This window comes from Bubalus bubalis, chromosome 12, assembly GCF_019923935.1.
Source record: "Bubalus bubalis isolate 160015118507 breed Murrah chromosome 12, NDDB_SH_1, whole genome shotgun sequence".
NCBI classification, from domain to species: Eukaryota; Metazoa; Chordata; class Mammalia; order Artiodactyla; family Bovidae; genus Bubalus; species Bubalus bubalis.
In genome coordinates this window covers 84761492-84833580 of record NC_059168.1, presented here as the reverse complement: position 1 = coordinate 84833580, position 72089 = coordinate 84761492, and the positions used below count along the sequence as shown (strand labels likewise).

The 72089-nt window shown below is 41.8% G+C and overlaps 1 long non-coding RNA gene across 1 annotated transcript; it reads right to left on the bottom strand.

Annotated features, from left to right (window-relative positions):
* Nucleotides 1-41948: 41948 nt before the first annotated feature.
* LOC123328619 lies at nt 41949-68460 on the bottom strand. Its single transcript, XR_006543571.1, has 4 exons — nt 67388-68460; nt 66639-66744; nt 65218-65346; nt 41949-43344 (listed from the first exon to the last, which is right to left on the bottom strand). It is a non-coding gene; the product is annotated as an uncharacterized LOC123328619 (long non-coding RNA).
* Nucleotides 68461-72089: the final 3629 nt, after the last annotated feature.

Here is a 72089-nt window from a genome sequence, read left to right as displayed (position 1 = left end):
TTCATAGGTTGCAGCATGTCAGGTTTCCCTGTCCTTCACTATCTCCTGGAGTTTGCTCAAATTCACGTCCACTGAGTCAATGATGCTATCTACTAATCTTATCCTCTGCCACCCCCTTCTCATCTTGCCTTCAATCTTTCCCAACATCAGGGCCTTTTCCAGTGAGTTGGTTCTTTGCATCAGGTGATCAAAGTATTGGAGCTTCAGCTTCAGCATTAATCCTTCCTTAATTCAGGGTTGATTTCTTTCAGGATTGACTGATATAAACAATCAATTCAGTTCAGTCGTGTCCGACTCTTTGTGACCCCATGAATCGCAGCATGCCAGGCCTCCCTGTCCATCACCAACTCCCGGAGTTCACTGAGACTCACGTCCATCGAGTCAGTGATGCCATCCAGTCATCTCATCCTCTGTCATCCCCTTCTCCTCTTTGTTTTAAATTCCCATTTACCTTCTATACTGTATACATAACATATGCATGCATACTCAGTTGCTTCAGTTGTGTCCAACTCTTTGTAATCCCATGGACTTTAGCCCACCAGGCTCCTCTGTTCCTGAGGATTCTCCAGGCAAGAATACTAGAGTGGTTTTCCATGCCCTCATCCAGGGAATCTTCCCAAACCAGGGATTGAACCTGTGTCTCCTGTGTCTACTGCATTGCTGGTGGATTCTTTACCACTGAGCCACTGGGGGAAGCCCATATTTTATACACACACACACACACATATATTAGGAAAAACAACATTTTCCCAATTATGTATATATTATGTATATAAACACACAATTAGGAGAATATGTTTTCATTTATATTAATAATACCTAACATTTACTGAGAAATTATTGTATATAAGGTGCTGGGTTAGCCACCTTGAATATATTGTTTCTCAAAATGTAAATGTACACTTTTCCCCTGAAAGTAATCACTTAACTTACTCAGAGAGGTGAGAGTCCATGGTTCCAAGGTGAACTGCTTATTCCATAGGTAATGTAGGCAATTGCTGGACATTTTCCTAAGGTCAGAAAAATAAGTTATTGTAATACATTGAATTCCTCTTATTTCTGTATAAAAATTCAACATTTGAGAGAGGGAACACGCTTGAGGAGGACAGTTTTAGAAGTAAAGATCTGAGACTGAACCCATGTTCTGTTGTTTATCAGATAAAGGATCTTAAAACGTGACAGAGCTCTTCTCCCTGAGTCTTTGATCTGATGGTAGAATTGTCAGTGAGAGCCTATCAACAAAAGGCAAAGTTTAATTTCTTTATTTTTGGTGCTGCTTCAATGAAGCCTACACTTAGGAGAGGGAGGGCGGGAACTGTATTTTTCCCAGGCCTCCCTCTCCCACTCCAGGTAAATTGCTGGTTAAAAAATGATTATGCCTTTCATTTGTCAGGTATTAAGATTTTTCTCAGCAGAAATGAGGACTCCAGAGCCCAGGAACTGCTCCTTCCCCATCTGGAGAGAAGTTTGCTAAAAGTAAACATGCAGAAATCATGGCCTCTGTGGTGCCAGCGACCAGAGATCCTTCTAAACCAGAACCAAGAGCTGTCTCCAAGCCAGCACACTTGCCCTCCTCAGACACACCTCATGTTCCCACATCTCCCCTCGGCCTCACACATGGCTCCTCTCCCTGGGACACTGGTCTCTCTCTTCTCCATCCGTGAACTCTTATTTACCCTTCAAGATATAGTACACATGGCCTTTCCTCAAGACAAATACATCTCTGGTGTCTCTTCCTCTTCTTCAGGTTGGGGCTCCACTCTCATGACCTTACTAATCTTAATTACTTCCTTAAACTTCTTGTTGTTGGTCAGTCAGTCATTTCCGACTCTTTGCAACCCCATGGTCTGTAGCCCACCAGGCTCCTCTGGCTATGGGATTTCCCGGGAAAGATACTGGAGTGGGTTGCCATTTCTTCCTCCAGGGGATGTTCTCGACCCAGGGCAAGGTCTGTGTCTCCTGCCTTGGCAGGCAGATTCCTTAACACTGAGCCACCAGGTGTCCAAATACAGTCACATTGGGATTTAAGGCTTCAACATATAGATTTTGGGGTGGGTGATACAATCAGCCTATAACAAGAGGAGACCACTTAAATCGGAAGAGGGGTGCAGGTTAACCAGCTATGGCGCTGTGGCAGCTTAGGAAGATATGCTTCTCCTGGGACTCTGGGAAAATCCCCAGTCGAGCCATTGACGTGGTTCCTGGTAAAGGCTGACTCCTACACACAACCCAGGGGCTGTGTCTGTAGCTACTTAGAAGCTGCCTGATTCTTGTGCTCAGGCTACTGCCGAGACTAAGGGAAGATGCTTAGAGCAAGGCTGGGGCACCAGGGAAACAGTGGGTGGGGCTGGGTGAGGAGTTTGTCTTCCTACAACCCAATCAGCTCAGAGACAAGGATGTCACATGTGTATCTGATTCCTGGGAGAGATTGGGGCACAGCGTTAGTGCATCGTTGGCGAATTTCTGATGATGTTTACCTAAGCATGTAGTAAGCCCCCCTAGACTGGAGACTATCATGCAGAAGCTGCCTGGGTCCAAGGGGCTGTGGGAGGTGGCTGTGCATTGGGTGAAACCTTCAAGATCCTGTCCTGACCTAACATTGTGATTCTTTATGTAATAAAGTGGACAAGAAAAAGCTTCCCATCACTCTCCATCGCCAAGTATGTTTTCTTAGTTTACCCTGCAATCTTACTGAACGCTGCTCCTATTTTGCATCTGAGTTTGCTTCATTTTCCAGTGGTATTTTAAGAGGATGACAGCTTAGTTTTTCTTCACTAGAAATGTGGTACCTCAATTTTTTTTTCATTGCTTTTTGCCCTTTGAATGCCTATATATATATATATATGGGAATATTAGTAATATCTCATTAAAGACTTTCTTGTCTTCTTTCTTTTGGGGCTGTGGGTTGAACTCACCCTCTGAATCCAGCTCTCCTGCTCCTCAGAGGTCACCCTGTCTGTTCCTGATGCAGGGCTGTGACTGACCACTGGCTTTCACGCCAACGTGCTCATTTATGCTGTTCACCAGAGAGTTAAAAGAGACAAAGTGGCTCAAACATAATAAAACAACCCACTCAAAACATTTTCTGTGCTTCCACCTTACTGCCTTTTATTATAAATTAGGGATTTTGAAGAGAATGAGTCATAGAAAAAGAAAAAAACAAAAAAACCAATAACCTGGTTTGGCAATCAGCATATTATATCTCCCCAGTGACTCATGATATCAGATGCAAGTCAGGACAAACAGAGTTCCTGTCAGAGAGAAGCACAGTTAAAAATAAAAGCAAAAAATAGAAAAAGGGAAAAAATCATTTTTTAACTGTACCTAGAACTCTCCCCACCCTGCATTCCCTAATAAAGGTCTTGGGAGGGCAAGTGATCTGAAGACTTGAGTCATAAGTCAGGAGGAAGCGACTCCCAGGAAGCAAAGACACATGGATTTCTGAAAAAAAAAAATCCTGCAGGAAAAGACAAGGAGGCACACATTTTTTGTTAAATATGAGGGGTATGTGAGAAGGACTCTTCCCAATGGGACTGGGGAACTGCAGAAGGAGCAGAGGCATCAGAGGTGAGCAAACTTGCATCTTCATTCTGGCTTCCCCAGAATTAGCTGTGCAACCCTAGAAGGTGGAGAATTACTTAACTTCTCTAGTCCTTAGTTTTCATACCTGGAGCCTGAGGATAGTTTACCATGTCATGGAGCCATTGTGGAAATGGATGGATATTGAGTGTGTTAAGCACTTAACTTGATGTATCAACTTATAGATGTAACAGTAAAGAGTTATTTGAAATTATTTGCCTTAAAACATTTGGATGAAAACCAACCTAGACAGAGATTTCTAAATCCCTGATTAATAACTCTAACTGGCACATTACATAATCCCAGCTTTCTAAGGATGGTCGAACTCTGTACTGACTCTTGCTAATGACACCCTCAAACATTTAGTACAGCCAAAGAGCTTAAGAGGCCCAGGTCTATCCAGCAGTTTCTCAGATGACAAGAGATCTTTTAGTCTCTCCCCTTCCAGCCTGGGCAGTCTTTCAATGCACATTTGGAAACCTCCAAATAGGTTTACAACCAGACAACCTTGGCCAAAGTCTTGACTCTTCCACTAGCTATTTATGTGAAATTGGCAAGGTGATACCAACTCCATGGACTGTAGCCCACCTCTGTCCATGGAATTCTGCAGGCAAGAATACTGGAGTGGGTTGCCATTTCCTCCTCCAGGGAATCTTCCCAACCCAGGGATCGAACCCTCGTCTCTTGCATCTCCTGCATTAACAGGAAAATTCTTTACCACTGAGCCAGCTGGGATGCACACTACCTTAAATAGATGCTGTAAAATGTTATTAATAAATATGGAAGTTGAAGAGCCTAGCAGAGGTTAGGGGCACAAGAGTCACTATGGACTATTTCCATTCCTTTATAGTAATTAATATCAGGATTTTACTAACCAGAAATAAACCAACAGCAGAAACCACCCTCTCCCTGATTATAGAAAAAGAATTGGAAAGGATTTGGCTCTATTTGTAAGTGCTTTCTGAGGAAAGGAGCAATGTCCCTGCCCTCAGACCAGCTTCTCTGCATCTTTATTGGTGTCCTCTTTCTTGTGCCCAGGGAGGGAGGAAGAATCTGCCCTTGAAAAGTGGAGAGGCTGTGGTCTCCTGGACCCCTGCCCCTGCACTGCTGTGAAAGACTGCAGCCAGACAGACTTGTGTGGTGTCATGTCCTGGTTTTCTGCTTCGTAGTTGTGTGAAGTTGATCAAACACAGGAGCCTCAGTTTTCTCATCTATGCCACAGAAAGTTTCTCCTGGGGTTGCTGTGAAGATTAAACTGTCTAAAGGCAGAGCCTGCCCCACCAGTCGCCACTTCGTGGTTGCATGGCTGTCCTGACTATCTGCAGTCCTGCACTGTGATTCTTTGCTGCACGATCAAGGACTTTGCTCTTTGCACTGCCTTGGAGACCAGACACCCCTTGGGCTCTCCTTTGAGGATCTAGCTCTATAAATAGCGGTAGCATGAAATCAGTCAACAGCTGACACTCTTCCTCGTCTCTCCTGAAGTCACGTCTGAGGGTCGTCAGCAACGGCAACACACAGAGGAAGTGTCTGAGATTTAGAAACTTTTGAAATCCTTACAGCTGTAATCCCTGGCCCAGAGTTTCTGATTCCCTTCTGAGAGGTCTCAAGCTTATCTTTATCTTTCTGGATGGGGTTCACCATACCTTCCCCATTCTCACTTTCAATGTACTTCTGGCTCAGTGCTTTACTTTTAGAAAAAAAAAAAAAAATCGAATTCCTGAAATTTTTGGTGGATTATATCCTCCAAGGGCTTCCCTGATAGCTCAGTTGGTAAAGAATCCGCCAGTAGTGTGGGAGACCTGGGTTTGATCCCTGGGTTGGGAAGATCCCCCAGAGAAGGGAAAAGCTACCCACTCCAGTATTCTGGCCTGGAGGATTCCATGGACTCTATAGTCCTTGGGGCCACAAAGAGTTGGATATGACTGAGCGACTTGCACTGCCCTATATTCTCCAAAAATGGCCACATGATTTGGCCTTGCATGATTCTGGTCTTGCATGTTCTTCCTCATATCAAGACATAGAGCCACATCACCTTGGGTCTTGGCAGGTGTTTAAGGCTGGCCCAACAATGGAAGATGGTGGAAGTGACATGTGGGAGTCTGGAAGTTAGATTCGAAGAGGAGTACAGATTCTGCCTCTACTTCTCTTGGCAAACTTACTTTGGATCCACTGTTTAAGAATTTCAGCTCTCCTGAAGCCTGCATGCTAAAAAGGCCAAGTGGACAGATCACTAATAGGTACAGTCCAATACACTCTTCAAGAACTTGGCAATGCCCCAGTTAAGAAGTGGAGTCTATTTACTGTCCCCTTGAAACTGGGAAGGACTGAGTGGCCCTCAAAGCCACAATGCCAGAGAAACTCCACGACAGGACCATTTAGTAATAAAGAGAGATGTCCAGGGAGCTCCAGCTGTCACAACTCCGGGATATTCACCTCTTCCCAGCTCAGCTGGATGCCAGTGGGCAAACCTTCAGATGATCTGGCCTCATTCTCTGAAACTAAACGAAGAACATCAAGGGAGATGTATCAGTCATCCTGCTAAGCTGTGAGAATCAGTAATGATATGATTATTGTTACTTTAAAATCACTAAGTGTGGGTTAATTTGTACATAGCAGTAGATATGGGGCACCGAGGTAGACTGTAAAATTTTAAAGAGAGAATATTAGGCTGGAAAACATCATAATCAAGTAAATATTTAACAGATAAGAAAGATGGCTGTCCAGAGAAGAGAGGTTGTGAATCAAAACAAAACAAAATAGATCATAAATTGTGAGTGACAGAAAACTATATTAAAGGGATATATTTGATTATTTTATATGCAAATACAGAGATTCAGGTTAGATGACTCGGGAGGCAGGATGAAAGATAGTGAGGGATTTGGAAGAATAGTATAACTCAAAGCAGGACTGCAAAGCTCCCAACCCAAAACGGAATAAGAAAAACAGTAAGGAGGATAAAGATTTTTTAAAAAATCAGTTTTTCCAAACTTATGATTCCTGAGGAGGGGGGGTAGGGGTTTGGGGTGGTCACGTACACACTGCTATTTTTAAATTGGGTAACTAACAAGGACCTACTGTATAGCACAGGGAACTCTGGTCAAAGACATGTAGCACCCTGGATGGGAGGGGACTTTGGGGAAGAACAGATATATATATAGTTATATAGTTAAGTCTCTGCTATTCACCTGAAACTATCACAATATTGTTAATTGTCTATATCCCAGTACAAAATAAGGGTTCAAACAAATAAATAGTTCTTCAGAAATATACAAAAATAGGTGGCACATAGTTTATTGTTACTCATTTTGAAGAAGATAATCTTGAAACAGAATGATGGAGTGATTTAGAAAATAATATGCAAATAGTTTCCTATTCCTCAAGAATCTATAAGATGTTAGAGGACACATACAGTCAAAATCCTGCAATATTGTCTTTATTTCTTCCAATATGGAAGGCCATCTGGAGTAATTTTGTGAATACCTTCTCCAAATTAAAAGCCTTTTCTCAGCACCACAGGTGGGAAAGTTTCCAAAGAAGGGAATGACTTATTTCCCATCAATTTTTTCTAAAACTTAGAGGAGGCAGGCATGGAAGCAGACTGATCATAACTATTTCCACTACAAACTGCAATAAAATATGACAAAACCTGTTAGGATTTGGCTGTCCTTTGGGAAAGGAAAGCGTGCAGAAGGAGAAAAAGGAGTTCTACCTGGTCTTTTTTCCAACAGCTTCCCGGGTGGTGGTAGTGGTAAAGAACCTGCCAGCTAATGCAGGAGATGCAAGAGATGAGGGTTCGATCCCTGGAGGAGGGCATGGCAGCCCGCGCCAGTATTCTTGCCTGAATAATTCCATAGACTGAGGAGCTTGGCAGGCTATAGTCCATGGGGCCACAAAGGGTCGACATGACTGAGCATGCACATGTGATGCCATGATGCTTGTTCAAACAATAAAAGTCCTCGAGTTCCTCTCCTCTGGTTGGGGAGGAAAAGAGAACAGTGAGATGAAGCTGTGGTATCTGTCAGCCTGTGTCTGTATGTGGAGAACCATCCAACATAAACATCAACTTCTCTGCCCACGTAAGAAGGATACACCCTGAACTAGTCAGCAGAAACTCTACTGTAATAATGCAGTTATATAAAATTGTAAGGAAACAGACATCAATCAAAACAGTCACAATTGCATCTGAAGCTCCTTAAGAAAACAAACACCAGTAATAATCAGTTCCCAAAGGGAACCTCCAGGAGAAGACACTGCTACACTTCCACTAAGTCAGGCAAGATAGCAAGAACAATCGGCATATTCTATATTTGAAGAAAGAAAGTGTCCAGATAGCGTAACCAATGTGAAAGATGACTAAAATTAAAAATAAATGTCATGATACCATTAAAAATCACAAACAAAAAGAAAACAGAGAAGAAGTAAGAAAAGTAAAAGAGTATCTTCTGGAAGAAAGTATAATCCAAGTAATAGAGTAGAAAGTGAAGTCGCTCAGTCATGTCTGACTCTTTGCAGCCCCATGGACTGTAGCCTACCAGGCTCCTTTGTCCATGAGATTTTCCAGGCAAGGGTACTAGAATGGGTTGCCATTTTCTTCTCCAGGGGAATCTTCCCAACCCAGGGATGGAACTCGGGTCTCCTGCATTACAGGCAAACTCTTTACCATCTGAGCCACCAGGGAAGCCTAAGTAACAGAATAAGTATTTGTATAAAACACTTCAGGGGAACTTATTAAAAAAGGATGCTAATATGAAGATGAACCAGTTGATACAAAGAAAAATTAAAGTCTAAAATATCAAGATTGTCAAGTTAATTTGTAAAAACTGAGAAATGAAGTTGAATATCGAAAAAAATATCACTATAGCTATAATAAATGTACTTCAGGGGATGGGGAAAAGAGTGAGTTCTAACTGGAAATAAGGTCTGTGATTGATGAGAGAACTGAGATCATCACAAAGATGGACATTGGACAGCATAGCAGGACAGTATTATAGCGATGAGAGTAATGATAGATGTGGGAGTTACACATCAGAGAAGCCATCTGTGGACAACTGTGTCCTTGAAATAAAGGAACAAAAACAGAACCCTCATAGATAGAAATATTCCTGAAAATAAAAAGTCACTTAATCTTCAAATATGAGAACTATCTATCCCAAGGTTAAGTGACTGACTGACATGAATCCTAGCTCTATCTATGAGCAGCTACATGATTCTGGGCTGGTTTCTCAAATTGATGTCTAATCTGTAAAATGGGAATATGAAAAACACCAGCTTCATAATTTGCTATGAGTGAGAATTACATGAGTTAACATATAATGTACTTAGGAACAGAGGATATTCTTTGTAATTACTTGCCTTTGTTTGGATCTTGGCAAACTCCCTGAACACTTGAGGACAAGAAATAAGAGAAGAATCACATTGCATTCAGACATCCATACATCATTATTAGAAGATGTTGAGGAGATGTCAACAGAGGCAGGAAGAGTAAGAAACTGTATGATTCAGAAATGTTATCGACAAACTGAGAGTCATTCAGGTACAAAGAAAATCAACAGGCATTCTGAAAAATCATAGGATACAGAAACTAAAACCTTCTTGAGAAAGCTCCCTGAAAAAAAAAACAAGCAATTTACAGAGTTTAAAAAAAAAATCAAACTCACAAAATAGAAAGGCCTGGTATGAAAAGACTGGCAGTGAATACTAAACTGTTCAAATATAAAACTATGGTGAAATAATTGAGGCAATTATGGCTACCTAAAATATACATGAGATTATAAAATTTAGGAGAAATTAAGGGTTTTTTTCAGGAAGAAAAATAACTCTAACTATGATGGAGCATGGAAAGTGTTTTATAATAAAATATCAGGAAGTAGGGAGGGAGAGGAGAATTTGTAAGTTTCCTATTTTCCGATATCATGGTGGAAAGTCAAGAGAGGGCAGGTTTATGAGAAAAAAAATATTTGTATGAAGGTAAACAGGAGGAGAACTAACAAAAGGCAAAATATTTACAAATTATTTTAAAATGCAAATTGAAGACAAAAACTACTGTTTCTCATAATTCATCATTTCTGGAAGAGCTGAAATGTACATTTGTGCATGTATGGAGGAAGGGACGAAGGTGTGTGTGACAAGCTGTGAGCAGCAGGGAAGTGTGGAGTTGTGAGATGCAGGGGGAGTAATATTCTTCTTTCTTTTTTATTTTGTTTGCTTTTTTGAGAAAAAAAATTGGAAATACAGACTAATATTTGGAGTAAGTTAAGCATCTACTATGTATCTATTATTCTGAATTGATGAGTTTTTCACATTATTTGTATTTATTTCTAGGCATGTTTAAATAATGAAATAAAGCATCACAGATATAATGTCTTCTTAGCTCTTTGTTCGTTTTCTTTCCTTGCCCTCTTCTCTGAGGCAGTCACTATCATGAAATCAATAAATACCTTTTGAGCCAACTTCTAAAACAGCATGTTTTCCCATGAACAACATATACATGCATATTTGGGAAGTATATTTGAAATCATGAGGTCTTTTAACATTTGTAGAAACAAAATCATGCAAGATGCATCTCTTGCCAAATGCCCTCTTTGTTCACCTTTGCCTGTAGATTATTCTGAATCAGATGAAATTGCTCAGTTAAAGGGAAAACACATATTCAGTATTGCTCCTTGGTGCCAAAGTGTGTCATTAAACTCTGTACATAAATTGTGATCCCCTCATAAGATGAATTTCTAAGAACATACATATGACCAAAATCCATTACAAAAAAAGATATGATAAACCCAAACATGTTAATGCCACAAAAAAATATTTTTATTTATTTTAACACATGTAGGCTCTGTGTTTTCTTATGATCTTGTTAAGGACTGTTAAGCTTCTTTGGGTTAGCCAGAGAAGATGGATAAAATGTGGTCCACATGCTGCTACAAAACATAGTCAAGGAAGATCAAAGACACATAATAGGTGACCTCGTGTGGGAGATGTAGGGGCAGAGCCATAAACTGGAGAGAAAGCAAGTCACGACGGACCGTGAAGGTCAAGAGCAGGCATGTGACCTGTGCAGTCCCATGGGGACTGTTAGTTTTGGAAATGTATGGTGTTTTGTATGTGTGTCTTCAACAGTTTCTTTTTGAGAGTTTATTAATTTTATAAATCTTCACAAAAATGTCAACTTTGTTCTCATATTTTAGATCTGCTTTCTATTTCATTAAATTCTGATCCTATCTTTATAATTTTTCCTTCTACTTATGTTGATATTAGTTGTACTTTATGACAGGAATGGAAAAAGGTTTGTCTATTCCTTCCTTGAGACCAATATAGAAAATACATTTTTTTAATGGACAAAAATTTTTTCAGTATCACAATAATCAAAAATGGCTCCTGAAGGCCACAATTAGCCACCATTAACTGAAAGACTGAATTTGAAAAAAAAGAAAGAGAAAACAAAACCAAACAAACCTATCAAAGCTTACTGGCGGTGAGGGTGTGTAACAGCTCTCAACATTGCTTGTAGAAGTATGAATCTGTACAATTAGTTTAGAAAATTTTCAGGCACAATCACCTAAAACTTAACATATACATAACCTTTGATTGGGCAATTTCACTTTTAGAAATTTATACTCCGAAGAAATGTACACAGGCATTCCCTCAAGGGGTAGGCTGGTAGGAAGTGATCAGTTTTGGAAGGGTTAACTTGTAAGATGACTTGAGATGTGGCAGTTCAAAGCCCTTGCCCATAATTCTTTCTGTGCAGCATTTTCCAAGCAAAATTACAACATGTGAGCAAGTGAATGAGGCAAATTTCTGGTGATGTCATCAAAGTAATAACCGCTAATGAGCATTTTCCTCTTGGGGGCTGCCTGGTGCCTCACTGACAGGAACGGCTGACCTGCTTTCTGCACATCTATTTGGATTATTTACAAGGCATTCTGCAAGTTATAAAAGCACCATGTAAGAAAAGGATAGATCAAAGTTTGACAACACAAGGATGACAGAGAGGAAAATGTACTTGCTCTTGGGTAATGGGTATTTTGACAAGAGTTTGAAGGACTTTCCTAAGAGGTGACAACAAGTCCATATTTAAATGATTATGTGCATGGTACGTAGGTGCTCAGTCACTAGTTGTGTCTGACTCTTTGTGACTCCATGGACTGCAGCCTGCCAGGCTCATCTGTCAATGGAATTTTCCAGGCAAGAGTACTGGAGTGGGGATCCTTCTTTAGGGGATCTTCCGGACCGAGAGATCAAACCTGTGTCTCCTGCATCTCTAGTACCGGCAGGCAGATTCTTTACCACTGAGCCACCTGGGATTCCCTTAAATATTCACATTTCCCCCCAGATTAAAAAAGAATCATAAATAAAATTTAAAACATGTTTCTATTTCCCCAAAAAGGTTTAGAAGAAAATGGTAATTAATTAGGAGACTTAACTCTCATCCAACAAACCCTGTTCTGGATAGAGAGATACTATGAGCACCAGTCCTTCAGCAGTTTACTGATTTTTTGACAACTGATGATAATCCAGGATGCAGGTTTCTACTCATCCTCTCCCCTACTACCCTTGTCTCTGCATACCACCGCCTGTAGCATCCTTCCCAGAGGGTGAGAAGCACAAAGACAGAGATGCTCATTCATCTTGTGGCTATTTGTTAGAACTAGAATGGTGAAGAAGAGATAGAAAACAGTTGCATTAGAGGCTGGGAAGGAAAAGAAAAGTCAATCTCAAATGCTGAAATACCATGCCTGGATTTACAGTTAACCATGAAGGTTTGCTTCCACTTGAGCAAAAGGCCAGTGGACATGCCATGCATGTCTTGGCTAGGTTTGGAGCCCCACGAGACTGTCTAAAACCTTCAGTGGCCTTGCAGGACATTTGGCCTGTCCAAATATCCATAAGACATTTGGTCCATGCCAAAAGGTCCTTGAAATTTGATCCTATCCAAAATGTCCATGGGCATATTTGGTTTATGTGAAGTGGTCTTGGTCAAGACAAAAATATCACAGACTTTTTGGCATGGATCAAGTGTCTTCATGAACACTTTGGACAGGAAAAAATATAATCAAATATCAAGGACCTTTTGGCACAGATTGAATGCTTTCGTGGATGTTTTAGGCAGGATCATATATGACCAAATATCGAGGATCTTTTGTATGTTGTGTGTTTAGCTGCTCAGTCATGTCCAACTCTTTGCAACTGTTTGGACTGTAGCTCGACCAGGCTACTCTGTCCATGCAATTCTTTAGGCAAGGATACTGGACTGGGTTGCCCTTTCATCCTCCAGGGGATCTTCCCAACCGAGGAATCGAATTCTCATCTCCTGTGTTTCCTGCACTGAAGGCAGATTCTTTACCCACAAAGCCATTGGGGAAGCCACGTTGGCATCTACCAAATGTTCTTATGGACTTTTTGGACATGACCAAATGCCTGCTAATGCCTGAAAGGCCACCCAAAGAATCTGGGTAAAAAGCAGTAAACATACTGCTACAAAACATCCTAAAAAGATTTAGGATCATAATATATAGTCCAGGTCAGAGCCATAAGCCATAAGTAAGAGTGAAAGCAAGTCTTGATGGACCACGAAGGTCAAGAGCAGATATGTGACCAGCGCCTATGCAGGGGTCCAAGCTTGAAAGGACTCCACACTCTGTTTAATGCTCTGCTGTTGCCAGCTTGAAATTCTTGATAATTTTATATTTGAACCTGTATTTCATAAGCGAAGTCAGATGCAAAACTGGGGCATGCTTTTTGAACCAGAAGTCCCATATTTTTTATTTTATAATAGGCCCAGCAAATTAAGTAGCCAGTCCTGACCATGAACACGGTCAAGATGGCTAAGGTGAGTGCTTCAGAAGACAGAAAGTGCCCTACGGAGTGCTCTGTCTACACGAGCAAAGGCATTGACTCAAAGTAGACATTATGACGATCACTCTAAAACTCATGTGGGTTCCAGTGAGCCAATTTTAGTCTCACTTCATTTTTATAGAAATATTAATTTGAGAAAACATTCCGCAAGCTTTCTAAAAATGAAAGCATACTACTCTGACCACTCTAACACAGCCATCATTTTTATTTCAAGGCAGCGTTTGCTTCAATCTTTCTTGAAACCTGGGCCCCCAAGTCCCTTCCCACTGACACCTGAGGATGTGATTCACAACACAGCCCCACACTGGGCGCTGTGTTGCAGTTCTGCAGACATGACTCGATGGCTCACTGTTTGACTCCAGGAAGCACCGTTGTCTTCCAGAAAGTTCTGCCTCCCACCTCTGGGGCTGAGAGGAACAGTGTTAAAGCAATCCCTCTTTCACCTCTCTGCAGCAAAGAAAGCGCAGACAGCTGGGTGAGGGGCCAGCCCATTGCATTTCCCTTCTGTGCACCTAGAAAGCAAGTGAAACAAGTGTCTGCTTTTCAAATGTCTATTTTCTTGAATTACCTTTTATTGGGAGCATTCAACATGTGGTGTTTCTCTCAAAATGGAAATGGATGAGTGGAATGAAGGGAAGTTAGATTTGTTAAATCGTTTAATATATGTCCAATTTTATGAAATAAATTATTTTAAGTTTGACTTCTCAACAGAGGAGACTAGAAGAGTCCCAGGTAGATAATATTGAAAACCATAAGCTCTGTGAAAAGTTCAAATATGGTGGCAGAATACAATGGGGAGTTTCTCATCTCCAGAGTGCAGGACTCTGAAAAGCAACAATTCAGAGCTTATCAATATCTTAAAGTTCCACAATGACCCTAGCCCCGTTGGAAATTCTTAAAATAAGGGGAAATTCACCAGGATTCAAGATATAGGCAGGGGAGGGAGTACTATGGTGCACATCAGTTTCAGGGTTTTGACTGATTTTCTGAGCCTCAGTTTTCCTCATCTGCTAAACAGGTAGACAAACAGATTGATCCTAATTTCTTCACCAAGAGTTTTCAAACATTTAAATAATGCCTATGAAAGCACCTGGTGATTCTAAAGTCCCTGTAACAGGGAGACCTCCATTGGGGAATTCCTCTCACGTGCCAGGCTTTAAATATACATTATATATATAATATATTATTTCTCTTAATTTTTATCATGACCATGAAAAGTTTAGACTGCTATTTCTTACTGGAGATGAGAAGCAGATTCAAAGGGAACATGGACAGGCTAACGTTACCCAGTGAACACTGGCAGACTCCCCTGGACATAGAACAAAGCCAGAAGGGGAGGATGGATGCTTGTTGGGACCTGCTCCCTCCCTATTCATGCTCAGCTTGCCTGTTCTTTTTCACCCCTGGTCTCCTTATCTGAGAATTTCCCAGCTCTGTGTCTGAGTCTCTTTGCACCCTCTATATAGGTCAAGTGGTTTGGGCTGAGAGATGCTGCACTCGATTTCAGGTGGTACATCTAGCACAGCTAGACCCTGCCTTCCACGTACAAGAAGAAGAGTATAGAGGAATTTGGAGAGCTAGAAGGCGATGGTGCTGTGAGCCAAATGCAAGGCCACCTGACTGTAAAACAAGGCTTTCACCTGATGCTCAGAAGCAGATGTGGATGGATCTTTTCCTCCAGTAGTCATCACTCAGTTCAAATCTGCTGGTGGCCAGTTGAGTGACGAGTGATGCTTTTAGGTGACTTTGTAAAATTGGGGCATGGGTCACTGATGGACTTACAGCAACACTATGAGCCAATCTTTGGTACTTCTTTAAAATAATAGTGATGATAACAATAATAATAATAATAATAATGATAACATAAAAAAGTCCTTTTGGGCTTAAGCCACTGAGTGATTTTATCTTGAGCAACAGCTCAGTGGTCTCTGCTAGAGGATTTTTTGCACATATCCATTCAAGCAGTCAGTCAATTAGGGAGAAGCCTTGCCCCCAGCTGCAGGCCTGAGCCTCCATGATCAGCCCATGGCAGACACAAGCAGGGTGACTGTCCTCCTGCTAAAAAACTCTTCCAAAGCCCAGAGACAAGACCGTGAGCAGGTAACTGAGACCACATCTGGTTTCAGGGGACAGCCGTGTCTGGAAAAGATGTTCCTGGGGGGTGTGAAGAGGGCGACAGAGCCAGTGACCTGGCTCACCAGCAGGAGCTAATTTGGGCTCAGAAAGCAACAAATTGGTAAACTGGTCTGTTTTGACATAGGGCTGAAAGGCCCTGCTGTGCGCTGCCTCATTCCTCAGGTTAGCTCCCCGTTGAGTTCTGGAGTTCATTGCCTCTGGGAGGCTCAGACCTAAAGGTCATCCGTAACAAACGGATGTACAGTTCACTGAGTATCTTCGCTTTCTAAATATCTTGTAATAGTATTCCCCCCAAAAAGATGGAGAAGAAAAATGTAGTTCCTGCCATCTAGTTATTATGAAAGAAATGGATGGAGTGGAAGTGATGCAATCTTGACCTCTGCAGTGAAAGTGGCTAGATTTCCAAGACAGGACTGAGCTCACATCCTATCTCCGCTAGTCACCTATGACCTCTGTGCTCAGTTCTCCTCTGTGCGTGTGTGGGAGGGGGGGCACAATACTGAGGCATTTGGTTGTTGGAAAGGATAAACAAGATAAGGCAGAGGAGCTACTGAGTTTTGTGAGGGTCAGTGGACATGTGACACTGCAGCTCACAAGGCATCTTTCTGAAATGTCTCAACATCACTCTGGAACATTTTCTCTCTGCCTTTACTTTAAAATAAACTTATTTTTATTGAAGAATACTTAATTTTTTAGCATTGTGTTATTTTCAGGTGTATAGCAAGTGATTCATGTAGGTTTCCCAGGTGGCTTAGTAGTAAAGAATCTGCCTGCAATACGGAAGAGGTGGGTTCAGTCCCTGGGTTGGGAAGATCTCCTGAAGGAGGAAATGGCAACTCACTCCAATATTCTTGCCTGTGAAATAGCATGGATAGAAGATCCTGGAAGGCTATGGTCTATGGGGTCAGAAAAGAGCCGGATATGAATTAGCAACTAAACAACAACAAAAAACACTTGCTATACAAGTGATATGAGTGTGTGTATATGTATTTTGTGATATATATATATATATATGTGTGTGTGTGTGTGTGTGTGTGTGTGATATGTGTGTGTGTGTGCGCTTAGTCACTTCAGCCATGTCCAACTCTTTGAGACCCCATGGACTGTAGCCCACCAGGCTCCTCTGTCCATAGGACTTTCAGGCAGAAATGCTGGAGTGGGTTGTCATGCCCTACTCCAGGGCATGTTTCTGACCCAGGGATCAAACCTGCATCACCTGAATTGCAGGCAAATTTTTTACCGCTGAGCCACTGGGGAAGTCCATACATACATATATATTCTTTATCAGATTCTTTTCCCTTATAGGTTATAATAAAACACTGAGAATAGCTCCCTGTGCTATACAACAGGTCCTTGTTGGTTATCAACCTTATATACAGTAGTGTGTATATGTTAATCCCGAACTCCTAATTTACCCCACCTTGCTTTCCTCTTTGGTCCACCTTTACTTCTGTATCCTACTTTAAACCTCATAGTCACTCACCAGCCTGTTGCATCAGCCTCCTCCTGGCCAGCCTGTCATAATTCTTCCCTCAACCAAGCCATTTCTCTCACTTCTGCAAGGGGACCACCATAAACCACGGATGTGTTGCTAACTCACCAGCTCAAAGCCTCAAGAAACCCATGCCCTCCACCACCCTGTACAGAATATTGACAGTACTCCTCAGACGAGAATTCAAGGCAACATGACATCACCCCATATTTCGAGCCTCACCTAATAAATACACTGGACTACCTACTGCTTTCTATACACGGAAAACAAGTAGGCCTTCAAGGTCTGCTTGGAATTCTCCCATCCACCCTAATTTCTGCTGCCTGCTAATATCCCACACCTAACTTACTCAACAAGCATTGGTTGAATGGATGCTGTGTGTCAGATATTCCTGCTTAGAGGTATCTGAGCTTCCTTTGTAAAGTGCTCCTGGGGTGCTGTCTTTCTGAGCTCTCAGTATAATTAGGACATTACTTAATGGTAACATGTATTGAACAGTATTAATGCCCAATGAGTTTTTGTCTGTCTCTTCTACTCAATCTGGAGCATCTGTCTTGGAATCACTGCCACTGGGCATAGTATCTCACGTATCATAGACACTCATGTTGTATTTACCAGATCACTTTGAAACTCTTCTTCCATGCTCTAGAGAATTAAGACTTTAGCTTCCACACTCCCTACTTATACCTAGAGATAGTTATTTTTATGGTGCATTGATAATCATTCTGGGATTTATTGAGATCTGGGAAGGACATCAACTCAGAATGAGATTATAATTTCCTGTTGCAATAGCGAGAATAAAACTGGTTCTGCAGAAGTTGGAAGGAATCCTAACTTCCCGCCTACATCTTCCTACGTGTGTGTGTGTGCTCACTCGTGTCTGACCCTCTGTGACTCCATGGACTGCAGCCCGCCAGGCTCCTCCGCCCATGGAATTTTCCAGGCAAGGATACTGGAGTGGGTTGCCATTTCCTCCTCCAGGGCATCTTTCCGGCCCAGGGGTCAAACCCAAGCCTCCTGTGTGCCCTGCATCACAGGCAGATTCTTTACCCACACAGCCATCAAAGCACAGTAGCCATAGAGAGATTTCCCCATTTCTCCCATGAATGAAGGACTTGGCCCCCTCACCATTGGTAGAGATATTAAGAGATAAGCTTTAACTGTCATCTTTTTCAGGGATTCCCTCAGTTTCAGAGAACCACCTTGCCCAAGATCATAGCCTTCCAAGAGTGACTCACCTCCAGTTCCCAAGTTCTCCATGCTCTTCAGGGGACTGGCTGAGGCTGTCCTTGTGATGTAATTCAACTTTTCCTTTTGGCCAATCCTACTTTGTCTGATTCCCTTCCATGGAGATCGTTTATGAGAATACTCTAGTAAAACCTCTGAACACTGGATTTCACGTTAAAGTCAGCATCCTGATGACTCTATAAGTCGATTGAAGCAAGCAGAACTAAGACAAGATTTTTGAGCTGGATTATCCATTACCCAGTTGGTTGTTAAGATGCAGGCACTTGAGGTCAGTGTTGCATATATGGTTCTGGATAACAAAGTGGTATCCCTTTGTCAAAACTCTCACTGGAGCTGAGCTGGGCTGTTTGGCCAGTGGAAGAAAATGCAGTAGCTCGGGTAGTCCATCAGACATCTTAAAAGTATGGAGGAAATAAGAATGATAATGAGAGTGAGACGATATGACTATTGTTAAGCTCTATTCAATATCTAGTGAAACATAAAGCTAAGACTGAGAGTGATTAAGACACCAGGTATCAAAGCCAGTGCCTCTTGAGTAACATATGAAAGGCTCCCATTCCTTGTAGTAGAAAGACAGAGAGAGCTGAGGGGTCACAACTTAGTTATCATCATAGCTGAGCTACAAAGAAGAGTGATATCATTGCTAACATCTGTCTATGCCTGAGGAAAGAGCCTTATTGCAAAGAATGGGTCCAAGACACATGGAATGAAGACATATGGGTTGATGCTTCCCAGAATTTTGAATCCCTAAATTTCCCCACATCTCTGAGCCTGCTCAAAGGCTGTTAATCTACTCAGATTTCTCCCCTATAGGACAGCAGGTATCCCCCTCAGAATCTGTTCCTATCTTCCTTCCTGATCATTAATCCAATAATTAGGATTGCTGTTGTTGTTGTTTAGTTGCTAAGTCATGTCTGACTCTTTGAGACCCCCCCTGGACTGTAGCCTGCCAAGGTCCTCTGTCCATGGGATTTCCCAGGCAGGAATATTGGAATAGGTTGCTATTTCCTTCTCTAGGGGATCTTGCTGACTCAAGGATTGAACCTGTGTCTCCTGCATTGAAGATAAATTCTTTACCCCTGAGCCACTGGGAAAGCTCAAGAACTAGGGTAAGTTGCTACGTACCAGCTAAGAATATGTCATACCTGGAAGCAAAGAGATTAGACTCTAAAGTAGCCGCAAGACTAGCAGGGGCCAGGGGAGCAGGGATGGGATTGGATTTTTAAGGTGCTTGATTCAGGAAGCTAGAGAATAAAAATGGATAAAGGAAAATTTAGTGATTTGGGACCACTTTCCCATGATACAGAAGTTAATACTTAGCAAAAACCCTTGGATACAATGCAAACAGGGTTCCTAATAGCATGGACCAAGTGATACCCAGGGTAAGTGAGGACTAAATGCCAGAATGTCTGTGTTTGATGAGACTCAAAGGCTTAGGAAATGGGCATGCTGGAGATATAAACAATGTATGAAAAACCCACTTTATGAATTTTCCTAGAGGAAACAAGGAATATGCAGGTTAGAGGGATACCAGCATCACTAAGAAGTTCATTGGTGGTTCTCTTTTTTGGGCAGGATTGACAATAGGGAGAACATCACAGAACTAGAGTCCCAGCTGGCCCTGAGAATGATAGAATCCCTATTTAAGCCAGGTGGTGGCACTAACTGTTGAAATACAGGTAAACACGATTATTGTAATACATGACAAGACTGTAGCAGCAGAGGAGGAGATTGTAGAGAAAATCAGTAGAATGCAGTGTCCCTAGCATCAGAGTAGATGGAAAGTCAATTAGGGTAATAATCAAATTGTTTCATCAAGGATCCAGGAAAAATCAGGGACAAATGATCGGGAGGCTACAAACAGTTGACTCCACTCAAAAAAATAAATTATGATTTCCCACATAACTTCTGCACCTGATCCAGTTTTCATACTGAGAATCAATTAAATAAAGAAGAGGACAGAATGAAGGACCCTGCAATGCCATGGCTTCATAACCTCCCCCGCTACTTTCCCAAAGGGCTCAATAGACAGTTACTCTGATAACTTTATAAGGAGGAAGTAGAAAAACCCACCCTGACATTGATATCAGACTCCAAAGGCATCATGGCCCTAGTGTTGGAGTGGGGCCAACTAAAGGGACCAAATTCTAGCCAACATCCAATCACCTGTGGGTTCACAACGTCAGCTCCATTCACCAGCTCTTTCCGCAGCTGCCCCTCCCACTAAGCCAAGATAGTAAATCAAAAACAGTATCACATCCAGGCATTTGGTGAACATTAGTTTCATTCACCAGGCATTTGGTGAACATTAGTTTCATTCAAGTATGTAAATGATACATAGGGAGTGGTCCTTGTCAACTCCCCATGTAATTCATCAATCTCCTGCAGAAACCAGATGAGTCTTAGAGGAAGATAATGAACTACCATAAACCCCATCAAGTAGTAATCCCAACTGCAATTTCAGTCTCTGTTCCAGACTGAGCATTGTCGATACTGCATGTTAACATGGTTTCAGTGCATGACTTGTGGCCATTGATTGTGACCCTTCTTTTCCACCCCTATCAGAAAAGAAGATCAAAAATAGTTTGTATTACATTGAGCAGACAAAACAGTAGGTTCATGCTTGTGCCCCAGGGTCTTATTAATTCCTTCCTTCCCTCACCTTGTCAATAATATAGTCTGAAGATTCTGGACTATCTGATATCCCACAGAATATTACATTAACCCACACCATTATCAGAAGAGAGGAGCCAAAACTGGCTACCTTCTTGAAGCCTTGTTGCTAAGCTGTTTCTGACTTCTTTGCGACACCATGGACTGCAGCACACCAGGCCTCCTGTCCTTCGATATCTCCCAGAGTTTGTTCAATTTCATGAAGCCTTAGTGAGACACACAACAAAGGTGGGGGATAACTCCTACAAAGATTCACGTCAATAGAATATTTAAGTCTTCAGTGTTCAAGGGCAAACCAGAATTCCATCTATATATTAGTTTCCTGTGGCTTCCAAAAAAAGTCCCATTAAAATATCAGAAATTTATTTTCTTACAATTCTGGAGGTTAGCTGTACAACATGAAAATACTTACAAGGGCAAATTTCCTTCAAAGGCTCTAGGTGAATTTTCATCCCTTTCTTCTTCCTCTTCTGGTGGCTCTAGACATTCCTTGGATTGTGACTCCTTCACTCCAGTCTCAGCCTCCATGGTCACGTTGCCTCCTGCCCTTGTGTCTGCCAGATCTCCATGGATTATATTTCTTGTAGGAATGTTTGCCAGTGGATGGAGGGCACACCTTGACCATCCAGTGTGACATGGAGACTCTGGTCCAGCACTAGCCCTTCAGCAGGCCAGCTAGTCACCTGGTGGCCCCTCCCACACTGGACATGCTCACATTTCATAGTGAGAGAAATTGTTAGATGCTTTAGATACTGTTGCACCCAGGTTCTTGGGCAGCACCATTGTCTCAAAACTTATGGCATGTTGCTTGCCCTGGTATGGGATTCCACATAAAGTTGCAGAAAACCAGTTGACCCACTGATGAGCCATTGTGGCAAAGTCCTGGCCAATGACCATAGAACTGATCATACATATGGTGCCACCCAGAAGCTGCTGGCCTGAGATAGCATTGGAAGAGCAAGAGCACAGCTGAAGCCCCAGCTCAAAGACTGACGGAGGACAGAATGCCATCCTTCTGGAAGCATTCAGTTCAGTTCAGTCACTCAGTCATGTCTGACTCTTTGTGACCCCATGAACTGCAGCACGCCAGGCCTCCCTATGCATCACCAACTCCCAGAGTCCACCCAAACCCATGTCCATTGAGTCGGTGATGCCATCCAACCATCTCATCCTCTGTCTTCCCCTTCTCCTCCTGCCCTCAATTTTTCCCAGCATCAGAGTCTTCTCAAATGAGTCAGCTCTTTGCATCAGGTGGCCAAAGTATTGGAGTTTCAGCTTCAACATCAGTCCTTTCAATGAACACCCAGGACTGATCTCCTTTAGGATGGACTGGTTGGATCTCCTTGCAGTCCAAGGGTGAAGACTCTCAAGAGTCTTCTCCAACACCACAGTTCAAAAGTATCAATTCTTAGCTTTCTTTAAAGTCCAACTCTCACATCCACACATGACTATTGGAAAAACCATTGGCTTGACTAGACAGACCTTTGTTGACAAAGTAATGTCTCTGCTTTTTAATATGCTGTCTAGGTTGGTCATAACTTTCCTTCCAAGGAGTAAGCGTCTTTTAATTTCATGTGGCTGCAGTCACCATCTGCAGTGATTTTGGAGCCCCAAAAAATAAAGTCGGCCACTGTTTCCACTGTTTTCCCATCTATTTGCCATTAAGTGATGGGACCGGGTGCCATGATCTTCGTTTTTTGAATGTTGAGCTTTAAGCCAACGTTTTCACTCTCCTCTTTCACTTTCATCAAGAGGCTCTTTAGTTCTTCTTCACTTTCTGCCATAAGGGTGGTGTCATCTGCATATCTGAGGTGATTGATATTTCTCCCAAGAATCTTGATTCCAGCTTGTGCTTCTTCCAGCCCAGCGTTTCTCATGATGTACTCTGCATAGAAGTTAAATAAGCAGGGTGACAATGTACAGCCTTGACGGACTCCTTTTCCTATTTGGAACCAGTCTGTTGTTCCATATCCAGTTCTAACTGTTGCTTCCTGACCTGCATATGGGTTTCTCAAGAGGCAGGTCAGGTGGTCTGGGATTCCCATCTCTTTCAGAATTTCCCACAGTTTATTGTGATTCATACAGTCAAAGGCTTTGGCATAGTCAATAAAGCAGACATAGATGTTTCTCTGAAACTCTCTTGCTTTTTCGATGATCCAGCCTTAGACTCACTGAATTGGAGTCTAGATGGTGCTATGTTCCTAATAGGAAAAAATGTGGTTCCAGGAGCAATGTGGTAGAAGCCAAAGTGGCACCTCCTTAAGAATTCTGAGAGAAATACCTCCAGCCATTATTCTCTGCCATCTTTACCATCAATTATGCATGATAATAAAATAGTCATTTTAAGATGTTTGCAGGCTCAAAAACTACACCCACCCCCCCACCCAATACTCCTTTCTAGATAACTATTCAAGGAAGTATTTTACTTTAAAAGGGAGAAAGCATCAACAAAGTTTGGATTCATTAAAATAAGAATTCAGTACAAGAGAGATGGCTGGGGTGGGAGTGGGGCTGGGAGGCGGGATGGAGGGGGTGTCTCCAGGTGATGGTGAGAAGCAATCCCAGGCTCAACAAGCTGCCACTCTGAATAGAAGCCTATGCCCAACTACATTATGGGGAGATTTTTCTTTCTGGTAAAGATTTGAGAGTTGAATTAGCAATAATAAATAGAGATAGGACAATTTAGGAAAAACAAAGCTATGCAAGGAAATTCATCAAAGTGTCATATATCATTCCACTGTGAACAGTTTTTACAGTCACAATAATGTAAATACTAAATTTTTATCAAGTTAAAATTATAGATGAGTGTGGAGAAGGTAATGGCAACCCACTCTGGCATTCTTGCCTGGGAAATCCCATGGACAGAGGAGCCTGGCGGGCTACAGTCCATGAGGTCACAGAGTCGGACACGAGTGAAGTGACTAAGCATGCATGAAATGGGAACAATGATGGGCCAAGAAATGTGTATGAATAGAGCAGGGAAGGGGGTTGGAAAGAGAAGTAAATTCTCATCTTCAAGGGCCTGATTTTTACTAATGTGTGATTTGGTAAAATGTTATCAGCTCACTTGCTTGAGCTTATCAGAAAAAAAAAAATCTCTATTGCATTTACTTTAGAGAATATTTGAAGATCACCTCCTTTTATATTCATGTTACCTATCTGAACAACTATAAGGTAAATTTCCCTCTGGTCATTTAACTGAGAAATGTTATATTTCCCTTGAGAAAAACATATTTTTTGTCTTTACGTTTTCCACCATGAACACATGAATCTTACACGAATCAGTTTTGACTCCTTTGCTTTGAATGCTAATAAATTCAAGGGTTATTTTGAATTACATTTTTATCTTGTGCACAGAATATTATGATATTCATCTGGCATACTAACTCGCTGCTTGGTTCATTGTATTTTCTGACCTTCATTTTTCTTTTCTTCATAATGCCTTCATTGAAAAATTCTCATAATGGTTCTGTTTCTTCAAATTGCCTTAAATTATTTTGTTTTGGAAGGAAGCAAGGTTAAAAACAAATAAATATACAAATAAATGTAATTTGGGGCATATTCATACATTTTGGACGCATTTTTCATAATCGCTCTGCTTGTTTATATGTGCTGTCACATGTCTTCCCACTCGAGCATAAATTTACAAACATCATGCAAATGCATTATTTGTAATAAAACTGACTAATGAGCATTAAAAGCCAATTATTTCTATACATCTGCTGGCTATGGCTGGTAATAATCGTGCATCATTCAGATTGGTGGCTATGTGCTTGCCTTAGTACGGTTTTAATCACCCATTAATTTATGGATCACAATCTGCACCCTGGGCGCCAGCATTCCCCACACTGCCTCAGACTGTAAATCTATTGCCAGAGGACTTGGAATTATGACAACTTGGACTTCCCTTCTAAATTGCATCTTCATGCCTGTGTCCACTGAATTGTCAGAGAGGACTGGACGAAACCCCCCATAAAACATGTTGAAAGCAATTCATCTTCTAGCCTGTTGATGAAGGAATCTATCATTTCTTTTTACAGCAACATACTATGCATTTTGATGTTACTTTTTGACTTATCAGCTAGCTTCTTGATCATCTAACCTCTGGAGACAGGAGATATGGTAGAAGAGAGAAGTGGGCTTAAATCTTCTTTCCAGTCTTTACATGTTGCACAATCTGAGGCAAGTCACTTAGTGATTCTGAATTCATACCTATGAACATCTTTTTTTTTAATAAATAGCAAAGGCACAGTATTACTACAAGTGTTAATTGCTCAGTCATGTCTGATTCTTGGAGATGCAGAGGACTGTAGCCCGCCAGGCTCCTAAGTCCATGAGATTTCCCAGGGAAGAATACTACATTGGGTTACCATTTCCTTCTCCAGGGGACTTTCCTGACCCAGGAATTGAATCCAGGTCTCCTGCATTGCAGGCTGATTCTTTACTATCTGAGCCACCAGGGAAGACCCTGTTGGAAGACCCAGTATTGCTAGAAGTGAGCATTTTGATGAATGGCACGCTGGTGTTTGAAGGAACTATTTCTAACTATAGCAGGAATGAGCTAACTGAGGAAAGACCAGTGAATGACTCCTACCTGGACCTTGAAAGCAGGGAGAATGGAGGATGCTGCCACCTTCACTGTGTGTCTTTTTCTGCAAGTCCCTCATCTCCATGCTGACAAAAAGGCTTTTTGTGACCCCCAGGCACATGCCTGTCATCTACGCAGGTGAGACTGGTCCTGCTTCCCTTCCTCCCACCCCACTGCCCACTTACACTCACCCAGCCTTGATCTCAGCCAACCAAACTGTGGAAAGGCCATCCCACAGTAGAACATTGTCAGTAGCCACCAGTGGCAGCAGTGAATTAGAAGCACAGGGCTCTGAGGAGTGCATTTTCACACGCTTATAGAAACGGCAAGAAGTACAGATTCTTTCAAACCACAGAACAGAGGATGGGAAGAGGAAACATTTTTGAAAGAATTTTATTGCAATAACAATAAACTTGCAGTTACAAGTTGATGTACAATATTGTGTTAATTTCTATGGTACAGCAAAGTGATTCAATTATACATATATAGTCTTGATTCTATTCTTTTCCATTATGGTTTATCCCATTGAATACAGTTCCCTGTGCTATACAGTAGGACTTGTTTATTCATCCTCTGCATAATAGTTTGCATCTGCCAACCCAAACTCCCAATCCTTCTCTCTCGCATCCCCCTTCTTGGCAGTCTGTAAGAAGCGGGTGAGCTCACATCCTTCTCTCCTGCCATCATGACCATAAACCTATTCTCTGTGTTTCTGAGTCTGTTCCATAGATAAGTTCATTTGTGTCATATTTTAGATTCCACATATAAGTAACACCACATGGTATTTGTCTTTTTCTGTCTGATTTACTGAAAACGTAGTATGACGATCTCTGGGTCCCACCCATGTGGCTGTAAATGGATTTATTTCATTCTTTTTATGGCTGAGTAATATTCCACTGTGTGTGTGTGTGTGTGTGTGTGTACATATATATGATATCTTCTTCGTCCATTCAACTGTCAATGGACACTTGGGCTATCTCCATGTCTTGGCTGTTGTAAATACTGCTGCTATGCATAGGGGTGCATGTATCTTTTTGAATTATAGTTTTGTCTGGATATGTGCCCAGGAGTGGGATAGTGGATCATATAGCAACTCAATTTTTAATTTTTGGAGGAACCTCCATACTGTTTTTCATAATGGTTGCATCAATTTACATTCCTACCTACAGCATAGGAGCATTCCCTTGAGGAGAAATTCTTCTGATAGTCAGAACACCATAGCAAGGGGATCAAGGGAAAAAAAAATCCTGCCTTTAATAAAGCAGCATTAGATACAGTTCTGCCAGATATTAGACATGAGGTTACAGATGGTGCTTAAAACACAGTTTAAGATGTGAGAGAAATATCAGTGGACCCAAGTGGACAATAAAAAAGATGAAAGCAAACACGCAGACACATACAGATCTCACTTCATAGAGCAGAAACTAAAAGACAGCAACAGAAATGACAATATGGGCTGTAGGAAAAGATTCTGACTCATAAAAAAGTAAGTCTTAGCCATAAAGATTCAGAGAAAAGGCACATTTATGAAAATAATTCAATACAAATGGCAGAAAAATAATTAGACTGCTCTGCTTTCTGCTCTTAGCTTGTAAGAATATATTAGTGCCATGGAATTTGTGCTGGTAGATAAGGTTTTAAAGGAGCTGGCAGAGTTAGAGAAAAACTACAATTAAATCAAAATACAATATAGAATATTAAAATATATAATGGAGGCAGTAAAAGGCTGGATCAATACTTGCGGAATCAATGATGTAGTACAAGGTTTGGCAGATAATGGTCCAAAAGCTAAATTGGGCCACCTCTGCCCTTATATTTCCCTTGAGCTAAGAATGATTTTTACATTTTTAAATGGTTAAGAAAAAAAAATCCGAGAAGAATAAAATGTTGTGATCTATAAAACATTTGAAATTTTAATTTCAATGTCATATATAAAGCTTTATTAGCATATATTTATTTACATATGATCTACAGCTGATACAGAGGCAGTATTTGGGCAGAAATCCAACAGCTCATAGAGCCTAAAATATTTACTATCTTGTCCTTTCTAGAGAAAATTTGCCAGCATCTGATGTAAAGGACTAGTTAACAAGAGAAACCTGTGTCTCTGGACGAAAAGGAAAAACCATTAAAATTATGGGAGAGAAGAGAAAACTGAGCAAGAATTTTGACCTGATTAGTTGAAAGATGAAATTGTTCTCTACACAGAAGAGGAAGGCTCTGAGTCTTGTTCACTGAGCAACCAGTCTCAGGATCTAAACTCTTTCCTAAATATAATTTATATCAATGGCTTAGAGCCCTAGTTGTGGGGCTTCCCAGGTGGCACTAGTGATAAAGAACCTGCCTTCCAATGCAGGAGACATGAGTCGTGGGTTCAATCCCTGGGTTGGGGAAATCTCCTGAAGAAGGAAATGTCAACTCATTCCGGTATTCTTGCCTGGAGAATCCCTACAGACAGAGCAGCCTGGTGGGCTACAGCCCATAGGGTGGCAAAGAATCAGACTTGATTGAAGTGACTTACCAATAAAAAAAGTCCTAGTTGTTTACTGACATCACAATTCAGTTTAGTTCAGTTCAGCAGCTAAGTCTGATTCTTTGCGACCCCATGAACCACAGCACATCAGGCCTCCCTGTATATCACCAACTCCCGAAGTTTACCCAAACTCATGTCCATTGAGTTGGTGATGCCTTCCAACCATCTCATCTTCTGTCTTCCCCTTCTCCTTCTGCCTTCAACCTTTCCCAGCATCAGGGTCTTTTCCAATGAGTCAGTTCTTCCCATCAGGTGGCCAAAGTATTGGAGTTTCAGCTTCAACAACAGTCCTTCCAATGAACATTCAGGACTGATCTTTAGGATAGACTGGTTGGATCTCCTTGCAGTCCAAGGGACTCTCAAGAGTCTTCTCCAACACCACAGTTCAAAAGCATCAATTCTTTGGCACTCAGCTTTCTTTATAGTCCAACTCTCACATCCATACACAACTATTGGAAAAACCATAGCCTTGACAAGATGGACTTTTGTTGGCCAAGTAATGTCTCTGCTTTTTAAAATGCAGTCTAAGTTGGTCATAACTTTCCTTCCAAGGAGTAAGCGTCTTTTAATTTCATGGCTGCAGTCACCATCTGCAGTGATTTTGGAGCCCCCCAAAATAAAGGGGAGGCCTTAAAAACATGTTTTGACCCTTGGGATCCACCAGCAGATATTCTGACTTAATTGGTTAAGGGAATGAGCTGAGTATTGTTTCAAAGCTCCTCAGGTGATTATATGAACAGCCACATAGGAACTACTGGACTAGAGTATAAGGAAGCTTGTAGGTGAATATAATTGGCTCCACTGTGGCAGAGAGGGAAACATATAGAAGCTGGAGTTATACTGATATACTGAAAGTGAAGTCAGGATTTTCCAGCAGGATTAGTGCACACTGGTATATACTTAAGTGTTCAGTTCGTGTGTACTGAATGAAGAACAAATAAATAAATGAATTGTGTTTCGGAGCTGACTTTTTCACAGTGTTGCCTTCTCTAAAAATAGCCAAAAGAGACTGCAGGAAGGTTTTGCAGAGAGTATCTTTGTTAAACTTCATGGTGTCTATCTAGTGTCCTGCATGTTTTTAGTGCTCAGTAGACATGGGTCTTCATTCTGCTCTGTCATGGAAGCAGAGATAAGAGTATATAACTGCTGGAAATTACTTTGGGGCTGAATGTGTTGCTGTGTAACCAGTTGCCACTCATTTAGTGGCTGAACACAACATGGACATCTTTGCCTCACAATTTCTGTGGATCACAAGTCCAGAGATAGTTTAATTGGTTCTCTGCTCAAGCAAAGACAACAGAGGATGAGATGGTTGGATGGCATCACCAATTCAATGGACATGAGTTTGAGTAGACTCCAGGAGTTGGTGATGGGCAGGGAGGCCTGGTGTACTGCAGTCCACCGGGTTGCAAAGAGTCGGACATGAATGAACGACTGAACTGAACTGCTCAGGCAGTTAAAGTTGTTGACCAGGGCTGGGGCCTCATCTGTGGCTCAAAGTTCTCCTCCAAGCTCACTGGTTATTCAAAGAATTCAGCTCCTTGTGGTTGTGAGACTGAGACTCTCAGCTCCTGGAGGCTGTTCATCATCCTCTGCCACATGGCTACTTCTACAACAAGACAGTTTGCTTCTTGAGACCAGTGGAAGAGAGTGCCTACTGCTCTCGCCAACCTTCAGGGTCTAATGCCTGATGATCTAAGGTGGAGCTGATGTAAAAATAATAGAAATAAATTGTGCAATAAATGCAGTGCCCTTGAATCATCCCCAAACCCTCCTACTCCCCCATCTGTGGAAAAATTGTCTTCTAAGAAACTGGTCCCTGGTGCCCAGACCACTGCTCTAACCCCTTGTAAAAGGTTCACTGGATTAGGTCCGACCCACCCAGGATATCACTCTTTAGGTTGCCTCACAGTCAACTGATTTGGGCTTCCCTTGCTGCTCAGCTGGTAAAGAATCTGCCTATAATGCAGGAGACCTGGGTTTGATCCCTGGGTTGGGAACATCCCCTGAAGAAGGGAAAGGCTACCCACTCCAGTATTCTGTCCTGGAGAAGTCCATGAACTGTATAGCCCATGGGGTCACAAAGAGTTGGACACGACTGAGCAACTTTCACTTTCACAATCAACTGATTAGGGACCTTAATTATATCTTCAATATCTCTTTACTTTTACCCAACCAAATTGGGCTTCCCTGGTGGCTCAGATGGTGAAGAATCTGCCTGCAATGTGGGAGACCTAGATTTGATCATAAACAAATTATAGAAATGATACCCCCATATGCACTCCCTGCATTTGACGAGAAGGGATTTTATAAGGGTATGGGTCATTGGGGGTCATGTTAAAGTTCTCACTACCACGTGGGCTCATCCCTCATTGTGTGGCCCCTTGGGTTCACATGCTGTCAAGGGAGCCACTGATGCCACAGAAAAGCCTCACATAGTGGAGGGAGGGCAGTGTACACGACCCTCCCAGGACATGAGCAGACCTTGTCATCTTTGTGAATGCAAGCAGATCACTTCAAGTATGTTTGCTTATCCTGTTGGGAGACTATTCTTCACTGGGTTCTCTGATTTTAGCCTGTATTGCAAGCTGAAGTATGAACAATTTTGTTTCAGTCTATCTTATCAACAGCCTTGGAGATGGTGTCACCCTTTGGAATGGAGAACAGATTTGTTTACTGTCCAGTAAAATAAAGATTGCATCTCTCTCCAGGGCAAAAGTTGCACATGTAGGCTTGCCATCCAATTGCAAGCTTTCCATTGCTCTGAGCTTGAGATTCTTGATCTGTGATGCAGACCTACTGTGCGTACAGTGACTCCTGGGTTGGCTTTCATGTTGGCTACAGGAAAACGGAGGGACAAGGAGAACCCATGTGACTGTGAAGCTCATGCTGCTCACTGGGTTATAAACAATAAAATCCGAGGATAAACCCGTCGACCTTTCATGGTTCTTAGCCATGCTGCGTCTCACAGCCATGCCTCTGTATGAGTGATTTTTCCCCAACTGAATTTCCTTAGCATCTTATCCTCTGGTTCCTCCACATCATCCTCAGGCATCACTTCTTCCTTGGAAATTTTGTAACTCATCCACTCTCTCCCCTAGAACAAGTCAATCACACTTTCCCATTTGTCACCTTTTAATTTATACTTATTACTACAAATGCCAGATTTAAAGGCCAAATATCTTCCTCAAAAAATATCCTTCTGAAGACAGGAAGTTCTATGCTATCTGATTCCATATAAAGTCTATTACAGGGGCCTCTTTCCCCCCAATATTTTGTTTTTCAAGTCAGAATAGTATTTGGAGAAGAGACATTAGCATGAAGCAACCTCAGCAAATGTTGGTATTGGATCCCCATAGTAGTCACCTAATGGAATTATTAACAAATGGGGCAAAGAAATTTAATTTAGGTGTAATTATTCCTCTGGGTGGGGGGAGGTTATGACCTCTTAAGTTCTTTCCTGGCATGTGGTCACCAACAAGGCTTTAAAAAATATCACTTTCCAAAAGCACTAGAGAAAGAGATTCATGCTGAGAAGCTCATAAAGAGTGAATGGAACTTGCAGCTTTAGAGAAAATTTCCTGTGACAACATCAATTCGAGCAGAGCAACCTCTCACACAGAGGGAAGTAAAGATGCCAAGTGTCAGATGATTCAAAAAACAGTTCTCCTGACGAGGGGATACCGACACTGAGGGGTATGTGGAGAACTTGAATATACTTACATCATAAAAATGAGAGTAGAAAGACTTAGCATTGCTTATAAATTTTGTAATTTGAAATGTACAACCAATTTAAAATTTAGATATTTTACGAAGCCTTTGGCCAACTTACATACATATTGGGCATGATTTTGTGTGTGTGTGTGCACAGCTCTATTTTGGAATTTCTAATTTTGAAAATGGGGCTCTCACTGCATTCACAGCTATTTTGCATTTGGTCATAAATGATACATTCATAAATGGAACATTTTTGGTACCAAGTCCATGACTGACAGTCTCTTCTGAATGAGCTGAAGTTAGGTATTCAGCTGCATCCTCAGCGTTTGGCATGTTGTCTGACACATGGTAGACAAAAATTCATTTTGCAAGCGAAAATCCTCACCTGAGGTGTCAGTTTCCTTCTCTATAGAATAAGGTGGTTTGACTCATGCATTTCTGCTGTCCTTCTGGGCTACGATGCTCCAAGAGGCCCTCCCGCAGTGGCCTCTGGGATCGGATGCTGTAACTGCCTTCGTTTCTGTGTAGAGACTCCGTTATGTCTCCCCTGGGAGGCCTGATCAAGACGGCCTTGCCAGGGCTGAAAGGCGCCTTTGTGACAGCCCCCCTCCCCTGCCATGGGGCCCAGTCTGTGGGAAGAGGGAAGCATGTGCTTTATGGCATGTTTTGCTAATGTGAGAATCAAAGGCTTTCCAGGTGTTAATGGTGGCCACAGTGCAGAGAGCCCAGAGTGACATAACTTGGTTCTGGGCTGTGTGGGTGCGATTGCCTTTCTTGGTTCAGCTAACTCTTCGTTTCCTTTCACCTTTCGGTTGGAAGGGACCTGGTGAGCTGAGGCAAAGTTTCCTAAGGATTAGGATGTAAACCTGATCTTCCTGAACCCCAGATCCCAGGGTTGGGAGTCAGCTGGCTGACACGGGGAAGGGGACCATTCCCTCTGTGGACAATGCTGCTCTCCATGCTCAAAAGATGCTGGAGAAGGAGTGTTCACAGGGTCCATTAATTAAGACCCGAGGAGCCCATCTTGCCTCTGCCACATCAGTGAACGCCGTTGTCTCGCCCTGCCTGCACAGGAGTTAAATGTCTTATTCTGCCTTGTTCATTAAATTCTGTTTTAAGAGCTCAACCCACCTACCTATGGTGCCTGGCGGCTTGGGGACAGCCCTTCCCAATTATCACCTCCAGAATAAACCTATTCAGGCCCCTGCAAAAACAAATGACATCACCAACAGTAACCTAGCCATCACGTGCCACTGACCTTTTGGGGAGGATTTCTACCTGAGACACGTTCCCTCTAATTCCAAACAGTCCAGGGAGGTGGGCAGGGAAGGGATTCCTGTTTGCACTGGCCAATCAGGAGCAGGAAGACACACAGAGGTGAAGCAGTTAGCTTTCTCGGGATGACAAAGTGCCTCAGGCCCCCTTGACCCAGGTCCTGGCCCTCGGACTCTCAGCAGGAAGAGTGCCTTCAGAAAACCACTTCACGCAGGGGTCACCCCAGAATGGATCTTTCTTCCATGGCTGCAGAGCTGCTGTGTGTGGCCTCAGAAAGAGAGTAAAGTATTCAGAGTGAGTTCATGCTGTCTGCACACCCAGGTTCTGTAGTTTATTGTGTTATTCAACAGCTCTGTGTCATTTAACAAATTAATTTTATTTATAAAATGGTAATCATCTCATGGGATTTCTGGAAGATAAAAATGTCTGAATATAAGTATGATACTTAAGTTCCCAACAAATCTGAGTTCCTCTCTCCTGTTCTTTAAAGATACATCCCTTCGCCATCAGGAATTTTACTTGAAGTCAGTTCAGTCGTGTTTGACCCTTTGCAACCCCATGGACTGCAGCACGCCAGGCCTACCTGTCTATCACCAACTCCCGGAGTTTACTCAAACTCATGTCGATTGAATTGGTGACGTCATCCAACCATCTCATCCTCTGTCGCCCCCTTCTCCTCCTATCTTCAATCTTTCCCAGCATCAAGGTCTTTTCCAGTGAGTAGGTTCTTCAAATCAGGTGGCCAAAGTATTGGAGTTTCAGCTTCAGCATCAGTCCTTCCATGAATATTCAGGACTGATTTTCTTTAGGATGGACTGGTTGGATCTCTTTGCTGTCCAAGGGACTCTCAAGAGTCTTCTCCAACACCACAGTTCAAAAGCATCAATTCTTCAGCACTCAGATTTCTTTATAGTCCAACTCTCACATCCATACATGACCACTGGAAAAACCATAGCTTTCACTAGATGGATTTTTGTTGGCAAAGTAATGTCTCTGCTTTTTAATATGCTGTCTAGGTTGGTCATAACTTTTCTTCCAAGGAGCAAGCGTCTTTTAACTTCATGGCTGCAGTCACCATCTACGGTGATTTGGAAGCCCCCCAAAATAAAGTCTTTCATTGTTTCTACTGTCTCCCCATCTATTTGCCATGAAGTGATGGAACCAGATGCCATGATCTTAGTCTTCTGAATGCTGGGTTTTAAGCCAACTTTTTCACTCTCCTCTTTTACTTTCATCAAGAGGCTCTTTAGTTTTTCTTCACTTTCTGCCATAAGGGTGGTGTCATCTGCATATCTGAGGTTTTTTATATTTTTCCCGGTAATCTTGATTCCAGCTTGTACTTCATCCAGCCCAGTGTTTCTCATGATGTACTCTGCATATAAGTTAAATAAGTAAGGTGACAATACACAGCCTTGATGTCCTCCTTTTCCTATTTGGAACCAGTCTGTTGCTCCATGTCCAGTTCTAACTGTTGTTTCTTGACCTGCATACAGGTTTCTCAAGAGACAGGTCAGGTGGTCTGGGATTCCCATCTCTTTCAGAATTTTCCACACTTTATTGTGATCCACACAGTTAAAGGCTTTGGCATAGTCAATAAAGCAGAAATAGATGTTTTTCTAGAACTCTCTTGCTTTTTCGATGATCCAGCAGATGTTGGCAGTTTGATCTCTGCTTCTTCTGCCTTTACTAAAACCAGCTTAAACATCTGGAAGTTCACGGTTCACATATTGCTGAAGCCTGGCTTGGAGAATTTTGAGCATTACTTCACTAGCTTGTGAAATGAGTGCAATTGTGTGGTAGTTTGAGCATTCTTTGTCATTGCCTTTCTTTGGGATTGGAATGAAAACTGACCTTTTCCAGTTCTGTGGCCACTGCTGAGTTTTCCAAATTTGCTGGCATATTGAGTGCAGCACTTTCACAGCATCATCTTTCAGGATTTGAAATAGCTCAACTGGAATTCCATCACTTCCACTAGCTTTGTTCATAGTGATGCTTTCCAAGGCCCACTTGACTTCACATTCCAGAATGACTGGCTCTAGGTGAGTGATCACACCATCATGATTATCTGGGTCATGAAGCTCTTTTTTGTACAGTTCTCCTGTGTATTCTTGCCACCTCTTCTTAATATCTTCTGCTTCTGTTAGGTCCATACCATTTCTGTCCTTTATCAAGCCCCTCTTGGCATGAAATGTTCCCTTGTTATGTCTAATTTTCTTGAAGAGATCTCTAGTCTTCCCATTCTGTTGTTTTCCTCTGTTTCTTTGCATTGATCACTGAAGAAGGCTTTCTTATCTCTTATTGCTATCCTTTGGAACTCTGAATTCAGATGCTTATATCTTTCCTTTTCTCCTTTGCTTTTTGCTTCTCTTCTTTTCACAGCTATTTGTAAGGCCTCCTCAGACAGCCATTTTGCTTTTTTGCATTTCTTTTCCATGGGGATGATCTTGATCCCTGTCTCCTGTACAATGTCATGAACCCCATTCCATAGTTCATCAGGTACTCTGCCTATCAGATCTAGGCCCTTAAATCTATTTCTCACTTCCACTGTATAATCATAAGGGATTTGATTTAGGTCATACCTGAATGGTCTAGTAGTTTTCCATACTTTTCTTTAATTTAAGTCTGAATTTGGCAATAAGGAGTCCATGATCTGAGCCACAGTCAGCTCCTGGTCTTGTTTTTGCTGACTGTATAGAGCTTCTCCATCTTTAGGGCATAGACTTGGATTACTGTGATATTGAATGGTTTGCCTTGGAAATGAACAGAGATCATTCTGTCATTTTTGAGACTGCACCCAAGTACTGCATTTCGGACTCTTTTGTTGACTATGAGGGTTACTCCGTTTCTTCTAAGGGATTCTTGCCCACAGTACTAGATATAATGGTCAACTGTAAAATAAACAAACAAGCAAAATTCTCAGCTTGAGAAGCAAGCCTGAATGTCAGGGCTACAGAAAGACATGAGAAAAAAAAATAGATTAAAATATGAGGGCAATGTCATCACATCATCAAAGGGGTTTCATGGCAGGGAGGACTAAGCAATTTGGAGTTTTCAGCCCAATCACCTGAGGTGTGGGATGAGTCCCTCTTGACAGATGTCAGCTTCCCTGTGATGGTCAGCCCTGCTGCCCCAGGCACAGCCCCACTCCTCTGAGAGCAGGACCTCAGACACCAAAATACTCACTGGTTGTTGCTCTAAGTCTCTCTAACAAAATGGTCGATGAGGTCGATGACAAGAATCCCAAGGGCACATTTCTATTCTTCCAGATTTGAGTGCAAACTTGGACTTAGATATCCAGAAACTTCCTCTGGACTGAGGGGGCCCCAGTTCCCAGCTTTGACTCTTTTTATTTCCTCAGTCTCTGAGCAGAATATCTGCCCTGGTTAATAATGTTCTCTGGACTCACTATAAAGCTACTGTGTTGAAGATACCAGTTTATTTTGAAGCAAACATTTCCAGCTGAAGAAGTCAGTTTCTGTCTGAAATAAACCAGAGAGAGAAAGACAGATAGTGTGCGATATCACTTACACGTGGTATCTAAAGAACACAACAAAGGAGTGAATGTAACAAAAGGGAAGCAGACAGGCATATAAAGAATGAGCTAGTGGGCTGCAGGGTGGAGGTGGGCAGGGCAATGTGAGGGACGGAGAGGAGGAGGCGAAAGCTATTAGATGTAAGATAGGCTCAGGGATGTATTTGTACAACACGGGGAAGATAGCTGGCGTTTTTTAATAACTGTAAATGGAATGCAACCTTTAAAAACTATAAAATAAAATATAGTGTAGATAAACAACAAGTTCCTACTGTATGGCACTGGGAACTATCTTCAATATTCTGTGATAAACCATAATGGAAGAGAATATGAAAAAGAATATTTTTTCTTGTGTGTGCGTGAGCATAACTGAATCACTTTGTTGTACAAAGGAAATTCACACAACATTGTAAATCAACTATACTTCAATAAAATTTGAAAAGCTGCAAAATAAACAAACAAGTAAAATTCTCAGCTTGAGATGCAAGGAGCATACTCACTTCATAAATGGAAATGCTGGGCTAAGTTGTTCAGAATCTAAAGCCAGAGAGATAGAGGAGCAACAGAACAACTCTGGAGCAACATTTTCGAATTTTTTCGAGTGTTTGTTGATCAGTTGAACTTTAAGCACTTTTATACAGGTTCCTCTTTTACCCCCATTTTCTTAAGCTCAAACAGAGTCAGTGTTAAAACATGCTTCTGATTCAGCCCCACTCCATTCTTCAGTATGCTGTCTTGTCTAAGGAAGTTAATTTTGAAAAAAATCCTCCAGTACCCTGAGTCTTTTTTGGAAAAGGAAAAGACACAGAACTAGCAACATGATTTTCCAGGCCCAGTGCAAATGGGCAACTCTTATTCAAAGGCTGCTAAGAATTTCCAAAGGGTGAGAGAAGAGTATTAAACCAAGCAGGAGACCTTTCTAAGGCTAGGATCTTATAAGATTGCACAGGTCACAGGCCCAGGAAACCACCCTAAAGAGACATTTCAAAGAGCTTAAGTGCAAGTGTTAAAGGCCTTCAGGCTGGGCATTTTCCTCAGATTCTGTAAAATATGAATTCAAAATTGACTAACTGGGAATCTCTAAATGCAGTGGAGTCAACAGTTGGAAGAAATCTCCTGTATGTGCATCCATTCAGTCCTCACAGTCTCCTGGGGGTTTACTGAGTACTGTGCATCCCCACTTGAGGCTGAGGGTGCAAAGATCTGTAACCAGACCCTGCTTTTTATTTCTGTATCCCCAGCATGGCAAGTTTCCCTGGTGGCTCACAAGGTACAGAATCTGCCTACTAATGCAGGAGATGCAGGTTCAATCCCTCAGTTGGGAAGATCCCCTGGAGAAGGAAATGGCAACCCACTCCAGTATTCTTGCCTGGGAAATCCCGTGGACAGAGGAACCTGGTGGTCTACAGTCCAAAGGATCGCAAGAGTTGGATACAACTTAGCAACTAAGCAACAATGGTCAGATTTAGGAACTCTGGGTAGAGACAAAGTAGACAGCACATGATCTAGGCTGACAACTGCTCTGGTCTAGGCATCTGTGGAAGAAAAGTTATCCTCATCCCTTGACAGCACCATGATGGCCACATGGCCTCAACCCCAACCTCGACTCTCCTCTAGCTGCTAATTCCACAGGCAGAGTTCCCAGGCTCTGGCTTGGACACCAACACAGTGATACGAAGAAAGCATGAGCAATAATGCCCCAGGAATATGCTGGAAGGAAGAGGCAGCCTGCTCAGATCTACTGACATGACCCATTGCTCAGCCCACTACAGGCCGAAGCCCTGCTGTCCTAGAGACAAAGGCCATTCCTCTCCAGGTACATCCCGATCCATCATCCCTATCAGTAGGATCTTTTTCATTATGTGGAAGCCATGACTTGCTCTCAATGAACAGCATCATGCATGGAAAAGATCCACCCAGGCCTAAGTTCCAGACGAGCTCCTCATCTCCACGTGTGACAAACCCCATGTGAGTCAGGGAGGTTTCTGCCCATCTGTGTGCGGGTGATGACTCCAGCATGGTGCTTTGATTCTCTAATTAGTGCTTCTCTTTGGATTTAACTGACAAGGGCACTGTGGCCAAGAGACATCAGCTGCCCTTCCCAGGTGGGCACTCAACCCAAGATGCCTAAGCCCCAACTCTTTTCCTACTGCATGTGGCTGGGGCCTTTGCACCCTCATCTGTGAAAAGCAAACCTCTCTGCTAGTTATGTCAAGGATGGTTGAAGGTCCCATAAGGGGACATTAAAATCACCTCGAAAGGAGGTGACATTGCATTGAATGTGTAAATGACTACTGTTATTTTTCAGCAGTAGAAATGCACATTTTGTATAAATAGCATTATGAAAAGATGGTGATATATGTATTGCTTTTAAGTCTTCACTAAGTCATAGGACAATTATTTTTATTTTTATTACCTGATTATAAAAATCATATATGGTTGTTGTGGAAAATACAGGTGATACAGACAAAAAAATAATAAGACAAAATGTGCCTATAATCCCAGACTATTTACCTAATGGTAAATAATCATAGCCTGTGTTTTCTGTGTGTGGGAGCCCCAAAAATGTATTGTTGAGAGAAGATTATATAACTCAGGCATACACATACCATTTATATCCCATTTTGAAAATTTAACACTCATCCTTTCATTCAACGTGGCTGAGTTTCTACTGTTTCAAGCATATGCCAGGTCCTGGGGGAAAGGAAGATGAGCAATGCAGAAAGTAAAACCTAGCAAGGCAGGTAGAATCAGACAAAGCAATTATGAAAATTAACCTGAGCTAATTTCAAGAAGATGTTGGAAGGAAGAACATGGGAAACAAAAGTAGAAGAGAGATAGGAGTTATAAGATGAAGGGGGTTTGGTTGGAAGAGGAGCAGCCAATGACTAGGACCAGGAAAGAGCTCAGCACACAGTAGGGACACAGAACAAAAATGAGATAACTATGGCCAAGGCTGAAAGAACAAATGATATGCAGTATAGTGTATGGAACTGCCCACGTTGTTTAAACTTCCTGTGAAGTTTCATTTTGAAAGTCTGATGCACTTTAAATGTCTTCACTTTAAAACATGAGGTTGCAGGCTGCAAACAGTCCGTCTCACCTCTGGCTTACAGGCTGGGAAGATTTGTCTCCCTGGAGCAAGATTTGGTCTAAGAGTCTAAGGGGCTTCCTTATTCTTGTCATCATTATCCATCCCAGGAAAATCAGAAGATGCTATCTACAACTCTTGTGCTAAAATATATTTATACTACATTCTTTGATTACTCTGCGTGTGTGCCTGACTCATCTGCAGAAATCTCAGTGTTTTTTTTAATTAATTGATTTTAATTGGAAGCTAATTAAAATTGTAGTGGTTTTTGCCATACATTGACATGAATCAGCCATGGGTGTACATGTGTTAAGGACTTCTCAGTATTTCCTCATGATGCGGACCTTTGAATCCATGCAGCTTGTAGATCCGGGCTTGGCCTGGATGAAAGCTCATGGTTCACCTTCTCCTCTGTCTTAGAAGATTCTGTCTTGGGCTCTTAAAGGAGAATGAGATGGTGGTGATGACTTTGATGTGAGGTCCACAGGTGTTTGTGGGCTGCCCCTGGCACTTGGTTTGGGACATCACTTCACCTCTCTGGGTCTCAGTTTCCTCTCTGGTGAAGGAGGGTGAGTGGAGGTGGCAAGGACTGATGTAAGATGGGTGAGGACGTGGCAGACCTGGCGCTCAGGGGCTGACCTGTACAAGGGCGTTGTTGTGAAGAAACCCCAGACCTGGAGTCTGCAGGGAAAGGCCTCAGGGGAGGAAACGGCAGGGCCCAGTCTGTGGACAGGCATTTCCTGACAGGACCAGATCTAACAATGTTGAATGGATGGGCTTCTTTGATACACTATCCTTTCAGTGGGCGCTGGGTCTGTATATCAGGGTAATTGGTGTTTTTCATTCTGCATGTGCTCCCTAACATAGCCCCATATTTTATAGGGAAGCCTCCAGTAAATGATGAATGAAAACCCCTTAGTACAGGACTTCTGAAACCCATTTATTATTCTATAATGGAGCCTAAGAAGTTCATGCTCTGTTTGTAGATCACGACACGCTTGGAATCAATGAATTTATTTATTTGTGTTCATTGCAGCCCCATATCTCATCATCAGCAATGTGTCAGAGCTATGCTGGGCATGGGGACAAGACGGGTGAGGGAGACAATCTAGCTCATGTGGAGGGCTTACCAAATGACAAGTGTTCTTAACGTTGCTGTTCTCTCTTGTGATTTGAGGAAGTGTTGGGATCCCCAACTTTATAGAAAAAGAAACTGACACCCAGATTTCTAGGTGGAATCCACAAGGTTGCTTGGCCAGGAAATGTTGGAACTGAGACCTAAAGCAGGTACATGTGGTTCAAAATCTCTGTCTTAGCTCACCTATATGCTGGTCTCCAAAGATGAGTGGAAAGTGTACCCTGTCTGCCGTTATACTAAACTTAAGAGAATCTGAACAAGGCCATAAACAGCCTGAGCTGCTTCCAGTTTGAGTCCTTATGCTTAAAGATGGATGGATGGCACTGGCTTGGGACTCCTGGATGGGCCCATTCTCTGCATGGCCAATCAATATGAGCAAGGGGGGCATGGGTGGTCGGGAGAGGCAACAGAACCGCTCTCTAGGAAGTATGCTGGCATGGAGAGGTGGGTGCTTTTCAGAACCTCAATCAACCTAAAGCCATTAACAAGCTACTCACAATGGGTACAAATCCAGAGATCAAGTCAAAGTCAAAGTCTGGAATATAAGTTTAAATAATCCCCTTCTATTCAATCCTTTGTCCATTTTTTAAAATTGAGTTGCTACTATTATTATTTTTTGCCACTGAGTTGTTTAGTTCAGTTCAATTGCTCAGTTGTGTCTGACTCTTTGAGACCCCATGAACTGCAGCACACCAGGCCTCCCTGTCCATCACTAACTCCTGGAGTTTACTCAGACTCATGTCCATTGAGTTGGTGATGCCATCCAACCATCTCATCCTCTGGCATCCCCTTCTCCTCCTGCCTTCAATCTTTCTCAGCGTCAGGGTCTTTTCAAATGAGTTAGCTCTTTGCATCAGGTGGCCAAAGTATTGGAGTTTCAGCTTCAGCATCAGTCCTTCCAATGAACATTCAGGACTAATTTCCTTTAGGATAGACTGGTTGGATCTCCTTGCAGTCCAAGGGACTCTCAAGAGTCTTCTCCAACACCACACTTCAAAAGCATCAATTCTTCGGCACTCAGCTTTTTTAGAGTCCAACTCTTACATCCATACGTGACTCCTGGAAAAACTGAGTTGTAGGAGCTCTTTATATATTTTTGATATTATTAACGCCTTATCAGATATGTGGTTTACAAATATACTCCCTGTTTTATGTTTCCCATCCACTATGTTGATATTTTCCTGTGCTGTGCAGAAGCTTCTAAGTGTATAATGTAGTCTAATTTATCCACTCTTTTTTTTCTTGCTTGTGCTTTTGGTGTAATTTCCAAGAATCATTGCCTAGACTAATGTCGTGAAGCTTTTCCCCTGGTTTCATCTGGGAGTTTTATAGTTTTGGGTCTTATGTTTAAACCTTTAACTCATTTTAGTCAATATTTGTGTGAGATTAAGGGTCAAATTTCCAAAAACATACCAATGGCCAACAAGTACATGAAAAGGTGTACAGGATCACTAATCATCATAAAAATGCAAACCAACAATGAAGTATTGCTTCACACCTGTCAGGATGACCATTATTACAGAAAAGAAACAAACAAACAAACAAAAAAAAACAAGTACTGTCAAGGATGTGGAGAAATTGGAATTCTTATATACTGTTAGCAGGAATGTAAAATGGTGCAACCACATGGGAAATAGTATGGAGATTCCTTTAAAAATTAAATTAGAATTATCATATAATTCACAACTCAGGAGATCAAACCCAGCACTCTGTGGCAACCTAGAGGGGTGGGATGGAGTGGGAAGTGGGAGGGAGTTTCAAGAGGGTGGGGACATAGGTATACCTCTGGCTGATTCATATTGATGTATGGCAGAAATTAACACAATATTGTAAGGCAATTATCCTCCAATAAAAATTCTGTTGAAAAAAAGAATTCAGGATTCTGAATATACTCAAAGGAATTAAAGTCAGGATCTCAATGAAATATTTGTATTCCCATGTTCTCTGGAGGACTGCTTACAATAGTCAAAATATGGAAACAATCAAAGTAATGAATGGATAAATAAAATATTGTGCATTCATATGATCACACATACACCAACATACAAAGGAATACTATTTATCCTTGAAAAAGAAGGGAATTCTGCCATATGCACTAACATGGATAAGCCTGGAGGACATTATGATTCTACTTTTATGAGGTTTCTAAAATAATCAAATATATAGAAGGGGAAAGTAGAATGATGGTTGCCAGCTGCTCAGGGAGGGGGAAATGGAAAATTGCTATTCATAGGGTATAAAGTCTCAGATATAAGAGAGGAGCGCAAGTAGAGTTCTGCCGTGCAATACCGTGTCCACAGTTAACAACGCTGCATTGTGCACTTAAAAATGTAGGAGGGTTCTCTGCATCCATCTCAGATTCTGCTTTGTGAGGGGGTTCATCTGGTGCCGTTTTCCTGGATTGCATGGGTACGTGTTAGTGTGCAACGTTTTCTTTCTTGCTTGCTTCACTCGGTGTGTCAGTCTCTGGGTTCATCCGCGTCTCTGCAAATGACACAATTCCAATTTTTGAAAAGTGGGATACATATGTAAGTAAAAAGATTGTATTTCATATTCTTCTCTTATTTAGGAGACAACTCATAGTTTAAAAGCAAAAATTATAACATTGAATTTTGTGGTTTATAATATATGCAGAGATAAAGTCTTATGCAAAATACTACATGCAATTCCTTCTAAAAGTTAAATTCAAGAAAAGGCAAAATGAAGTAACAGAATGCAGATCAGTTGTCCCCAGGGGCCAAGGGAGGGTAGAGGACAGACTGAGCATGGGTTTGGGGGAACTTGAGGGGGTGACAGAAAATTCTGTATCTGGAGTTTTATGATTATTACATGATTTCATGCATTTGTCAAAACTCTTCAATCATAAACACTTTTAAAATTAACAAATTTTATTGTGCAAAAAAAACTGAAAAAAATGTAAGAGGATAGATCTCATATTGTTTTTCTACAATAACAGTAAATGATCCTAAAAGAGAAAGTGAAAGTGAAAGTGGCTCAGTCGTGTCCGACTCTTTGCAACCCCATGGACTGTATAGTCCGTGGAATTCTCCAGGCCAGAATACTGGAGTGGGTAGCCTTTCCCTTCTCCAGGAGATCTTCCCAACCCAGGGATCGAACCCAGCCCTCCCACATTGCAGGCAGATTCTTTACCAGCTGAGCCACCAGGGAAGCCCAAATGATCCTAAGCTTCCACTAAAAAGTAGGTGGGTCTTCCCATCCTCACCAAATTGAGGTTTCCCATCATTGGTTCTCCCCCTGGCCTGAACATTAAAATAATTTGGAGCAATTTTAACAAATACTTGATACTTTGGTTTCACCCCCAAAGTCTACTTCAATGTCTAGGGTGCATCCCAGGCATTCGCATTTTTTAAAACCTTCACAAATGACTCTAACAGACAGGCAAGTTTGAAATCAATGACTTGGAGAATTCTCTCATCTTCCATAAGACCCATTTGCACAATGTCAGGGATGAATCATGTGGTGTCAGCTTTCCCTCTCAGTTTCACTGACTTTTACTACTTGACATTCAGTGTTCCCTTCCCTCAGCTTCCTATACCTGCTAATGGTGCATGCTAATTCAGCCCAGGGCACTAACTCTTTGGATTCCCCAGCTCAGAGAGCACTTCTATTTAAAAAGGGACTTAGATGCCTTCTGGGCTTCCCAGGTGGTTCAAATAGAAAAGAACCAGCCTGCTAATGCAGGAGCCACAGGAGATGCAGGTTCTGTCCCTAGGTCAGGAAGACACCCCTGGGGAGGAACTGGCAACCCACTCCAGTATTCTTGCCTGGAAAATCCCATAGGCAGAGGAGCCGGGTGGGCTACAGTCCATAGGGTTGCAAAGCGTCGGATGTGAGTGAGTCCGCATGCATTGCTGACTTAACAACAACAGAAATCACAGAAGATCTAAGGGGCCTTTTGAAGGCTTCTAAATAATAGTATTTAGAACAATTTGGGGCTTTCCCAGTGGCTCAGTGGTAAAGAATCTGTCTGCAATGCAGGAGCTACAGGTTTGATCTCTGGGTCAGAAAGATTCCCTGGAGAAGGGCATAGCAACCAACTCCAGTATTCTTGCCTGGAGAATTCCATGGACAGAAGAGCCTGGTGGGCTACAGTCCATGGGATCGTACAGAGTCAGACTTGACTGAAGCGACTTAGCACACACACGCAAAGAAGACTGCATGGGAAGCTTTGTGCTGTCATCGAGTTCAAGCCAATCGAAACCAGAATGCAAACATCCCTTAGAAAAGCATCATCTGATTATTAACTGAAGCCCACTCCTGAACCTTTGAATTAATTTTTCTTTGGAGTTAATGAAGGATTCATTTTTCTTTAGAGGTAAATCCTAGTTGACCACGGCATTCCCAAAGTTCCAGAGGATTTGTCTGGCAGGTGGGTAAACAGATCCAGGACTCTTGGGGTCACATCATGGAGTTCAACACACACAGTCATACATGGACCCCGTACCATGCTCTGCAGCACCCTGGACCCTGCCTTTCAGAGGATGGAGGAGAATATGGGACCACGATTACAGGATAGTGAGATGAGTGTTGTAAGGGCCCAGAGAATGGATCCATCGCTCAACCTGGAACTAGTGTGAGGGTCAAGGAAGACTTCCTGGGGGGGATAAGGATTGAGCTGAGGCTTTAAGTCACACCGCACCAGGGGAGAGGCATTCTAGATAGAGGGGCCCTGGGGACACAGGTCTGGGAGGTAAACATATGACTTGGAGGAACTGGGACAATCCCTGCACTGAGAGTCTTGGATAACCCCCTTCCAACAGTTTGAAGTTCTCTATGTGCAGCTAAGTGGATGGATTTTCCTTCTCTGAGCCCCGCTTTCCAGTTGTAAAATGGAGCAGTGAGCGGTCCTCTCTCTCCCCAGTTTCCCATGGTTCCCAGGTCAAGGCCACCATCCTGTGCGAAGCAGATCCTTCCATCTGCTTGGGGTGATTTTAATTCTCCTTTTAGTAAGTGCCAGGCAACACCCCCTCCTTTCACTCACCACTGACCAGCCAGCAGAAGAGGCCAAAGGAAATGAAAGTAAGTCTTGTGCAACACACCAAACAGCATGCGTGTCTGCGTCTACAGGTCAGGATGCAGTATGGCGCCTCCATCTGGCCTTGCCAGGTCTCTCCTGGGCAACATGTTCAGTTGCATTTGTGCTGGAAAATGATAGCCAAGTGGAGGCTCCAGGACTGCCTACAGACCCAGTCCCAGGCGTGAACTAACCATTCCCTTGACTGTGGGTTAGCTGGCTTTGGTTTATGGTCCCCCAAGAGAAGGCTGAAGGGTCTGTAGAGCTGTTTTTCTTTGATTTCCTGCCTCTTCTTTCTTCTGGAAAAATAATTAAATAAATAAAAATGTGTCCAGAATTCAAAGGCACCAGTATCTGTGGCTGGTACAGGGCAGCTCTCCCTCTCCTGGCTGTCCTGTCTTTCACTGCAGACTCTACTGAATTTATTTTTGACTATATGAAGCCCTCTCCAGTATGGCTATGCCTGCTTAAGGCATCAGGGAGCCACCAGTCAGTGCTGTCTCCCAGGCTACAGTTCTCTGCTCCCTGACTCACTGCCTGGCTTTGAGGAGAAAGGCCAAGGCTGACTCTTACTATCTTCGTGCTTATGTCAGTTCCTTCAGAGGAAGCAAATGCTCTCGCCCATCATGTGGTCTAAGCATTGCTATTACTGTTATCATGACATCATTCCCACTTTACAGATGGAAAGCCAGCAGCTCTATCCTAACAGTTGGCTTCGATTGCCAGACTCCAGGACTTATGTCCTCTTCCTTTCTTTCTCCTTGCTTATGATGGTACCTCTAGCTAAGTGATCTTCACTTAAGTTTTCTCATCTGTAATTAAAGACGATTGCACCAATCATTGGGCTTCCCAGGTGGCATCAGTGGTAAAGAACCCAACTGTCAATGTAGGAGACATAAGAGATGCAAGTTTGGTCCCTGGGTCGAGATCCCCTGGAGGAGGATATGGCAACCCACTCCAGGATTCTTGCCTGGAGAATCCCATGAAAGAGGATCCTTGTGGGCTTTGGTCCATGGGGTTGCAAAGAATTGGACACAACTGAGCCACTTCACTTTCACGTTCACTTACAAAGCACTTAACAGAGTCCTGGACACATAGTATGTATTCAGCTAATGCTGATTTCTTTCCCGTTTTAATCCCATCTCCTCTGAGAGTCTCTGTGGGAAGGGAATCTTAAGTACCATCAAGCTTATCATATTTGCTTGTGGCCCTCCTATAACAGAGCATCACAGACTGGCTGACTTCAACAACAGAATGTATCGTCTTACCATCTAGAGGTCAAAAGTTCTAGGTCAGAGTGTCATTGGACTGGTTCCTTTTAAGGTCCATAAGGGAGAATCTGTTCCATCCAGGTGACGGTCAGTGGGATGTCCACTTGCCTGTCCCAGAGGTGCCCGAATTAAACATGATTTCTGGGTGTGTCTGCGAGGGTGTTTGGGACCAGATTAGCATTTGAGTCAGTGGACTCAGGAAAACAGATTGTCCTCCCTGTGTGGGTGGCCGGAATAGAACAACAGGCGGAGGAAGGAGGAATTCTTTCCCATGTTTTTCTTCTGCCTCACTGTGGAGCTGGGACATCTCATCTCTTTTTCTCCTGCCCTCAGACATAGATTTACATTGTTGACTCTCTTGGTGTTCAGCCCTGCAGACTCAGACTGAAATGACAGTCCCCAGGCTCTTCCTGGGTCTCCAGCTTGCAGATGATGGGATTTCTCAGCCTCCATAATTGTGTGAGCCAATTGCTTATAATAAATCTTCTTTAAGAAACATATATCTGTAAATGTGTATATACGCGTGTGTGTAGAGGACATATACACATTTCCTATTGGTTCTGCTTCTCCAGAGAACCTGGGTTATAGAATGCCTTTCTCTTAGCTGCTGGTTGTTTGCTGCAATCTCTGTTATTCTTTGGCTTGCAGAAGCATCACCCGAATCTCAGGCTTCATCTTCACATCGTGTTCGCTCTGTGCAACTGCCTGTTTGTCCAAACTTTCCCTTTTCCATATAGAAACCAGTCATATTGGATTGGGGCTCACCCTAATGACATCATCTTAATTTATTATTCTGGGAAAAAAAAAAAACACCCTATCTGCAAATAAAATCACATTCTGAGGTACCAGGAGCTAGATTTTCAGTATTTGAGTTTTCAGAGGATGCAATAAACCCTTAACACTTATTTTCCAACTGATGCTAGAATCCCATGTATGACCTCTCTGTGCCTACCTTTGCACTAAGCAATGAAAGCACACTACCTTCCCAGGCAAACTGTCCATGAACATCTTGAAGTGCCTATTTTTTCCTATGATTCTAGCCCTCATAGACACAGCACATATCAACTTAAGTTTCCTTCTGATTCATCTAGAGAATTTGAAGAAAAATGCTTTTTCCTTTTGAAAATCCTGGCCTCCTTGGAGTCCTCCATCGGTCAACTTTGGCTGCTCATCAGAATCACCTGAAAAATGTAAAATAAAACCTGATGCCCAGGATCTACCACAGACCAATTCCATAGAATTTTGGGGAGATGAACCAAAGGCTTACTTGCATTTTCACAGCTTTCCAGGTCATTCCGATGTATAGCCAAGGTTGAAAATGCTGATCTGTCAGAATGTGTGTGCTTGCTCAATCACACAGTCATGTTCGACTCTTTAAGACCCTCTGAACTGTGGTCTGCCAGGCTCCTCTATCCATGGAATATTCCAAGCAAGAATACTGGAGAGTGTTGCCATTTCTTATTCCAGGGAATCTTCCTGACCCAGGAATTGAACTTATGTCTCCTGTGTTTCTCCTGCATTGGCAGGCAAATTCTTTACCACAGTGCCACTTGGGAAGATCTGTTAGAATACCGGGAGCTTATCTCATCTCTACAGGTGAGAAGACGGACTGTTGAACGTGTTTGGTCTTTGGATTCAACTAAATATGACACACTGGTACCCTAATCCTTAAAATATTGAGATCCTTCATGAGCTTATGTCAGATATTCCTTCCTTTAGTTTTTAGACATGTATATAAGAGAGAATGTGAACCATCTGTTTCTAATTAAATGACACAAGTCATCATTGGAATGCTATTTTGTAAAAATATGTTGATGGCTCAGGACTCTATTTGCAAAGACCTGGTTGCTCAAACTGGAAACAAAGTGGCATGGGCTGGGTCCAGCAGGCATTGGAGTGGAAAGCCCAAAGGATCCAGCCAGTGTCCAAATGTGCCCTCTGTGAGTGGGAACCCCAGAAGAGCTGAAGTGTTTATTATCAGGACCAGAGGTGGTGCTGATGGTCACATGTTTGAAGGAAGTGGAAGACTCTGAGTCTCCTGTATCTTTTGTCTCAATCCCATGGGTACCTCCTGGAAGTTTCAGAATTTTGTTATCCCTCTCTCTTTCTCCCCCACTTACCATGAAGCCTTTAACCCACTTATCAAACTAAACCGATTTGTACCAGACTCTGTCTTCTAGAAAATAGACAAAAATGACTAGTCGTGATAAAATCTGAGCTGGAAGTAGCTCAACAGCAGAGCAAAATAAATGCTTCCAGGTAAGGAATAAGTTCAAGGAACACAGATAGCTCTGAGGGAAATGCTAACTAATGCAGATCATCATAAAACTTTGTAACTAGTATATAAGAAATTAATCCAGTTCCTTCGTTTTATAGGTGGAGAAACTGAGGCCAAGAGAGAAAGAAAGAGAGAGTAACTTACTCAAGATCACACAAGACTGTTTATATATCCAGGGAAGAAATGAGGTCTCTTCCCTTCAAGACTAGAGTTTTCCAAAATACCATCCTGCTGGGAAGTGCCCAGATTAAAAAAAATTAAAAAAATATGAGCATGATTCATTTAGCCTAGATGGCTTGCACCCCCTAGCAATTGATATCAAGCACAATATTCAAGGGGCGTCCCTGGTGGCTCAGCAGTAAAGAATCTGCCTGCCAATGCAGGAGGTGCTGGTTTGATCCCTATATCAGGGAGATCCCCCTGGAGAAAGAAATGGCAACCCACTCCAGTATTCTTGTCTGGGAAATCCCATGGATGGTGGAGCCTGGTGGGCTACAGTCCATGGGGTCGCTAAAGAGCTGGATACGACTTACCAACTAAACAACAAGGACAGTTTTCAAGATAGAGGGAAGATTCTGTTTAAAAGCAAATGAGGGCATGGTGACATGGCATAAGAGAATGGTAAAGGACACCATGATGCGTGCCCAGGTCGGATCCTTGTTTCAAGGTCAGGTAAGAGTGGAAGAAGGCTGCTCAAACATGGGAGTGAGGAACAGGATCAGATCTGTTATTGAACAATGGTTTCCAGCCTTGGCTTAGAATGATCCAAGAAGATTGGAAAAAAAATATATATATATACTGGTGCCCAGACTCCACCCCTCTCCCAGTAATTCTAACTGATCAGAAATGGGACCCAGAAGTTGTTATGATTGTAAAACTTTCCTTGTGAAAGGACATGCTCTAGTAGTCTGAGTAAGAAATGATGAAGGGAAGTACTGGCATGATGACGGTTAGGATATGCAGAGGAGATGACTGTAGGGAAGAAATATGCAAGATATATATAATTCAGTGAAACTTAGGGACAAGTTAGGTGAGCAGTGAGGGAAGGGGAGGTTTTTGGCTTTGGTGACTGGGCAGATCATGGGTCTAATCTCAGGCTGTAGAGAACATGACATTTGAGGCTGGTTTGATGGGATGGTGATAAATTCACCTTTAGACTTGTTGATTTTGAGATGTCCATGAAGCATCCAGATAGAATTCAGAGCAGCTGATTAGATGAAAATGCCTGGAACTCAGCTAGTTCTGCCTTGGAGATCACTGCATGTTAATCCTTATGCACACTACTTCTATTCAAGGCAAGAAATGAATCTTCTCTCTAGAAGAAGGGCAGCAACCAGGTCACTGAAAACCCTGGAAACCTGAGCATACTCACTGTCACACCTATCTTGCTGTCTGTCGGATGACAACTCTCAGACACACCTACCCCACTCCAGCGTCTTGCCATTCCAAGGTCATTGTCCTCAGAGTTAGCTGTGATGTGGGACAAGTCAGTTAGCTAGAAACATGCCACTTTTCATCAGTGAGGGCTTTTCCTATCCCACAAATCTGAATGTGTGGGCAGGGGTGAGAAATGAAGGGGTATGGCAAGAGCGTAGGCAGTGGGGAGGGGGTGCAGGGAACTTATATAAGAGCATTCCACAGCACATAGCTGACTCTAGAGAGAGGAGAGATAGACCAGCAGCAGAGACATCAGGGGCCAGAGAAAGATACAAGCAGAGACTTAGATACTGATCTCACCAAAAGGTCAAGCAAACAATTCAGTCTTACGTCATGGCCTAGATATTGCCAAATATGACTGAAGTCAGACCACCAGTGGGGGCTCCCCAAGGCTCTGGTTGGTTGCCCTCCTGCACTCTGTGGAGAAGCTGTCAGGTTTAGTGCCGGATGTGTGGCTCTGGACAAGAACAGGGAAGCCGGCTCAGGCAACATCTTATGAGTCCTTTGGGTAGAAGAGATAGCCATTTACTAGGAAAGGCACAAGGCTGCTTTTTTTGTTTTTTTTAATATTTATTGCAGTATAGTTGCTTTACATTGTATTCGTTTCTACTGTGCAGCAAAGAGATTCAGCCATATGTATACATAAAGGTAAAAGTGTTAGTCTCTCAGTTGTGCTGACTCTTTCTGATCCCATGGACAATAGCCTGCCAGGCTCCTCTGTCCACAGAATTCTCCCAGGCAAGAATACTTGAGTGGGCTGCTATGTCCTTTGCCAGGGGATCTTTCTGACCCAGGGATCAAACCCAGGTCTCGTACACTGCAGGTGGACTCTTTACCATCTGAGCCATCTGGGAAGCCCTTACATAAACATATATCCCCTTTTTTGGATTTCCTTTCCATTTAGGTCACCACAGATCACTGAGTAGCGTTCCCTGTGCTATCCAGAAGGTTCTCGTTGGTTATCTGTTTTATACATGGCAGTGTTACATGTGTCGATCCCAGTGTCCCGTTTCATCCCACGCTGGTATCCATATGTTTGTTCTTGATGTCTGTGTCTCTATTTCTGCTTTGCAAATAGGTTCATCTGTATCATTTTGCTGCTTGCTGCTGCTGCTAAGTCACTCCAGTCATATCCGACTCTGTGCGACCCCATAGACGGCAGCCCACCAGGCTCCCCCGTCCCTGGGATTCTCCAGGCAAGAACACTGGAGTGGGTTGCCATTTCCTTCTCCAATGCATGACAGTGAAAAGTGAAAGTGCTAGATTCCATATATCTGCTCTAAGATATGGTATTTGTGTTTCTCTTTCTGACTTACTTTACTCTGTCTGACAGTCTCTAGGTCTTTGCAATTCAGTTTCCCCAGGCGTGGCTGCAAGAGACACAGGTCCCTGATGAAGCTTGATCTCCACACATCTCGGATGAAAGTTCACAAAAAGGCTCCCAAACAAGCTTCCTTGGTGGTTCAGTGGTAAAGAATCCGCCTGCTGGTGCAGGAGATGCCGATTCAATTCCTGATCCAGGAAGACCCCACTTGCCTCGGAGCAGCTAAGCCTGTGGACCACAATGACTGAGCCTGTGTTCTAAAGCCTGGGAGCCACAACTTCTGATCCCAGGTGCCACAAATACTGCCACGTGCACACCTAGACCCTGTGCTCCACAACAAGAGAAGCCAGTGCAGTGAGAAGACCATGCACTGCAATTAGAGAGTAGCCCCTGCTCACGGCAGCTCAAGAAAAACCCGCGAAGCAACAAAGGCCCAGCACAGTCGAAATCAATAAATACATTTTTTAAAATGTTCCCAAAGAATGAGGACTTCCCCAAGATCGGAGTCCTTCTGAAATCTATGCATGATCTAAAATTCAGATCTTACCACATATAAGCACCATGCAAGGCAACTGACATACACTTTCCTACTCAATCCCCATAAAAATTTTGCCAAGGTTTTGTTTTTCTACCTCGACTATGCTAGCCTAACCAATCAATGGTGAATAGGGTCTGTCTAGATCACTTCTGGTCACTATCCACTGCTTGTATAAAAACATGGATACATCTATAGACTAATACATTTCCAGGACTGGGAGGGCAGTCTACTCTGACTCAAGTGTTGACCTTGACCTTATTAAGGGATATTGTTGGTTTGTCCAAGGATGTAAAAAGTGATTTACTAAATGCTAGGAACCCCCAATTTAAGTTTAAGCTTTAATGTTCTTGAGCTATTCTTATAATTACAAACCATGCCCTGCACCCTTGAATAGTAGTTTCCTCATATTGTATTCTGGAGAAGGCAATGGCACCCCACTCCAGTACTCTTGCCTGGAAAATCCATGGACAGAGTAGCCTGGTGGGCTGCAGTCCATGGGGTCGCTAAGAGTCGGGAACGACTGAGCAACTTCACTTTCACTTTTCACTTTCATGCATTGGAGAAGGAAATGGCAACCCACTCCAGTGTTCTTGCCTGGAGAATCCCAGGGACGGGGAGGCCTGGTGGGCTGCTGTCTCTGGGGTCGCACAGAGTTGGACATGACTGAAGTGACTTAGCAGCAGCAGCAGCAGCATATTGTATTCTTGCCTGGAGAATCCCATGGACAGAGGAGCCTGGTGGGCTATAGTCCATGGGGTCGCAGAGAGTCAGACACGACTGAGCAACTTCACTCACTCACTCACTCACTCGTATTGTAATAGGGATAATAATACCTAACTTATGAATTTTTTAGATTAAACATTGAAAATTTTCCCAATAGGTTACATTTGCTAGCTTGGTCTCACTATTTTTAAGGTCAACTGCTGCTACTGCTAAGTCGCTTCAGTCGTGTCTGACTCTGTGCAACCCCATAGACGGCAGCCCACCAGGCTCCTCTGTCCCTGGGATTCTCCAGGCAAGAATACCTGAGTGGGTTGCCATTTCCTTCTCCAATGCATGCATGGATGCTAAGTCGCTTCAGTCATGTCTGACTCTGTGTGACCTTATGGACAGCAGCCCTCCAGGTCTTCTGTCCACAGGATTCTCCAGGCAAGAATACCGGAGTGGGTTGCCATTTCCTTCTCCTACAGGTCAACTAGGGAGTGAAGAAAGCACCCAAATATTGGGCTCTAGCCCAAAACTACATGTTACCTTTGTGTTGATTTTGACGAGATGCACTTGGAATCATCACATTTGAATATCTCTAAGCTTGAACAATCTAATTCAATAGAACTTTTGCTCCAATGGAAAAATAAGATTATCCTTCTAAAATTGAGCCTTGATTAAGTCAAAGATCTCCCTTGGTAAATGTCACACTGCACTTGAAAATACGTGGGTTATATTCAAATATCTTTTGACTGACCCCTAACATAATTTTACAAGAATAAGAGAACAGACTCTGTATGATTTCAATACCTTTACACCTTGAATTTCTGCACCTGGTCTTATGTCTCTGGATATGTTCCTGTGGCTCCCAGTTTACAGTCTATGGGAACTTGAACAGAATTTATATCCTACTGCTGTGTGGAAATTGTATAAATCTTAATTATATCGAATTGGTTCATAATGCTTTTCAGGTCTGCTATATTCTTCTACTTCTCAACTTCCATATTCATTCTATTCATCTTCGAGAGTTAGATGTTGAAACTCCAATGAAAAATCTCAATTTATCTACTTAAACAATTGGAACGGGATTCCATTCCATGCATTCCATTCCATTCCATTCCAGGTCCATGGGATTTCCCAGGTAAGAATACTGGAGTGGGTTGCCATTTTCTCCAACAGAGGATCTTCCCAACCCAGGGATAGAACCCATATCATCTGTGACTACTGCATTTTGCAAGTGGATTCTTTACTGCTCAGCCACCGGGGAATCCCAAATTAAGTAGCAAGGATATTTAGGGATAGGGACAGCCCTGATTTGATCTTAAAAGGTGCAGGGCCTTTAAAACCAGACTTTTCTGCATCTGTGTCAGGCAAGGCAGAGCGAAGTTGGTTTGGAGCCCAGTCCCTGCTGACTCACAGTGTGGGCACTCTTAACGCGCAGAGAACTGTCCGCTCCAGAGAACAATGTCCCCCTTGTGAAGATCGCTGCATTCCAGAGCCTGGGCTTCCTCCACCACAGGGCTCAGCGTGCCCGGGTGAGGAGGCTGAAGCATTCATGCAAGTGAGACTGTGCGTTCCAGTGTTTTCTGTGGCTCCTCTCCCTTCCTGTCTGAAGGAGTCTAATTGGATGCAGCTGGACCATCCCAATGCTCTGTGCTTGCAAGCTTGAGAAAGAGGAGTGGGAAAAGCAGTTCCCACCATGCTCTGAGCCCACAGGCCACCGGAGACCCCTGAGATAAGGGCTCAGCATCTCATTCAAGTCACTGCATGTGTTTTCCCAACTGCCAAGACCCGGCTACACATAACTGAAGTCACTCTTTAAGAATGTTTGCAGATTAAATTTATCTCCAGCTTGAGACACTGGGAATAAAAATTAATAACAAGAAGAATAGTAATAATTTGTAGCATTGCTTACCTCCCCAAATAGTTTCCCTGGTGCTATCAGCTGATGGACTACAGTAACTTTGTTCTGAAAACAAGACATTTGCAGACCAGGGTACAAAGAAAAGATAGGTAGCGTGATGGAAAGAGCATGATTTGGGTTCCAGATCCAGCTCTGTGAATTACCAGTTGCGTCACCTCAGGCACATCACTTAAAACTGAAATCTGAATCTCTGTTTCCCCAGGTTACGAATGAGCACATGTAAAAGCACATTACCAACTGAAATGAAGAATTATAAAAAGTGTGATCAGATAGCAACAAAACTGGGCTTTTTTCATTTCTTTACTTTTTTTTTTTTTGAAAGAGCAGAAGGTATATATCTATATGAATATATTGCCTTTCAAGAGTTTGTGGAGAGCTTATTCTTATGGTATAGTAATCCTCAGAACACTTTTTGACTCCCAAACTGGAAGTTGATAGAGTGCTTGCTTATGAAACACTTGGCTTTGTATGACATGATTTTAATCACATCCTTTTGTACTTAGTTATTTTTATCTCCATTGATAAGTCACTCCATTTATTTCCTTGCCTTGTCTCTGAGTGCTTTTTGGCTCTTTATAAAAATCAAATGCTTTCTCAAAATTCAAAGATTTGACAACAGTGAAGAAATCTCTAGGTTTGTTCCTCCACTTTTTTTTTGTTTGTTTCTGTAAAATTTATTTATTTTCAATTGGAGGATAATTGCTTTACATTGTTGTGTTGGTTTCTGCCATACATCAACATGAATAAGCCATAGGTATACATACGTCCTCTCCCTCTTGAACCTACCTCCCACCTTCCACCCCATCACACTCATCTAGGTTGTCACAGAGTACCGTGTTCCTCCACTTCTTAAATCAATCTTTTGCATATTGTGAGCAACCATGCACAGGGTCTACCTTCCCCTGCTGGCTGCTTTGCAAGAGAGAAACTTACATTAATTGGATGCTTACTGTATGCCATGCTCTCTCCATGTTAGGTGTGTCTCATGCACATCTGACTTTCTCTTCATAATAGTATTGCAAAATAGATAATGTTATCTCTAAAGATAAAGACTCTGAAACATGGCTATTTTAACTTGTTTTAGTCTCTCTGTTTTGCTAACTCTAACGTATGTGTCTGGAGAAGGAAATGGCAATGCACTCCAGTGTTCTTGCCTGGAGAATCCCAGAGACTGTAGAGCCTGGTGGGCTGCCGTCTATGGGGTCGCACAGAGTCAGACACGACTGAAGCGTCCTAGGAGCAGCAGCAACATATGTGTCAGTTCTGAGTCAAACATTTTTGAAACACAGGAAAGCTAAATTAGACCTCAGTTCTCTTGGAAACCAGAGTCTGGGTCCTTTTACCTCCACACCAGGTTTCTTCTTCATCCATAAAGACATCCACACCAAATAACCAGCCTCATCATTTTATAGTCACACTTTCTCCCCTTATTTGTTCATTCAACCATATTTGTTGAGCACCTTTTGCTAATATGGTCCTAAAGGGGACCTGTGAGACATCCAAGTGTGTATGAGACTCAGACTTTTCTGACTCTGTATGTTCAAAGTGTTCCATTTCCCCAGAGACACAAAGTATCTCAATAGAATCATGTTTAATAATTATTAGAAATGAATATGATACAAAATTAATCCTTTACATACCCTACTACAAATTGATAATGCTTTGTTGTCAGGACAATCATCAGAATATTTTAGCTGGATTCAGGTAAGATAAAAAGGAGGTGTACATATACACAATGGAATATTACTCAGCTATTAAAAAGAACACATTTGAATCAGTTCTAATGAGGTGGATGAAACTGGAGTCTATTATACAGAGCTAAGTGAGTCAGAAAGAAAAACACCAATACAGTATATTAACACATATATATGAAATTTAGAAAGATGCTAACGATGACCCTATATGCGAGACAGCAAAAGAAACTCAGATATAAAGAACAGCTTTTGGACTCTGGGAGAAAGTGAGGGTGGGATGATTTTGAAACATGTATATTACCATGTGTGAAATAGATGACCAGTCTAAGTTCGATGCATGAAACAGGGCACTCAAAGCCAGTGCACTGGGACAACCCAGAGGGATGGGATGGGGAGGGAGGCAAGAGGGGGATTCAGGATGGGGAACTATGTACACCCGTGGCTGATTCAGGTCAATATGTGGCAAAACCACCACAATATTGTAAAGTAATTACCCTCCTATTAAAATAAATTACTTAAAAATGAACAAAAAATTTACTCTAAAATAATTAAACCTTAAAATAAAATAAAATAATAAAATAATTAAACCTTAAAATAAAATAAAATAATAAAATAATTAAACCTTAAAATAAAAAATAAAGATACATCTAAAAAAGGGGAGGTTTAGAATAGAAATATATATATACAGAAATAAATATACATGTAAATATATATTGAGTTATATTTGCCCTTTGACTTTCATTATACTATTGGCGATACAATTCTGTGAATCAAAAATAATATAATATATCTCCCACATTGAGCCAGGTTGTAACAACAGGACTAGCTTTAGCATCCCACTTGAAAAAAAAGTCAAACTAATGAAACATATGAGATTTTCAAGGCACTGAACATAAAGCAACTGAAGACAGTGATCAATGACAGAAAACAACTGAGGTGTGCCCTACAATTGTTCCGGTTTACCGCCTTGAGACAGTTTACCAACTATGCTGCAAGAAGAGGGAACCTAGGCAGAACGTGGTGAACTTCTTGGGTAAAGAAACAAAGATGAGATTTCAGGGAAACCAGGGAAGCCAGCATTTGCAGGAAGAGTATTAAAGAGGTAAATATGCAGAGAAATACAAAGGAGCTTCCTTAGGTTTCCACCAGGATACTGATACAGACAAGCATGTGAACAAATTACCCAAGACTGGAGAAAAGAACCATCCAAAGGGAACAGGGCTCAGCTCTCACACACGGCTGGAAATAGTACCTGTTTCCACCAGCCAGAATGGAAAAATTCGATGTACCCTCTGCTTTGGGTAGAATACTCAGGAGTCTTGGCTCAGTAATGGAGGATAAACCCTAAATTTCTCTTATCTGCCTAATGAATGATTAAAAATAAGAATCTGAAGGATCAAACTTCTTCTAAATAACTGCATTACAGAATCGGTGGTGGTGGTTTAGTTGCACCTGACTCTTGCAACTTCATGGTCTAAAGTCTGGTCAGCTCCTCTGTCCATGGGATTTCCCAGGCAAGAATACTTGAGTGGGTTGCCATTTCCTTCCCGAAGGGATCTTCCCCACCCAGGGATTGAACTTGCATCCCCTGCATTTCAAGCAGTTTCTTTACCAACTGAGCCACCAGGGAAGTCTTAAAGATCAAGAGCATTTATGTTTTATACATATATATATTTAACAAGATAATAGCTATATTGTCTTGTATCCAATCAAAGGTTTTGACCCAGAACTGACACCTATGTTGGAATCAGCAAACAGAGAGACTAAAATAGTTATTATAAATGCATTTCAAGTATTCATGAAGTAGAGACATGAAAGAATTTTTTTAAGGCTGAATTGAATTCCTAGAGAGAAAAATTGCAACACTGGATAGGATTAATGTCCTATTAGACATTTCAGAAGAAAAGATAATGAACCTAAAGGCTTAGAAATAGAAACAACTGAAACAAACCACTGATAGAATAATAATTTTAAAATGAAAAAGAAGCATAACATTAGTGAACTGTAAAAACCTTTAAACATCTCTGTATGTATTTTGTAGTCCTTGAATTAGAGAAGAAAAAAAGGGCACAAAAAAAATTTTGAAAAAAATGGCCAAAAATTTTTTTAATTTAACGAAGCTCTAAACTACAGATCTAAAATGTATAAAGAAAATTACACCATGGCACAATAATCAAATTGCTCAAAACCAGCAATAAAGACAAGTTCATAAAAAAACAATCATAACAAAGAAGATATATTTTATACAAAGGAAAGAGATAAGGATGACAGGAACATCTCCTCCAAAACAATGCAAGCAAGCAGACAGGGCAAGAACATCTTTAAAGTACTGATGGAAACAAAATGCAAACCTTGAATTCTATTAGTTTTTTTTAGTGTTGGTCACTCAGTTATGTCCAATTCTTTGCAACCCCGTGAACTGTAGCCCACCAGGCTCCTCTGTCCATGGGATTTCCCAGGCAACAATACTGGAGTAGGTTGCCATTCCCTTCTCCAGGGGATCTTCCCAACCAATGAATCAAACCCGCATCTCCTACGTCTCCTGCATTGCAGGCAGATTCTTTACCATCTGAGCCATACCCACAAAAATATCTTCAAAAACCAAAAGAGAAATTAAGACATTTTGAAAAAACAAAAGCTGAAAGCCTCATCACCAACAGATAAGCTCTCTGAAAATGTTAAAGGAAGTCTTTCAGGCTTCCTTTCAATCTTTCAGGAAAAGAATCTTTCAGGAAAAAGATATCAAATGGAAATATGAATTTGGGCAAAGGAATAAAAAGCAATAAAAATGATACTACATAAGAAGTAGATTTTTTTTTAAATTATGGAAATCATTTCCCATGATAACTGATTGTAAATGAAAATAACAACATGTATAAGTAAAACATATGACAGCAATAACATGAAGTCTGTGAGAGGAGGAATGTAAACATATCATATTAAAGTTCTAACACCATATGCAAAGTGGCATATCACTTATATGTAGACTGTGATAAGTTAAAGATGTGCTTTGTAAATCCTATAAAACCACAAAAATAAGAAAACAAAGAGCTATAGCTGAGAAAAACCAAAAGAGAAGACAAAATGAAATTATGAAAAAATGTACAATTAACCCAAAGTGAAGACAAAAAAGAAGAAAATGGGAACAATAACAGTTGGAATTCTTTTAAATTTTAAATAAGACGATAGACTTAAACCACATAAACACCTTAAATTTAAATAGTCTAGAAACTTCAATTAAAAGATAGAAGTCATAATTTACAAAAAAGAACTGTCCAATTATATGCTGACTATAGAAACACATTTTAAATATAAAGATACAAATAGGTTAATTGTAAAAGGATATAAGAAGATACAACATACTAATGTTATCCAAAATAAAAGTACATTGGCTATATTACTATCAAAATATATATTTAAAGGAAAGATTATTACTTGGAATAAAGAAAATAATTTCATAATGATAATGATAAAATGCATGAAAGTCTTGTACATTGCAAACTATGTACATTGTATAGAAGAATTAAAGGTGGCCTAAAAATCAGAGAGATATACTCTGTTCCTGGATCAGAAAACTCAACATTGTTAAGATATAAATTATAATCAAGTTAGCCTATCAGTTCAGTGAAATACCAATAAAAATGTCAACAGGCATTTCACTAGTAATCAACTCACTGATTCTAAAATCCATGTGAAATTATACAGGACCTAAAACAGCCAAAATAAATTTAAAAAAGAATAACAAACATAATAACAAACTTATAACAAACAAATAACACCCTGATTTTGAGTTATTGTAAATCTGCCGTGTGGTATTAGTGTAAGAAATTGGATCAGTAGAAGAGAATAGAGTCCAGAAACCAACCCATATGCATTTGGATAATGGATTTTCGACAAAGATGCAAAAGCAATTCCGTGGAAAAGGGATAACATTTTCAATAAATGATGTTGCAACAATTTGATATCCATATGCAAAAAATAAACTTAAATCCATGTCTTGCATCATATACAAAAATAACTCAAAATATCAATAGATGATCAATTTACATGCATAAACTAAAACTATGAAACTTCTTGTAGAATACTTTTGTGAGTTTGAATTAGGGAAGGATAACACAGTAAAAACAGGATCCACAAAAAAGTAAATCGATAAGTTGGACTTCATCCAAATTAAAAATTTTTGCTCTTTGAAAGACATAAAATAATGAAAATAAAAACCCAAGAAAAGGGAAAAATATTTACCAAGCATGTATCTGACAAAAGACTTGCATCCAGAATACATAACAAATCTTCAAAATTCAGTAACAAGAAAACAAAACTCAAAAAACACCACCAAAATAAAAACAGAAAACTATCTGAAAATACATATGACTAATGAAGTTGCAAGCACATGGAAAATAAGAACATGAAAATAATATCTCTATGACTAATCAATAGGGAAATGCAAATTAAAACCACAATGAGACACCACTGCATACTTTAGAATTGCTATAATTAAAAAGAATGACCTTTTCAAGTGCTGGTGAGGATATGGAACTCTAAATCACCTCTGATGTGATATAAAATGGTGCAACCACTCTAGGAGCTAGGTTCTTAAAAAGTTAAACAGGGATCTACCATATGACCCATTCTACCCCTAATTTATCTAGTCAAGAGAAAATAAAACATGTGCCCATAAAGAGATTTGTTCAAACATGCTCATAGTGGTTTTAATTATAATAGACCAGACCTGTAAATAACCCAAAGGCCAATAGCAGGTAAATGAATAAACAAACCATAGTATACCCAAACAATGGAATAAGAAGGACCACGATATTGCTGTACTATGAATGAATCTGAAAATAATTATGCTGAGTGAAAGAAGGCCGACTACAGAGAACATACTGTATGATTGCATTTAGATAAAATCCTAGGAAATATGAATTCATATATAGTGAGAGGAAGCACACTGGTGTGGGTGGAGGGAGGGAACAAAGAGCAGCAGGAAGGAGCGATTACAAAGGGGCAGAGGGAATTTCAAGGTGATAGGTATTTTCATTGGTTGTAGTGATCATTTCACAAGTTATATATGTATATATATACATATGACAACAAATTCCCTGTTTTAACTGTGTGTGCTTAGTCACTTAGTCATGTCCAACTTTTTGCAATGCCATGGACTGTAGCCCACCAGGCTCGTCTGTCCGTGGGGATTCTCCAGGCAAGAATATTGGAGTGGGTTGCCATGCCCTCCTCCTAACCCAGGGATCATATCCAGGTCTTCTGCATTGCAGGCAATTTACTGTCTGAGCCACCAGGGAAGCCCTTAACTATGTTTAATTTTTTGTAAATAAAAATAATTAGTATGGTTTCTAAGAACAATTCTACTTAAAAAAATGAAATCACCTTTGAAAAATCACATTTCCAGCAGACTCGAAAAAAACAATTTTCTGATGAAATATTGATTAAATTGTCCAAAATAAGCCACAGGATATAAATGTTAAACAGTTCTGCTAGTTCTGGTTGGCGTAACAGCTAGACAGTCTGAAGGAAAAACAATGACAGCTTCACTGAACAGAACTCGGCAGAGCAAGAAGCCTCTCCAGAGCTAACAGGGTCCTTCAGAGCTATGTTACAAGTGGGAGGAAATTGCAGCTCTTTCTAGTGGCTTGGTGTGTGTTCCTGGACCCCGTTGGCTTCCAGAAAAGCGCGGGAGGAACTTGCCTGAAGGAAGACGGGGAGGGCGGGAAGCTGCAAAAACAGAAAAGCTCCCATAAACCCAACCAGAAAGTCAACACAGAGAAAAAGCAAATGGAAAAGTTACGCAATTCTGTGGTCCCTGTAGAATGTGCAGAAGGGCTTCGAGGTGTGACAGACAGTGAGATGGGACATTTAGTTCGTGAAAGGCTGGGAGGCCTGGAATCCTCACCAGATTAACCCCACCCCATGGCAGAAGAAAAGCCCAGAACTGGTGCTAGTTCCTCTCCTGTGTCCTTGCAAAAGCAGCAAGAGCCTTGTGGAGCGGTGACCAGGGCTGACCCCAGGACACTGGGTCCTTGTCTTCATCTTTCATGACTCCTCAATTCTGCTTCCTGACTCTCCTTCTATTTTGCTGTTTCCGTCTCTCTCTTCCCTTGAATCTCCTCCTTTCTTTCAATCTGCTTTAAATGATATCTGAACAAAGCAGGAAATACATCAATGAAGTATGTGAAAAACACTTTTCCAGCAAATATGTACTAAAGAGCATCGATGCCCCAGAAACTGTGGTGGGTACCAGAGTGAGCCAAGGAAGAATGAATAACTCAGTGTGAAACCAAAGCGGTCAAAGGAAAATGATGCTTCGCAAATGATCCACGAGTGTGCAGAGCACAGAGAATCAATGACAGGGAGCCTGGGGAAAGGACAGCCAGCCTTGCCCCGCAGAGGTCAGGGCAGAAGAAGTGATTGAGCATATGAAGAGGTGTTTGTCAGTCCAATAAGTAAGGGGGCGGCCAGAAAAATATGGGCATTCCATGCAGCAACCCAAGTGAAAAAAGCAAATAGTGCTAAAGGGAAATTTCTATGATTGCCAAGCAGAAACCCAGTAGAGTTAGAATGAGGATGAATTTATGGCTAAAGCGGATGCCAGTTAAATATTTCCTAGAGCTCGGCTTGTGCAAGCTGCTAGCTCCGGGCCATTAATGTTTTTTCTCCAGAAAATGGGGAGTTTTACTAAATTATCACTAACGGGGCTTTAATTTTGTGACCCCATGACGCTCCCATGTGTTTGCATTAGAGCCTCTGGTCTCTCCCTGCACGTGTGTGTACCTGTCAGCCTGACATATCCATTGTACTTTCCAGAGTGTGGAAGATGAACAGTATCTCATATAAATGAAATCCACAAGCAAATCTCTCCTTTGAAGTCAGAGCAGTTTTTGCCCCAAAGTCTGGTCTTTAGATGTAGTCACAGACAAAGCAGGGTGATCTAAAAGTTAATATTTTCAACAAGCAGTGCAAAGGAAGTAATAGATTTGACATCTGCACAAGTATGCCAGCACTTATATATATATGCTACTCACAAAGCAATGGTCATATCAGTTCAGTTGCTCAGTCGTGATCGACTCTTAACGACCCCATGGATTACAGCACATCAGGCTTCCCTGTCCATCACAAACTCCCAGAGCTTGCTCAAACTCATGTCCGTCAAGTCGACAATGCCATCCAACCATCTCATCCTCTATCATTCCCTTCTTCCCCTGCCTTCAATCTTTCCCAGAATCAAGGTCTTTTCCAATGAGTCAGTTCTTCCTATCAGGTGGCCAAAGTATTGGCGTTTCAGCTTCAGCATCAGTCCTTCCAATGAATATTCAGGACTGATTACCTTTAGGATGCACTGGTTGGATCTCCTTGCAGTCCAAGGGACTCTCAAGAGTTTTTATAGCATAGATAACTACTCACTCTGTGTCCTCCATCACCCTTGTTCTCAGGAAATTACAGAAGATTCAGCAGAAGACCTGCAAAGGACTGTATGCTGGACAAGAACATTCTGTCTGGTTTGTTCCTACTTCTGCTGACCTTGTGATCCACATTCTTTGTCTGCCCTGCTTAAATGTAGAATTGTACATAGGAGTTCCAAATTCTCATACTACGAAGAGAAATCTCAGGAGACCTAAGAAATGAATTCCAGATTGAGTCATGAGGCAAACTGCAGCCCCTTAGTCTAGCTTCTTCTAGGAATCAATGTGAAAGAGATTTAAAAAAGGCATGTATCATGCAACCAGGTCAGACCCAGCTTGTATTCCACTTCTGCCCTTTCCTGGTTGAACAATGCTGAGCAGGATGGTGGTTTTCTCTGCATTTCCTTGTCAAGTGGGAGTAATAACATCTAGTGCAAAGGATTGCTGAAAGGATTGGAGTTAATGCCTGTGAAGGGCTTGGCGTGGTGCCTGGGAGGTTTTAAGCGCTCACTAAGTGAGTCTAAGATAATATATCCACTGCAGGAGGCCTCGGCTGTGTCTCTCTGGTGACATATAATAAAAGCTGGGGTTATGAAGTTAATATAAGTGGAAAATGAAATATAGTCCAGCTGCCCTTGAAAATCACTTAAAAAGGTGCCATGGCAGAAACCAACATATTCTTACTCCAACACAGCGTAGTAGTTTTCTTTTCCAACCAAGCAATGTTACAGATTACCTTTTTTGGTTGCCCATAAGACAAAGTAATTAGTTTGTGTTTAAAGACAGCATTCTACCCAGGTTCTAGAGTCGTGCAGTTAAGGCAGCTGGCAGAAGAAATAGCGGGATGCTCTGTTTCCTCACTTGCCTAAAAAAATGATAATAACAATGCATTAGGAGTCCGGAGAAGGCAATGGCACCCCACTCCAGTACTCTTGCCTGGAAAATCCCATGGACGGAGGAGCCTGGTAGGCTGCAGTCCATGGGGTCGCTAAGAGTAAGACACGACTGAATGATTTCACTTTCACTTTTCACTTTCATGCATTGGAGAAGGACGTGGCAACCCACTCCAGTGTTCTTGTCTGGAGAATCCCAGGGACCGGGGAGCCTGGTGGGCTGCCGTCTATGGGATCACACGGAGTCGGACACGACTAAGTGACTTAGCAGCAGCAGCAGCATTAGGTGTCTGTCCTCCTTACAGCTTTATTATGAGGGTCAAAATAAGAAAATGCAGGGAAAAAAACTATATTTGGCTCTAAGATACTTATAAGTTAAAAATATTGAATATATCTGACTTCGTGCGGTTGACAGCAAAGCATCCGGAAATTCCCGATCACTATAAAGAAGCCTGAAATAAACAAGATTTAAAATGTAAAGATTGATACCAATCACCTCTAGTTGTAGCCCAAACTTAGTTCTATAAACAAAAGGCAAGGAGAGTCAGAGATGCCCAGCCTGCTCATAGATAGCAAGTGTGATTTTACCCAAAGAAACTGAACTGTGTGTATTGCTACCTTCTGTACAGGCAGAACAGAGAAGGATCTTCCTGGAGGTCAGACTCGGGGAGAATCCAAGAACAAGGTGAAGTTAGTGTAACACAAATTCTCCTTAGCTGATGAGAATCTGAAAAAGCTGTTCCCATCTCTTGAAGTTTCCCTTTTCCATCAGCTCTAATATGCCTATTTTAAAGCATTTATCAATTCTAAAATCAGATGTACCTGAAGTAGAGAGTCTTAGAATTACTGGCAGTAATATCTTGTAGTTGTCACTGACTGCATTCATGAAATTGGACTTGGCTTTTCATATCATTTTCATTTCTGTGTCTGCTGCTGCTAAGTCGTTTCAGTCGTGTCCGACTCTGTGAGACCCCAGAGACAGCAGCCCACCAGGCTCCCCCATCCATGGGATTCTCCAGACAAGAACACTGGAGTGGGTTGCCATTTCCTTCTCCAATGCATGAAAGTGGAAAGTTAAAGTGAAGTCGCTCAGTCGTGTCCGACTCTTAGCGACCTCATGGACTGCAGCCTACCAGGCTCCTCCATCCATGGGATTTTCCAGGCAAGAGTACTGGAGTGGGTTGCCATTGCTAAAACACTATAAAACAGCTCTTTCAATGAGTGTAAAATAAAAATTTTAAGTGGTATCAAAGTGATGGATCACCATGTGATGGCGGCATTCTTGTCTTCTTCCTCCTTCTCTTCCTCCTGCTCCTTGGTGGTTCTTCTTGCATTTGAGGACTTCTGAAGTGAGATGAAATGCAGTGATTCTACAGAAGAGACATTGCTGAATTACACTCAATTTTAAGATTCTTCGATTTTCTCCTTCTCCTCGTTCTAGACTCATGAAATCGCTTCTAATGATAAATTAGCTTCCCAAGTATCTGTCACTAAAAGACTAGACACATGTTAGACATGAGGATCCCAGGAAAGATACTCCTTCTTGTACATCAGTAATAAAGTCTGGTTTTTCACTTCCATTGCCTGAAGCTTTGACAGGCAGGTTGAAAACCCCTGAGTCTGAGCGTTTTGGCCAAACACAGACTCTCAACTGAAAAATCTTTGGGGAAGATGCCAAACCACGGTGATCTCAGCACATTTCTGTCCCCCTTCAAGGCTCTGCCTGGGCAGCCAGCCGGACTCCTACAGGACATCACTGTCCTCTCTCTCCCTGCACAACTTGGTCTTAACGCTTAGTGCAGCCTCTTGCATTAAATCTCCCTCATGTGTCAGTCCTGACATTCGCCTTCATGTTGGATCTTGCCCTCGCCTTGCCCTGCTCTCTGTGGCAGGAGAGCTGATCTCATTCCGCCTGCACTTCGCAGGTCCTTGTGCAGATGCTTCAGCTTGGATTCTCTCAATGTGAGGGAAGGACAAGCAATGAGAAAGGGCAAAGCCAGAACTTCCCTTTACCTCAAAGGTGCTGGCAGCTGCTGGCTCTGTCTGCTCTGTCTCCAGCTCCCCAGGAAAGCTTGTGGTTTCAGCTTGCTCCAGGAGACCCCAGCTCCTTGGCTCTGGTCACTCCACCTCCTTCCTCTGTCCTTCCTGCTGAGCAGTGGGAGCTTCTCCCTGCTGTCCCCGATTTCTCTATTGCCCTTCGCTTCCTGCCTTCCAATCCTGCATAAGCCATTTCCTGCAACAGCTGGCCTGGTTTGTTTCCCTGGTCGCATTATGACTAATACCTACAGGTCTGTATCCTCAACATGATTATGAGCTGCTGGAAGTCAAGAACCCCACCCCATGTCTCTGTACACTTACATTTGAGTGGGTGCATGATAAATTGTTGTCTAGTTGAAACTATGTCACATGAAGTTTAAGCTGACAAATCTGACAGACACGAGGTGTCATTTTTTCCCTTTTTTGACTGCACCACACAGATTGAATTGAACCTGGGCCATGGCAGTGAAAGCCCAAAATCCTAACCATTAGGCCAGAGGGAACTCTTGCTGTTCATTTTAAATGGAGACATTTGTTGCTATAGTTAAAATATGAGTTGATTTAAGAAAATCACATGTACACGTTCATGCACTTTCTGGGAGCATGGGTACCCGTAAAATAATTTCCTTTGAAATAATCACTGAACATTAACTGAGCATCTAGTAGGCACCTTAAAGAGATGATTTATAATTCTCATCATTAAGATCTGTGATGTGCAGTACTGGCCCCATTTAACAGATGAGGAAACTGAGGTTCAGAGATATTGAGTAACTATTCCAAGTTCACACACTTGGCTTGTAACTTGGTCTAAACAGACTCCACTAATGCTCAAACTTTAAGCACTGCAAAAATCAAATATTTGTAAAAAAAAAAAAAAAAAGCAAAATTAAGGTCCATACCCAGAGAATCTAATTTAGCAAGTCAGAGATGTGACCATTTATAACATGCATGATTTTAATATTCATTTATAACATTCCCACCTGATTTGGATGCATTTTCAATCACTGCTGCTGCTAAGTCACTTCAGTCGTGTCTGACTCTGTGCGACCCCATAGACAGCAGCCCACCAGGCTCCCCTGTCTCTGGGATTCTCCAGGCAAGACCACTGGAGTGGGTTGCCATTTCCTTCTCCAATGAATGGAAGTGAAAAGTGAAAGTGAAGTCACTCAGTCGTGTCTGACTCTTTGCAACCCCACAGATTGCAGCCCACCAGGCTCCTCCGCCCATGGGATTTTCCAGGCAAGAGTACTGGAGTGGGGTGCCATTGCCTTCTCCAATTTTCAATCACATCCTGAGAAATACTGAACTACAGCACAAGGAAAATATATCTGTGTTAAATTAGCTCGCTTATACACCCCAAGAGCCTAGTCAAGGGCCTGGTACTTAGCCAATGATCAATAAATTATGGTAGAATTAATAAAAGAATGAATAGCTTAATCATTTCTGATTGAGTTCAAATCCTGAATATTTTCTATTACTATTCACTAGCTCTTATTTTGGATACCATTCCAAAGCTTATTCATTTATTAACTCATTCAATCAACACTGGCTTAACCCAACCATACTCTTGATCTCCTCTTACTGAAATTTATATTATATTCCTTATTTTTTAGATAGGGAAATGAAAACCCAGAGAGGTAAAATGATTTGTGCAGAACCACCCAGCTCACCTCTCTGATGACAGAATTTGAACTACTTATAATTTTTTTATTTTCCTGCTGCTGTTCTAGATTGAGTCTGGAACATCCAGATAATGATGAAAATGCATGCATTTGTTGACCAACTATAACCACAAAGTAATTTAACATCATCTCATTTCCCCTCCAGAATAATATGCATTATCCTCATCTTACAGTAAGGTTATTGAAAATTAAATCTATCAGTAATTTAGCAAGCCACACAGCCACGAAATGGTTGGGTCATTTAACCTAACTTATCTCTTATTTGAGCCTGAAATTTCCATATTTGGAGCAAATTCATTTGTTTCTGGATTGTCCTCATTTTCCCAGAATCATTTTTTAAGTATAACTATTTATATGCAAAATTATCCCTATTCACTCTGGAAATAAAAAGGGGGAGAGGGGTGCAGAGAGGGCACTTGGTGGATGGCATATGAGTTCAGATATAATCCAGGATCTAATTTTATTTCCTTAACTGATAAACAGATCACTAATTCAAGACAGATTTGACTTTTGTTGAAGCACAAAAATATATAAAATGACCACAAGATTAAACTTTCCAAATAGTTGCAGCAACATTTCTTTATAAGTTTTAGTATTACTCTTGAGTATTATCACATTTGACATAATTATACCTTATAAATACCTCAAACTTGTAATGACATCCTTTCAAGAATTATTACTAATTATTGTACTTGACATGACAAATTAAACATGTTGTTTGACGTAATTACACTAAATAATTCAAAATGCTAATTACGCTTAGAAATAGCAGTTAGCATAATTAAAGAGAGGAAAACTGCTGGAAATTTCAATACTGATTCAGTATCAAAAACTGGAATTTTTCAGAAGATTTTAATAAAGATTGACTGATGTGATTTATAAAATTGTAACTTTAATCAAAAATGATGAAACATCATTAAAGACTTTATATGTCCCTGAAGAGACAATAAGAAAATAAAAGGGAAGAACTTGATCTCGTGTAAAGGGCTAAGTCTGCAGAGGTAGCCGGACTTGAGTGTGAATCTGACCTGGCCATTGCTGGTTGGGTAACTCTAGTTTGGAGATGGAATCTTTCCAGCATTTGTCCTCTGCCAATGGGGATTATATTTGCCTCAAGGCCTAATGTAGAAATCGGTCTTGGAGAGATTTTAGTGCTCCTATGTTCATTGCACCACTATTCACAAGAACCAAGATATGGAAACAACCTAAGCGTCCAAGAAAGGATGAATGGATAAAGAAAGTGTGCTTTACACACACAGTGGAATATGATTCAGCCATTAAAAGGAAGGAAATTCTGCCATTTGCAACAACAGGGATGAATCTTGAGGACATTATACTAAGGGAAATAAGTCAGTCTGAGGAAGACAAATGGGCTTCCCTGGTGGCTCAGCTGTGAAGAATCTGCCTGCAATGCAGGAGACTCAGGAGATGCAGATTCAATCCCTGGGTCGGAGAGATCTCCTGAAGGAAGAAATGGCAACCCACTCCAGTCCTTTTGCCTGGAGAATCCCACGGACACAGAAGCCTGATGGGCTACAGTCCATTGGGTTGCAAAGAGTCAGATGGGACTGAACAACTGAGCATGTGCACATGCACAGAGAGACAAATAGGGCATCATTCTGATAGGGGAAGCAGACTGATTGAAACCGCCCAGCCTGGCCAGGCACCATAGTAACCATTTGCATGAGTCGTTTTACGACAGGAGGTCCTGGTAAGGAACAGGGAACTAATAAGCCACCACCAACCAGAAGAGTTCGGGAAAGGTCAGAAGGAGACACCACCTGTCCGACCACCTCCCAGAATCCCTCTCTCTGGCATCCATCTTGGCTGAACAAGGTGTGCACCACCAGGAAGAACTCTGAGTCAGAATGATTGGCTAAAGACAACCCAGAAACTAGTCCCATCACCATAAAACCCAGGACTGCAAGCCATGTGACAGAGCAGTTCTACTGGGTTCCCTCATCCTCTTGCTCTCCACACGGGTGCCCTTTCCCAATAAAATCTCTTGCTTTGTCAGCCCATGTGTCTCCTTGGACAATTCATTTCCAAGTGTTAGACAAGAGCCCAGTTTCAGGCTCTGGAAGGGGTCCCCCTTCCTGCAACAATTCCACATATATCAGTAGTCTAAAATAGCCAAATATATACAATCAAAGAATGGAATGGTGGTTGTCAGAGGCTGGGGGGAGGGGAAAGTGTGGTCTCTGTTACTGATCTACATGCATGAAGTTTCAATTCAGCAAAATGCATAAGCTCTGGAGGTCTACTGTATGACTTCAAGCCTATGGTCAACAACAGTGTGTTGTGCACTTAAAAACAGGTTAAGAGGGTCGATCTCATGTTGTGTTCTTAGCAGAATAAAACAGTTTGGGTTTTTTTTTTTTTATGAATAAGCTAATGCTTATTCCCTTGTGGCTCAGCTGGTAAAGAATCTGACTGTGATGTGGGAGACCTGGGTTTGATCCCTGGGTTGGGAAGAAACCCTGGAGAAGGGAAAGGCTACCCACTCCAGTATTCTGGCCTGGAGAATTCCAAGGACTGTATAGTCCATGGGGTCGCAAAGAGTCAGACACTACTGAGCCACTTTGAGTTTTTCACCACTTTCAAGGACATAAAATGCCTGACATAGCACATGACCCCTAGGAAGAGCTCAAAAAATTCAGGTTCCATGTATCCTATTCATTAAACATAGAAATATATTGGATGTGAAATTCTAGGCTACTTGGAGAAAAAAGAAGGAAGGTAGAAGGTAGTTAAAAAAATAAATGATCTAAGAAGGAGGGGAAATGATCTCTAACAAATATGCTTTCGAGGATAAGATGAGGTGGTATTTGAGAAGATAACTACCAGTGCGCCTGGCACAGTCAGCTCTTCACAAGTGATTGTTTCTTTTCCCATTTATAAAAACAGATTAAAAAAAAAAATCGAAGTATAGTTGATATGTTAATTTCTACTATACAGCAAAGTGACTCAGTTATACACATATACACCTTCTTTTT